Raw genomic sequence first — 72,089 nt, forward strand, 5'->3', positions numbered from 1 at the left:
TTTCAGGAAATGTATGAGATATATATATATATATATATATATATATGGATATATATATCAGGACTTAATGAAGTATCTCGTAACTTCATTATTTATAATGATATTCAAAGGTTGAATCTATTCAAATCTTGTCTTGTAGTCTCATCTATGTGATGAACTGTTGAAAGCTCGTTATACTTTGAACAGTGGTAGTTCAAGTAACTTTATAATTGATATAAGTATATTGGAGTATCTTGTAACTTCATCTTTTAAACTTATATCTAGTAAATGATTATCTTATGCATGACAAAGTTTTTCAGAAAAACGTTGAGACAAGGTTAGATATATGAGATCACCTTGCAACGATATTTTTTATACAGTTATACACTGGAACTCTGTGTGTATTATGCATGGAAGAGGACTTCCAATATTTTGAAAAGTATATATGTATATATACTGAATATTTTGCGACTTCATCGCATTAAGATATCAAACTTGGTTCATTTCTTTTGACCAAGACTTTCATGAGTACTATGAGAAGGCTCATATATTGTTAATCATTATACATATTATTTTGGTGGGCTTGCTGCTCACCCTTGCTTTCTTCTTTCATCACACAACAATAGATAGAAAAGATGAACAGGACTAAGCTCCCAATTCGCAGGCGGATAGGAAACATTCCGCAGTTTCCTGTAGGCGTGGATGTCGCTGTAGCTGAGGTAGGAACTACCAATAGGCTAGGTTTTCAACTTATGATGTACCAGACTTATGTATAATTATGAATTGTAATAATGGCAAAGAAATGTAAATTTATTCAGAAACCTTTTTAAGGTGTATTGACATATAATTGTGGAATAAAACGACTTGTGATTATTTTTGGATATTCATCTCTGAGACTATAACTTGTGGTGTGTGTGTTTATTGTGGGGTCACAGTACAGAGTAGTTGATTAATTATTAAGATTGGGTGTTATTAAGGGAAATGGAACTCGTGACAACCCGGATCCCCGACCCCGGATTTGGGGGTGTTACAACAAGCATACTACTCCTCTCAGCCCTATCTTATTTCTTTGCAAAATGTGTGATTGTGCCTTTCTGTGAGCATGTGTGAAAATACTATGTGAAAAAATCAAATTCTGAGTGGCAGTCTCCTGTACTAGCAAAAGGAGAGGTAGTTTTGAGGAAAGAATTTTATAATTTTTCTTCTTTGCTTATAAACTTTCTTATATGAGAAAAATATTACTCTTCAAAGTAATATATTGTGTGAGAAGTGATGAGATCACTTGAAAAGAAAAGAGAGATTTAAGTGTTACATTGTTTTCTTTTTCAGGATCTCATCAGAAACAGATAATTATTGCTAAGGATCCCCTTAAAGGCAAAACAATTCTACTAAGCTCTGCAAATTCTTCTGAGGGTCTGTCTTGCTCTAATTCTGATGAAGACAGTGATTATGATGATCCTGACACAGCTCAGCTGAAGACTGCTATTGACGCATCTAAGAAGTCCAATGTTGGTTCTTCTTCACATTTTAATGTTGATCCCTCTTATTACAATGTTGATGTTGAGCATTTTTGAAAGGCTGAATGGGATTTTGCATGGAGAGATGCACATACTTCTATCTCCTCAGCTGTTGGTATGTAACATGTTCACAGGGCATATGATGGATTTCAAAACCCTGATCTTAAATTACATCTCAAGGCTTCTACCATCTCTATGAAAGGAATTCTCTCTGAGCTTGCTGGTTGCTGCTATGAAAACATCTCATGCTACTTTACATAACAAGATTGATGCTTTTATGATCAATCCACTTACCTCAGCTGATCTCATAAGTGTAAACATGACTATCAAAGTTGTGGTTCAATCTCAACAAAGCATGGATACTCGATTCTCTTCCTTGGAAGATAAAGTGTCTTTAATGGCTGATAAACTGGATGCTATATTTTCTCTTCTTTCAAATCATGATGCTAAAAAGGTGGAGAAGATAGTTGTCACAAAATATACACCTGACCCTATTCAGTTGAAAGATAAATATACTGATGATGATGGTGATAAGAATCCAGTTGCTAATGTTCAAATTGCTCCTATTGCTCAACAACCTCAACATTCTAGAAAATCTGGTTCAGGACAAGGAAAGTCTACCGGTGCTTATGAAGCTAAGCACAAGACTAATGATGATGCTCCTGAAACTGGTGATGTTACAATCTCTAACATAGCAAATGTCAAAGGATTATTCTTTCCTTACAGACACAAGGAAACAGGTGAAGAGATTGTTCTATACTACAAGGATAAGAGGTTTGATAAAAAGAATGCCAGAAGTGCACTTGGGTTAATAACTGAAGAATTTCCTGATCTAAGAACTGAAGAAGGAGTTATGCAACAAAAGGAGTTATTGGCACAAATTGAAGCTGAAGCAAACACCTCTAAAGGAAGAGGAAAAAGAGGTGGAAGAACTACAAGAGCTAGAGGAAGAAGAGGAAGAGGAAGAATTTCTATTTCAATTCGAGGTTCTTCAATTGATTCTGCATTTCTGAATATTCTATTCAGAGAAGGTTTTGTTCCTGTGCAAGGAAATGATGTAAAAGAAGAAGCTGAGGATACTGAAGAATTGATTGTCCCTAGAAAGAAGAAATCAACTGCTGACATTGCTCAAGTTGATGTAACTAATGCAAATGTGTCTCTTGAAGCAGACATAAATCCTGAGAAAAAGGCAGATCCTGATGCTGTGAATCTGAAAGCTGACTTTAATAGTGATGAGAAGAAGATCAAAGTATTGGATGAATCAGTTCTTAATATAACAGTTGTTTCTCATAATTCAGAGGTTGATGAACAAGAAAGAACTGACAGAATGAGAGCTGATCAAGCATGTAATGTCTATGTGCAAAGAATTATAAATTCAAGGAGAGAGCTATGGCAGAAATCAAAAGGGAAGATTCATGATTTATCTACGGGGTATGCTCCTCTCAGCGAGAATGATAAAAGATGGAAATATATCTATTCATTCAGTTATCCTAGAGGATTCAAGCATATTGAATTTGTGTCAGCAGGACTTAGGGATTCTATTTGAGAATATGAGGATATTGATAAGTCCATTAAAAAACCGTCTTGGGTGGAACATAATGAAAAGCTAAAGCTTATCAAAACTCGTACTAGAGGAGGTATTGATCATTCTGGAATGGAGACTCTAAGGCCTAATTTACTTGACACGGATACTCTGACTGACAATCTTGGTGAGAAAATTACTCCTTCACATCTTGAGAAAGTTGAAGCTGTAAAGATTGTATATAGAAAGATAAATGATAATGATGTCAGAGAAGATATTATGTACTTCTTGAGAGATGGTAAAGTGAAAAGCATTACATTGCAGCAACTCTTGATGAAGACTGTGATAGAGTTGAAATATATTCACTATCTTCTTAGAGTTGAGGACAATATCACCAGAAACTGGTCTTCTATGATACTTGAGAGTATCAGAAGAAGAGTCATTAACAAAGAAGACAAATACAATGGTGATTATGTTCCTATGTATAGAACTTACACAGGTCAAGAAATGAAGATGGAAAAGGGAGCTGCGGTTCTGAAAGTTTTTCTCAACAATCCTCAGTTATCTTTCAGTCCTGATCATGAAGATGTCAGCTTAAGCTTTATGTTAATTGGTGATCTTGAAATAACAAAAAGTTCAATTTCTAAATTAAGATCAGCCATTTATTAGCTTGGGGAAGATACTGAAGAGAAGAAAGAGTTGAAGAAAAAGCTTGTCAAAGTCCTTCAAGACTAGGTGGAAGAAAGGCTAAACAAATTTATGGAGACAACTGTCAGTTATCTTAGGATACTGAAGTAAACCTTATTCTTTGTACATTTTGTAAATTGGTTTTGGCATCATTGAGAATGAAATTTATGCTTCATTACATTAAGCATAAATTGGGGGAGATTGTTACGTATTGATTCTCAATGATCAGGAGAAGCTTAGGATCTGGCTGTCTTGGATGTCATCAGGATTTGATGTGCCATCAGGATTTGATGCTCATCAGTATCTGCAAAAACATCAGTATTTGAAGACAATCTGTTGCGAAGATTAAGTCTGTTCCTTATTTTGAGGGATGGATATCTGTTCGTTCTGAGTGATAGGACTTTGTATATTCAGTTAGAGATATGTATCATTTTCTGTTAGTAATTGATAATGCATATCCTAGACTGATTTGTAGCAGTTGTGTATTATATAAACACAGTTTAGGTCATCACATAGTGATTAACTCGAGCATTGTACGACCTAGCAGCTCTCAAGAACATCAGTATTTCTTGAGAGAGTTTGTAACAGTTTTTATTAGAAATATAAAGAACTATTATATTTTTATACTTGTTCGAAATATTTATAAAATTATATCCAACCCTCCTTAAATAATTGTATCTTCACTGGGCAACAAGGAATGTCCCTTTGATTGACACCACCAACTGAAAATGACACCACCAACTGAAAAACTTATACCATACTTTCTTTGAAAACTGACACGGCCAAAGTAGATGATTCTGGGTCTCCACTTCCAAGTTACATAATGCACATTTGGAGTCAGCAACCTGATTACCCAACCTGTGAAACAACAACGCCCTTTTTGGCAAGATTCCATGTTCCAACTTCCATAAAAAATTGAATCTTAGGCGGGACATTAATTTTCCAGATTGCACTCCAATTTCTATTAACCTCTATTTCTGTCAGGTCCAACAGTCTTCTTCCCTCTGCGGTAGTATACATATTTCTTATATTCCTCCATAGTCCATACTAAAGTGTCGCAACCCTGGCTGAGCACTATGACATCAATAATTTCATTAATTTTCACAGATTCTTCATCTTCCCAACTTCTGAGTTGCCTTGACCACAACAGAGGTAGAGTCGTATTTGGATCTTTCCAGCACTCAGTGAATTCTTTAAAAGTCTGATGTTTACATAAAGATAGATTATAAATTCTGCTAAATATTACGCATAATCTACCATTGGTATGCCATAAGTACTCCCAAAATAATTTCATCTTAGCATCCCTCACAATTAAACATGGCAAAATGGGTGGATCCGAATAATCGAACCGAAATTTATGGAACCAAGATCCGGTCCGAAATCTGAATTATATAATCTAATAATGATCTGAAAACCAAATTAAACCGATCCTAAAATTACCTAACCAAAAATGATCTGAAATACTAGATCTGATTATAAATTAAAACCGAAAAAAACTGAATCATATATTATGTGAACCGAATATTATCCGAAATAAGCAAAATTCATACGTAAAAGTATTTTGTGTCATGATTATATAATTATTTAATCATAATATTTTGTAAAAGTAAATTATATTATATTAAAATTACTACTTTTAATAATAATATATTTTTTTAAGTCTCACAAAAAAAAGTTATGATCCGAAAATATCCGAACCGAATATTATTTTATTTTTATCCGAATTTCATCCGCTTTTAATCCAAATTAGACCCGAACCGAATCATATTCGATCCAATCTGAATGACCTCCAGTTATATTTTAATCTAAAAGGAGAACCGATCCGAAATTAATCTGATTCGAAATTGATCCGGTTATCCAATTTTACAGGTTTGCTCACAATCCATCTAAAATAGTCACTATTCAGGGTGTTTTTGAAGCCATCATTATCATTAATACTCAACCATCCCGAGGCTACCTTGGAGATTTTCTTGCCTTAAAGAGATTTCCCAAAATCCTCTCCTACTGAACATTCGTATTTAGCTCTTAAAAACTGATTCCATGTAGCATCTTTCTTAACCAACCAACCATACCACCGCTCCCAAATTAGCGCTAGATTTTTACTTTTCATTAAAGAGGAAAAAAGGCCCCAAATATCACTATTTAGAGAGAACGACCCTCAATATCACTTTAGGAAAAGATGGCTCCAAATGCCACTTAGAAATGGAATTGCGTCTGTCGTTTAAACTTTTAACCCATTAATGGAAGTGTGTGTCACATTTTTCATATTTTTTATTTTTTAAAAAATTCAAAATGGAGGCGTGGGTTGCATTTTTCCTTCTTTTAAAAAAAAGCCAAAACGGCACTTCAGAAGGTAGTTTGCCAGTATACTGTTAATGCGTTTTTTGTTTTGCATCAAAATTATACTTCAACTTACATTTTAATCCTCATTACACCTTCCCAAATTGCGTTTTTCCAATTTTATTTTAAAAAACTAAATGGGGCGTGCAACAACATTTTGATGAATAATAAAAACATAACACGAGACTCTGTTTTGGAGTGATATTTAGGGACAAATTTTTAGAAAGTGACATATGAGGTCATTCTCTCCCAAATAATGACATTTAGGACCAACACCCTTGAAGAGAGACCCAATCCACCTTGATTTTTTGATTGAGTCGCTACTAACCAATTGAAAAATGGATCTTTTTTTCCTTATCCCATTCGAGTCAAAATCACCCCAGAGGATCCAAAAAATCTTCCTTTTTGGAGAAACTCCAATGGTAATTCCCAAGAAATTCATCGACCACGACCCCACCTCGCATCCAAGTCTAACAGCTCCTTGCAACAACAGTTCATTACCCTTACCTACCGATACAACCTGTTTTTTGAAAATTAATCTTCAGCCCAGTAAGTAATTGAATTCTTTAAATGTATTATATATTCTGTAAATATTTTTCATTTTCTTGTAAAAATTGTTAAATAACATATTTAAATCCCATTCACAATTTTTTTAAAAAATTTCCAAATTAAAATCATTTTTAATTTTTAATACAATTATAAAGAGTAATTACTAATTATACTTTCAAAAGTATAATTAGAAATATATTTGAATCCCGTTTATTTTGCGAAGTGATTCTCAGATTAAGAATATTTTTTAAAATATATTTGATACAATTAAATAGAATAATCACCAAATATATATTTAAAATGACTTTTAATTATTATTACTTATTCCTAAATTATTTAAATATCTGAAATTGTATAGAGTATTTACATATTCTATTTGTACCTATTTTCACATTAGTTTTAGGTTTATTGTTAGAAGAACTTAATGATATCAATATTTAAACTATCAAAGTTTATTGATCAACATTTGATATCAGAGTTTGACAGAGGTGACGTTATCAGCATTTACCATCAGTATTTATTGATCAGTATTTGACATCAGCATTTAGTCACATCAGTAATTGTCAAGCTGGAAATCAAGAGATAACAAAGAAGGAAATATTTGTAGAGATATGTTGGTGTAAGACTTTACTTATTGTAGCAATCAATAGATAGATATGTATTAGGATTCCATATTGTATTGTATTAGGATTCCTTATTGATTGTGTAGTTGTGCAGTATATAATCACAAATTAGGTTTACACTTGAGGTGTTCAAATTTTGATATATTATTCACATAACCTAGCAGCTCCCAAGGATATATGTTCATCCTTTGAGAGAGTATTGTAATCGATTTTTATACATCAATTATAAAAACTGTTCTTTCAACTGCGTCTATTATTTTGATTTGATTGTTTAATTGCATTCACCCCTATACAGTTCATTAAAGGCCTAAAATTGGTATTAGAGCATGTTTTTGATACACAAACAATTTAAGATTCACAGAACAATCAATAATGGCAGACAAAGAAACACAACAAAATCCCCCACTCCAGTCACAAATCAAATTAACCACAACATGAGTAGATATGAGGCTATCAAGGTTCCAATCCTGAAGGTTCATGAATATCCAAACTAGAAAGTGAAAATGGCCATATGTTTAGAAACAACAGATCCTGAGTATGAACAAGATTTATGATGGTCCTCACAGGTCAATGAAACTAGTTGTTGTTGTTGTTGGTCAAGAGGAAAAGATGGTTGATAAAGAGAAGAAGGAATATTCTCCTAATGACCTTTCATCAATTATGAATGATGAAATAGCAGTCTTGACAGTGTCAAATCCAATAGGGTCATTGGATGCAAAACTGTCAAAGAAATTTGGGATACTTTGGAGGTCAAGTGTCAAGGAATACTACTATCAAGAAGAACATAAGGATAATACTCACTCAGGAGTATGAGCACTTTGACTCAAAAGCTTATGAGTCCTTGACTAAAATATATGACAGGTTTCAAAAGCTGATGAATGACTTATCACTGGTTGATAAAGAATAAGATCCATAAGATTCTAACTTGAAGTTTCTTCTTGCACTTCCTGAAAAATGGGACTTAAAAGTTACATCAATAAAGGATAATTATGATCTTGATGAAACATCTCTAGATGAGATCTATGACATGTATTAGAGATAAAGCGAAGAAGCAATAAGAAAGGGCTTAAAGGAAGACAAGTTGCACTCAAGGTTGAAGAAAAACCAAGGGAGAAATCTGGGAAAAAAAGCCATTCCAAAGGCAAGGCTATGATTGCAAAGTCTAATACTGAGTCATCAAACTGATGATGACTCAAACTCTGGAAGTGACTTAGACATTGAAAGTGATCATGACAATAATGAAGATATTAAACGGTTGCTCTATTGGTTAAAAGTTTCAAGAGGATGGTCTACAAAGACTTCAAGAAAGGAAAAAGGTTTTCCAAGAAAGGCTCTAGTTCCTCAAATACTGGTAGAAGGAATTACAAAAGAAACTCTAATGAGAAGGAGTCAAAATATGGGAAATTTAATAAGTCAAAGATAAATTGTTACAACTGATAAGAGACGGCCATTGTTTACCAAGAAAAAAGAACTGGGATGATATATCAGATTCAGACGAGGGTGTTAACTATGCTCTCATGGAAAATGCTGACAGTGAGGCCGAGACTACTGGGATGAAGGTACCTCAAACTACACTTGCTTTTGATACTAATGATATCTATGAATTAAGGTTATTTCTTAAAATATTGCATATTAGTTATAGGGATCAAACATTTGAAAGTGCTAGGATCAGATTGAAAATTCTGACCTTAAGAAAAGAAATGATCACCTAGAAGCTGAGTTGATTTTTATGCTAGAAACTCAAAAGAAAAGAGACGATGCTTTGTATGTGAAGGGAAAAATATTAGAAAAACATGCTTATCTAGAAAAGGAATTAGCTAAAGAAAGAGAAGTCATTAAGCTTTGGACTAATTTAGGGAAGATAACTCAGGGTTTAATAGAAAATGGCAGTTGGGGATCAGGATTAGGCTACTCTCGTAAATCTAATTCTGATAGCTTGAATGAAAAAGGAACTGTGAAAACTAAACCAATAAATATTGATAAAAACGTAAAACTGAACAGGTCTCAGTTAAGACCTATTAAGTTCAATTTAAGTGTTGATGTTGTTAAGTCGTTTAATGAAAAAGGGTCAACGTCAGCATCTAAGTTAAATTTAAAAATTGATGAATATGAACAAAGTCACATCAAGTCATTAAATATTGGCTTAATGACACAGAAACAGCTAAAGCAAAAGCTGTAGGAAGTCAAAATGAAAAACAAGAAAAAACAGCCTAGAAAGAACAGAAATGGTAAAGTAGGCATTAGTAAGGAGAAAAAATACAAACCCATTCCAAATGCACCTAGGAATGTATGTTTAAATTGTGGTAGTACTAATCATTTTGTTGTTGCTTGCAGGATGAATATGGTAATCAATATTGTTCCTCCTAAGTCAGAGTTTAGGAATAGAACAGTTAAATATATACCACAAAATCCATGTTTTCATTGTGGTAGTGTTTGAAATTCAATTTATACACGTAAAGAGTATCACAGTTTGCACTATGATTATGAACTAAAACCCTTTTTAAATAAATCAAAAGTTATTTCTACATGTGTAAACTCTGATATTAAAAATGTTGGCATAAACTCTGATTCAAAGTCTTCTGCTGCAAATGTTAACAAACTTAAAAAGGCCAAAGGATCCAAGCAAGTCTGGGTCCTTAAAAATACAAATTAATTGTATATCTGACTACAGGGTAACATGAAAAATTCTATAGTCTTGGTAGTGGATGTCCAAGACATGTGACTGGAAATAAATCCCTACTATCGAAGTTTAAGGAGGAGGCTGGGCCAAATGTTTTTTATGGAGATGGCAAGTTAGGGAAGATTTTGGGATATGGCAAAATCAAACTTGGAAGTGTCATCATTGAAAATGTAGCTCTAGTTGTAGGACTCAAGCATAATCTGATCAGTGTGATTCAAATATGTGATAGAGGTTACCATATGACTTTTTATGAAGAACATTGTGAAATTATCATTAAATCAGATGGCAAGGTTTCAATGACTGGTTACAGACATGGTAACTTAAATAAAGCCAGGGTCTCCACAAATTCTGATAGTTCTGAAATATGTCTACTTAGTAGAGCATCTGTTGAAGACAGCTGGAACTGGCATAACATACTTTCTCATCTCAATTTCAATAACATCAATGAACTTGTGAAAAAAGATCTTGTGAGAGGATTGCCCAATGTAGTATTTAATCCTGAAGGCTTATGTGACTCATGCCAGAAAGCCAAATTAAGAAAATCATCTTTCAAGAGTAAAACTGAATCCTCAATTCTTGAATCATATCACTTATTTCATATTGATCTTTTGGTCCAGTAAATGTTATGTCTATTGCAAAGAAGAGGTATGCACTTGTGATTGTTATGAATATACAAGATATACATGAGTGTATTTTCCGCACTCCAAGGATGAGACACCATTCATTCTTCTTGATCATGTAAGGAAACTGGAAAAAAGATCAACACGCAATGTAAAGATCATTAGAAGTGACAATGGAACCGAGTTCAAGAATAGTACTATAGAAGAATTCTGCAAATACAAGGGGATAAAACATGAATTTTCTGCCCTTGGAACTCCCCGGCAAAATGGAGTTGTTAAAATAAAGAATAGAACTCTTATAGAAGCTGCAAGGACCATTCTTGAAGAAGCAAAATTGCCAACCTACTTCTGGGCCGAGGCTGTGCAAACTGCATGCTTCACACAAAATGCAACATTGATAAATAAACATGGTAATACACCATTTGAGATGGTGAAGGGAAAAATCCAAATTTGAAGTACTTTCATATATTTGGCTTCAAATGTTTTGTTCTCAAAACTCGTCATGAACAACTTACTAAATTTGATCTAAAAGCTTATGAAAATATCTTTGTTGGATATCCATTGTCAACAAAGGCTTTCATATTTTACAATCTGAGAACAAGAATGGTCATGGAATCTATGCATGTGTCTTTTGATCACAAGAAGATTATAGGTCTAGAAGATGTAAATGACCATGAAGTATTGAGATTTGAAAATGAAGTACCATATGCTGAATAATTAAATCATAATGATCTGATATATCCTGATACTGCAAATTCTGATGTCACTTTAAACTCTAATGAGCTATATGTCAGTGGAAATGCTACAAATAATGAAGCACATGTTGAGGGGGAGCAACATGATTCACATCAAGAGTCAAGTAATTCAAATCAAGAAATATCAGTAAATACTCCATCATACTCTTTATATTGATAAAGCAAATACTTATAATACTGGAAATAATGATTCAAGGGGAGCTTCAGGAAATAATGATATTATAAGGCAAAGTGAAACTAGAGACTTCATAGATCAAGGGGATGTTCTACTTTAAGAAGTCAATTTCCTTCTGCAAGAAAATGCATTAAGTCACATACACATGAATTAATCATTGGAAATCCTGATAGTGGTGTCAAGACCAGAAAAGACACTCAAAATGAATGTCTCTATCATTCTTTTCATCTCAAACTGAACCTAAGAAAGTGGAAGAGGCTCTTCAAGATACTGACTGGATCACATCAATGCAATAGGAGCTAAATGAATTTGAGAGTAACAAAGTCTAAACATTGGTACCAAGACCAAGAAATAGATCAGTAGTTGGTACAAAGTGGGTGTTCAAAAACAAGACAGATAGTGAGAGCATTATTACAAGGAATAAAGAAAGGCTGATTGCAAAGGGTTATTCACAACAAGAAGGCATTGACTATGATGAGACTTTTGCTCCGGTTGCAAGGCTTGAGGTAATCAGAATTTTCCTAGCCTATGTTGTTCACATGAAATTCAAGGTGTTCCAAATGGATATAAATATTGCATTTTTAAATGGTGAATCTGGTGAGGAAGTTTATGTTGAATAAGCTCCAGGGTTCATTGATCCAAAATATCCAGATCATGTTTATAAGCTGGATAAGGCACTCTATGGACTAAATCAAAATCCAAGAGCATGGTATGGAACACTTGCTCAATTCTTATTGGAAAGTGATTTCAAAAAAGGTACAACTGATAAAACTCTATTTTATATATACCATGGCAAGGACTTGTTGTTAGTTCAAATATATGTTGATGAAATCATTTTTGGCTCTACTAATGATAAACTTTATGAGAGGTTTGCCAAGCTAATGTAGTCAAGATATCAGATGAGTATGATGGGAAAATTGAGTTATTTTATGGAATTACAAGTCAAGCAGGCTGAAGAAAGAATCTTCATCAATCAAGCAAAATATACCATAAATTTGTTCAAGGGGTTTTGAATGCATGACAGTTCAACTGCAATAACTCCTATGGCCACTGCAACCAAGTTAGATTTAAATACTGGTTCAAATATATGTTGATGAAATTATTTTTGGATCTACTAATGATAAACTTTATGAGAGGTTTGCCGAGATAATGCAGTCAAGATATCAGATGAGTATGATGTGAGAATTAAGTTATTTTATAGAATTACAAGTCAAGCAGACTGAAGAAGGAATCTTCATCAATCAAGCAAAATATACCAGAAATTTGTTCAAAAGGTTTGGAATACAAGAAAGTTCAACTACAATAACTCCTATGGCCACTGTGTTGTCCAAGACATGCCTATACTATAACAAGACTAAGTCAAATTGACAACCCTAAGTAAGTTGTATTGTAATATAAGTTTACATTTTATATTGTAACACTTATGTCTGTAAAAATGTAAATGGAGCAGAATGGAGTCTTTTTCTGTAAATAGGATCAAGCCTAAGAATTCTATCTGGAAGAAGATCAAGAAGAATACGCCTCAGAAGAATTATGAAAAAGCTTGGAGTTGAATAAATCTTTTTTGAGAAAAATATTCTAAGTCAAGATCTCTACAAGTCACAGATTAAGTGTTATAGAGAAGTCATTCGAGAACTCCAGAATGACTTATAGAGAAGTCAGAAAAGCTACTAGAGAAATCAAAGATATCGACAGGCCAAATTGAAGACATGAAGATTGGAGATATCGACAAGTCATTTCTTCACTAAAGAACTCTAGAGATATCGATAAGTCAAAATATCACTAGAGATCTCTGAGATATCGACAAGTCAAAACATCACTAGAGATCTTTGAGATATCGATAAGTCAAAATATCAATAGAGATCTCTGAGATATTGTTAAGGCTAGAACATGCGCTAATATTCACGCAAGTATACGCGATTGCAAGTAATATAGAATTAATTCTAGTTCGTTCTCACAAGGACTGGTTTAGGTTAATTTCAATCAATGGATTTATGCAACAATGGTATAGCTATTATCCAATGCTAAGACGAATAACAAATTGAGGTTGTTTATGACTAAGATTCACTAAGAGATTATACTAAAGAACATTAACTAAGAGAGCAAAGAGAGTTGAATACTATATGACACAAACATGTGATTCTAACTTCATTAAATACTTCATTTAATAGCCTTTTCGTTCTTAACCTTAGCATGTAATGGTGATGACACTAATCAGATAACACGAAACTGATAAACGTTAACTTTCGTTGTACGAATACCATACTACCAGACATCCACAAAAGAAATAAAAGCTGAATAGACATCAATTATATTGAGATCCTACATGTCTATAGAATTTGATAACATAACGGCTTAATGCACAAGTTATCTATCGTGATTATATAGGGCAGGTAAGATGGTTAAAATTACCTACAAATCATGCATAACAAATTCATAAACCTATTCTAGCATGACAAGTTCTAAACCCTTAAATTCACTTTCATTTCATTAAAGATTAACACGCTATCTTATAAGTTCGCGACGCTCATAAGACGAATAAGCACAACCGATACTAGGCTATCATACAATCACCACACACTAAGGTATCAAAATGAATTAACTAAAGAAATCCATAAATAAATACGTTAGAACCCCACGATAACGATTAACCCATAATCAGACTCATCATCAGTGTGGGTTCCGATGAAAGCATGGTATAATAAACGTAGTCTTTATACTGATTCAATAATAAACCAAGTACGAAACAAGAGTATAGGCTCACATGCAAGAAAACTAGCATCCAAAGTTATAACTTAAAATAAAGAATCACAAGAATAAACTATATCCTCTTCGCCTTGGTTGAATTGTGCTCTACGGTCTTTTTTCGCCTTCTCCTTAAGCTCTGGTACGTATGGTTATGAAAAATGACCTTAAGTTATGTTTACATAGCAGCCCATACAGATTAGAAGTCCTCTGGATCAAAATCAGAGTAGAAACAGGATTCTTTAAATTTGACACGGCGCGGCCCCGCGCAGTATCGCGCAGGCGCGCTGTAGCGCGTGGGCACGCTGTAGCGCGTGGGCACGCTGCACTTCTGCAATCCTGGCGCGGCCGCGCGCTACTACAACGTGGCCGCGCTGACTCTTTGGAAAATTTTTTGCTTTCTTCTTTTCTTGCTGGTGTGAGTTGGTCTTTTCACGAGATTTTATTCTAGACACCATCCTAACACCATATTAGCATCAAAATAATGCTAATTCACCTGAATTCCTGATATAAGCCTGAAATGCAAAAACACTACAAAACACGTCAAAAACACCAACAACTTGAGTACAAAACACCAATTCAAAGCTTTACGAAGCGTTATAAAGTGACATAAATTCCACTAAAGATACCCCCAAACTTGAATCGATGCTTGTCCTCAAGCATAAACAGACTCAAAGAATAAGAAATAAAAATGCATGAATGCAACTATATGAATGCAACGATCCCCATAGAATAACTAAACCAATCTACAAGAAACATCTCAACACATGTAGTTTTCCGCATAAAGATTAATCAAGTCCCACAAATCTACTTACAAGTTAGAAACGCGAGTGTGTGCAAATGCTTACAGATAAACTATCGCAACTAGATCAATAATCATGACTCACTACGCATCAAAGCAATTGCAAGGTTATAAATAGAATAAAAGTTAAACTCAAAATAACTTATAACACTTCAATTTTTATATCGGAGTTTTACATGGATTCATGCTTTTATTCACAACACAAAAATAATACAAATATGCTTAATTGACCGTGCAATGAGTGAGGTCCACAAAAGACTTATACAATAATACCCATGTAGCGAGCGTTAGGTTAGTGGATCCCAGTCTATAAAGAGCCTTAGGTCACTAGGCATAAAGTCCCCTAAGAACTTAATAACTCGAGTATTAAAGAGCCCACTCGTGATCAATTATGCATAAACACATATTTTTTTTATTTTATTCTTTTCTTTTTTTTCCTCTATTTTTTTCACATGATTTCTGAACGAGTGCGTTTTACTCCATTTCGCTCAACCCTAGGCTACTCATATACAATGAGCCGGCTACTAGCCCTTTGACACCTAGCCACAACAACTAGCAATGAAATCCAATTTTCTCCAATTTTTAAATATTCATGCTATTTTATCATTAAGAGAATATCCTAAATTCTAAATATAAACAAGTGATTAAACTTTGACCAACAAACAAACCATGACCATGATCTAGCACTCAAGCGACCTATAAGACTTAGTGAAATACAATTGTCTCTAGCATGCAAATCAACTCGATACGACTTAACACCACCAAACACGACATCACTACACTAGCATCAATATCACAAATTAATCAGAAAAATAATCTAAGGGATCATGTTATAATGCAAATGCATGAAACTATATGAACATACTATCAATAAAAAACTACTATATGGCAAATATGCAACTATATGAACTAAATTAGCATGAATATGCAAACTATATGCGACTCACACAAAACACATCATCCTTAACTACTACCCCCAAACTTAAAATATTCATTGTAGGTAATAGCAAGGATTCAGGCATACCTAGTCAGAATCAGGATCATCACCTCAAGGGGTGGAGTGTCAGGAGTGTCTGGAGGTGGATACACAGAATCCACATCGAATACTGGCCACTGGATGTCAACTCTTGTGACTCTGAATGTAGTCCCCAACGCCTGGGTGAGGTCATGTGTAAACCTGCTATGGATGTCATGCATCACATCCATCCTCCTAGCTAAACGCCTATACTGTATCGTACCCAAACCAGCACTGCCCTGTGCTTCCTGCTGCTGCTGCTGCGATCCTGAAGGACCAGCCTCCTCTCCCAACTGAGCTTTCCAAGCTGCTCGGTGGGCCTACGAAGTCCCACCAGTATAGGTTTGATCCGTTGGCCTTCCACCTGGAAGATGGTCATAAGAATATCCAAGCCCTTGGGATTCCCACCATACCACTCCGTCATATTCAACAGCGTTAAACTATCAATCGGAGCACTAGGGAGCTGTAGCTGCTCATGTACGGGCCAATGAATGCCAACCACCACACACAACTTCGTCACAATGGATGTATAGGGTATCAAACCCATAGTACTCCCTCGCAAGAACCGCAGAATACCCTGATGAATCACCATCCCAAGATCCACATAGTCTTCCTGCAAAATACCCCACAACAAACGTGCACGCTCCACAGTAACATCATGCACGTGAGAAGATGGCATGATGTTAGCATAAATAAAAATAATTCCATGCACGTGCAAACATGTTCATGCACGACGCAGGGAAAGTGGCATACTCGTTCGTGCCCTTCTTGAACTTCCAATGAGTCTCAGGCAAACACAGGGTAGCAACAATCAAATCCAAGTTAAACTCCTCCGGAGTCTTCTTGTTCTAGTTCTCCTGATCTGTCCTCCTCTCGGGCTGCTCAATCGCCCTACGAATAGCCTCAGCACTGTACTCCACCGTCATTCCCCTAACCATCGTGAAACCATTCTTCTCCGCCTTAGCATTGTCATAGAACTCACGCACCACACTCATAGGCACAACAACAGATATCTCACAAAAAGCAACCCAACCCATCTCCAAGATCATCTCCAGCAACTTACCATCTTTCCCTGATGGCAGAATACCACGTTCCTTGGCTATAGGCTTCGAAAACAGCCTCACATACTCCGCCTCAGCCTCGGGAGTCGAAAGTCTAGGCCTCACACCACCTGCACTCGAAGAATCAATGGTGATGCTACTTACTTGGGTTCATTGTCTTTTTAGTGCCATTAAGATTGAATAAGTTTGAGATAATAGAAGTTTGTAAGAGAGATCTGTGTGTTTGAGAGTTTGAGAAATGATGGAGAAGTTTGTGTATAAGTGTGTGTATATATAGGAGATTAGGAATAGAATTGGTTATGGAAAATGAGTGGGAATTGATTATGGGAATAATGGGTTTGATTTAGAGAGGAAAATTTGGGATATGGGTGAGTAAAATTCGGGTGGGAATTGATTTTGTATTAAAATCCCCGAATTTCTCTTTATTCTGACTTATTTTTTTCACAAACAATCACCCAACGCGGCCGCCCCGCCAGCCATGCTTCTGGAAAACCAGTGTGGCCACCCTGTATGTCAGCGCGGGTGTACCGTGCTACTGACTTTTCAGCGCGGTCGCCCCGCTTCTCAGCGCGGACGCACCGTGCTACTGTAGTTGGCACTGAATTTTTCTATTTTTCTGATTTTTTTTTGTGTTTTCTCTTTTTTTCCTTCATCCTCTATCTACTAATGTACAAAAAACTTGGGTTGCCTCCTAAAAAGCGCTTGGTTTACGTCTCTAGCTTGACGTAGAATATCGAGATCAAGTAGACAATAGAACGGCACTAACCACCTCATGGTTTGCCGTATCCTCATAGTAGTGCTTCAACCTCCGACCATTTACTTTGAACGCTTGGCCTGGATCATTCTCAAAAATCTCCACAAATCCATGCGGAAATACAGTTTTGATTATGAAAGGCTCGGACCATCTCGTCTTCAATTTTTCGGGAAAAAGACGGAGACGAGAGTTGAATAACAAAGCTTGTTGCCCGACACAAATAATTCGACCACTAGACCCCTATCGTGCCACCTCTTGACTTTCTCCTTGTTCATTTTATTATTTTCATACGCTTGAAGCCAAAATTCGTCGAGTTCATTCAATTACAGCATTCTTTTCTTACCAGCTGCATCCAAATCAAGCTCTACATGCAAATGACACCCCTTACCATAAACATAATGAAACGGCGACATTCCTAACATAGTCTTGTATACTGTTTTATATGCCCAAACAGCTTCATCAAGCTTCAAAGACCAATCCTTCCTTAATGGACACACAACTTTATCTAGAATACGCTTGATCTCTCTATTAGACACCTCAGCTTGCCCATTAGTCTGAGGATGGTAGGCTATAGCAATGCGATGATTCACATTATACCTCTACATCATGGCAGTGAACTTGCGATTGCAAAAATGTGATCCCTCGTCACTGATTATAACTCTTGGCGTCCCAAATCTTGTGAATATCTGCTTATGAAGAAAATTAAGCACTACCTTCACATCATTTGCCAGTAAAGCCTTGACTTCAACCCATTTCGACACATAATCGACCGCCAACAAGATATATTAATTATTGCAAGATGAGATAAATGGCCCCATGAAGTCGATTCCCCAAACATCGAAAACCTCAACCTCAAGAAGCACATTAAGAGGCATCTCATCCCTCTTTGACATATTACCGACATGCTGGCATCGATCACACTTTAAAACAAAGTGATGCGCATCCTTAAATAATGTAGGCCAGAAGAATCCCGCTTGAAGGATACGAGCTACTGTCTTCTCTCCACCATAGTGGCCTCCATAAACAGTCGAATGACAATCTCGCAAGATCCCCCCCGTTTCACTGTACAGAATATATCTCCCGATGATTTGGTCAGCTCCTTGCCTAAACAAATATGGGTCATCTCACATGTACCACTTCACCTCATGAAGAAACTTCTTCCTTTGAGCATACGACAAGTCTGGAGGCATGATATTACTCACAAGGTAGTTCACAATGTCTTCAAACCACGATTCTTCCTCTTGCACTCCAAAAAGATGCTCATCGGGAAAAGACCCATTTATCAATGTCTTATCTTGTGAAGTTGCACTTGGATCTTCCAAACGAGAGAGATGATCAACGACTTGATTCTCAGTACCTTTTATGTCCTTGATCTCTAACTCAGATTCCTGAAGCAAAAGAACCCATCTAATCAATCTAGGCTTCGAGTCCTTCTTCGATACGAGATATCGAATTACAGCATGATCAGTGAAAACTGTCACCTTCATCCCAAGAAAATAAGATCGAAACTTCTCAAAACCGTAGACAATGGCCAAAAGTTCTTTCTCCGTAGTAGTATAATTCAGTTGAGCACCATTGAGAGTCTTACTAGCATAGTAGACCATATGAAATATGTTGTTCTTTTTCTGCCCAAGAACTGCTCCAACTGCATAGTCACTTGCATCGCACATCATCTCAAAAGGTTCATTCCAATCAGGTGCAGTTATGATAGGTGCCATGATCAAACTCTTCTTCAAGAACTCAAAAGAAGCTAGGCACTCGTCATCAAACTTGAACGGGATATCCTTCTCCATAAGATTGCATAAAGGTTTAGAAATTTTAGAGAAGTCCTTGATGAAACACCTATGGAAACCCGCATGACCAAGAAAGCTGCGAACACCCTTAACAGATTTGGTGGAGGAAGATTTTCATTGACCCCCACCTTGGCTTTGTCCACCTCAAGACCCTTACTAGAGACCTTGTGACCAAGAATAATGCCATGTCACACCATAAAGTGACATTTCTCCCAATTGAGAACCAGATTGGTCTCAACACACCTTTTAAGAACATCGCCAAGATTTTGCAAGCATTCATCAAATGAATCGCTAAACACAGAGAAATCATCCATTAACACCTCCACATTCTGACCAATCATTTCAGAGAAGATCGCCATCATGCATCTCTGAAATGTGGTAGGTACTCCACATAAACCAAAAGAAACTCTTCGAAATGCGAAAGTACCAAATGGACAAGTGAAAGTAGTCTTTTCCTGATCTTCTAGAACAATGCAATAGCCATCCAGAAGACAGTAATACTCGTGCCCAGCCAACCTGTCAAACATCTGATCAATAAAAGGCAAAGGGAAGTGATCTTTTCTCGGGGCTTTGTTCAGCTTCCTATAATCCATGCAAACTCTCCACCCTGTAATTGTTCGAGTAGGAATGAGCTCATTCTTCTTATTAGCTGCAACCATGATACCTCCTTTCTTCGGCACACACTGAAATGGACTCACCCAAGAACTGTCAGAAATGGGATAGATGATCCCTGCATCCAACCACTTAAGAATTTCCTTCTTCACCACTTCTTTCATGATTGGATTAAGCCGTCTCTGTTGCTCAAAAGTAGGCTTGCTACCTTCCTCTAGCAGAATTTTATGCATGCAATAAGAATGGCTTATTCCCTTAATATCTACTATAGTCCAACCAATTACCGATTTGAAGTCTCTCAGAATTCTTAAGAGTTTTTTCTCATCACTACCTGAAAGGTAAGACGCAATAATCACAGACAAATTAGATACATCACCTAAAAAAGCACACCTTAAGTGTCCAGGCAATTGTTTAAGCTCAAGTATATGAGATTCCTCAATAGATGGCTTGAGGCGCTTTGGAGATTTGTTCAGCTCCTCCATTTCAAGAGATTCAAAATGCATATCCATCTTTCGCTTCCAGGGAGAAGCATTCAGATATTGCAACTGCTTATCACCTTCATCATCTTCACTATCTGAATTCCCCAATAAGGCATTTTCTAAGGCATTAGACCTTAGCAATTGATCAAGTTCTGAAGTAACCATAGAACGACCAACTCCACCTTTAAGCACTCCTCATTTTCCATAGGGAATTTTATGGCATTAAATACATTAAAAGTTACATCCTGATCCAGAACTCGCATGGTGAGCTCACTCTTCTACACATCTATCAAGGTTCGGAAAGTAGCCAAGAAGGGTCTTCCCAAGATGATGGGAATATTCTTATCCTCCTCAAAATCAAGAATTACAAAATTAGCAGGAAAGATAAGTTTATTCACCTTGACCAAGACATCCTCCACAATGCCTCGTGGATATGTAATAGAACGGTCAACCAACTGCAAGGTCATATAAGTAGCTTTAGATTAGGTAAATCCAACTTCTTGAAGATTGACAAAGGCATCAGATTGATACTGGCTCCCAAGTCACATAAGCATTTGTCAAATGACACATTTCCAATGGTGCAAGGAATAGTGAAGCTTCCAGGATCTTTAAGCTTCAGAGGTAACTTCTGTTGCAGCACAGCACTGCATTCCTCTGTGAGAGCAACGGTCTCTAAGTCATCAAGCTTCACTTTCCAAGAAAGTATACCTTTCATAAACTTGGCATAACTAGGCATCTGTTCAAGAGCTTCAGCGAAAGGTATGTTGATATGAAGTTTCTTGAACACCTCTAGAAACTTCTAAAACTGCTTATCCAACTTTTCCTTCTGCAACCTCTTAGGAAAAGGAGGTGGAGGATAGATCTGTTTCTCCCCTGTATTACCCTCAGGAGGAGTGTGTTCAATAGTAGTCTTCCTTGGTTCCACTTCAGCTTCCTTCTGCACTTCTTCTTCAGCTACAGCTTCTTCATCCAAATCTTGAGAGTGTTCGAGATTCACAACCTTCCCAGACCTCAATGTAATTGCCTTTACCTGCTCCTTAGCTACCCTCTTTTCTGACACTTCAGTGTCACTAGAGAGTGTACCAGGTTGACGATTTAGCAAGGCATTGGCAATTTGTCCAATTTGATTTTCCAAGGCCTTGATAAAAACCGCTTGGCTCTTGCACATGAGTCTCAACTCCTCCAATTCAGATTTTTCATGAGACAGTTGCAGCTAGAGTTGTCTCCTTGGTGCATATTACGATTGCTGAAAACCAGGGGGTTGTACTGCTTTGTTGGATACTGCTGATAAGGCTGTTGAACCACATTCTAAGTGTTGCTCCGGCTAAAGTTATGATGATTGCGGTAATTAGGATGATAGGTGGCTGAAAAAGGTTGCTGCGACCTCTGAAAGTTGCTCACGAACTGGGCTGATTCACTAGAAATAGCACACTACTCTGTCTCATGGGCACCAGAACAAAGCTCATAGACATTAGTGATCTGATTAACTCCATAACTAGCCAAATAATCCACCTTCATCGTCAAAGCCTTAAGTTGCGCAGCTATAGAAGTAGCTGTATCTAACTCCAGAATTCCTGCTATCTTGCCCTGAGATAGTCTCTGAGTAGGATTCTGGTATTCATTTGCAACCATCAGTTCAATCAATTCATAAGCTTCATCGTAGCTTTTAGCCCACAAGGCTCCTCCTGATGCTGCATCAAACATGGGTCTAGAAGTAGCACCCAAACCATTATAGAAATAGTTAATGATCATCCAGTCAGGCATCCCATGGTGAGGACACTTACTGAGCATCTCCTTATAACGATCCCAAGCCTCACATAAAGATTCTCCAGATTGTTGAGCAAATTGAGTAAGTGCGTTTCTGATTGCAGCAGTCTTTGCCATAGGAAAGAATTTATTTAAGAATTTTTGAGCAAGATCCTCCCATTTGGTGATAGACCCTGGTGGCAGAGAATGTAACCAGCACTTTGCTTTATCCCGCAGAGAGAATGGGAAAAGCCTCAACTTAATAGCATCTTCAGAAACTCCATTGAACTTGAAAGTATCGCATATCTCGATGAAATCCCTGATGTGTATGTTGGGGTCTTCTGTCGGAGAACCCCCAAACTGAACTGAGTTTTGTATCTTCAGAATCGTGCTCGACTTGATCTCAAAGGTATTAACCGAGATGGCTGGTCGAACAATGCTAGACTGAATATTATTTATCTTTGGTTGAGAGTAATCCATCAAAGCCTTCAGATTCGCTTCTGGTTCTCCCATTGTAATAAGAACCTCTTCTTCCTTTTCAACTAATATCTCTTCTTCAACTTTCTCCTCTACTACAACTTCTTCCTCAGCTTGATCCAGTGTTCTCTTAAGAGACCGAGAACACGTATGCATACACGCTCGCTAGATTACCTGAAACACGATAAGGAAATAAGTAAGTAATATTGTCCGAGTCACTGAACTTTAACGACCAATGATGACAAACACATAAACTAAAAATGAACACCGATAATATTCACGCAAGTATACACGATCACAAGTAATATAAAATTAATTCTAGTTGATTCCCACATGGACTGGTTTAGGTTAATTTCAATCAATGTAATTATGCAACAACGGTATAGCTATTATCCAATGCTAAGACGAATAACAAATTGAGGTTATTTATAACTAAGAGATTATACTAAAGAACATTAACTAAGAGAGCAAAGAGAGTTAAATACTATATGACACAAACATGTGATTCTAACTTCATTAAATACTTTATTCAATAGCCTTTTCGTTCTTAACCTTAGCATGTAATGGTGATGACACTAATCAGATAACACGAAACTGATAAACGCTAACTTTCATTGTACGAATACCATACTACCAGACATCCACAAAAGAGATAAAAGCTGAATAGACACCAATTATATTGAGACCCTACATATCTATAGAATTTGACAAATAACAGTTTAATGCACAAGTTATCTATCGTGATTACATAGGGCAAGTAAGATGGTTAAAATTACCTACGAATCATGCATAACAAATACATGAACCTATGCTAGCATGGCAAGTTCTAAACCCTTAAATTCACTTTCGCTTCATTAAAGATTAACACGCTATCTTATAAGTTCGCGACGCTCATAAGATGAATAAGCACAACCAATATTAGGCTATCATACAATCACCACACACTAAGCTATCGAAATGAATTAACTAAAGAAATCCATAAATAAATACGTTAGAACCCCACGATAACGATTAGCCCATAAATAGACACATCATCAACATGGGTTCCGATGAAAGCATGGTATAATAAACGTAGTCTTTATACTGATTAAATAATAAACCAAGTAGAAACAAGAGTATAGGTTCAAAAGCAAGAAAACTAGCATCCAAAGTTAAAACTTAAAACAAAGAATCACAAGAATAAACTAGATCATCTTCGCCTTGGTTGAATTGTGCTCTACGGTCTTCTTACGCCTTCTCCTTAAGCTTTAACACATCTCGTTATGAAAAAATGACCTTAAGTTATGTTTATATAGCAGCCCATGCAGATTAGAAGTCCTCTGGATCAAAATCAGAGTAGAAACAGGATTCTTTGAATTCGACCCGGTGCGGCCGCGCGCTACTACAGCGCAGGCGCGCTGCACTTCTGCAATCATGGCGCGGTAGCGCGCTACTACAGCGCGGGCGCGCTGACTCTCTGGAAAAATTTCTGCTTTCTTCTTTTCTTGCTGGTTTGAGTTGGTCTTTTCACGAGCTTTTATTCTAGACACCATCCTAACACCATATTAGCATCAAAGCAATGTTAATTTAGCTGAATTCCTGATATAAGCTTGAAATGCAAAAAGACTACAAACCACGTCAAAAACACCAATAACTTGAGTACAAAACACCAATTTAAAGCTTTACGAAGCGTTATAAAGTGACATAAATGTCACTCAACAGATATCGACAAGTCAAAATATCACTAGAGATCTCTGAGATATCGATAAGTCTTTTTGCCACTAGAGAACTCAGAGATATCGATAAGCCAAAGTGAAGACATGAAGATGAGAGATCTCGACAAGCTTAAATTCTCTTATAAATAACTCAGAGACCTCTACAAGTCAAAACAACTATAGAGTAATGAGAGATCTCGATAAGCAATTATACTTATCGAGATGTCAAGTTCTCTATATATCAAACTGGAGATCTCGAGGTAAAACTCAAAGTAAAAAGTGCAGACCAGTTCAATATCCAAGTTTATCAATCAACAAACAATCCAATCAGTTGGATTGACAAGTCTACAAAATGCAGCTTGAAGAGTACAAGATCAAAAGCCAAGATTAACTGGAAAAGTAAAGTCACAGGCGTGCAAGATTAGCAAAGATAAAGTAAGCCAGAAATTAAAAGATTTGAATATCCAAAAATAGGGTTTAGTACATACTATTGCATGCTGTGTAATATCTAGTGTTTACTAGTTCTATAATGTAAACACCAGATGCTTTGTTTTAGTTGTAACAAATAGATCTGAAATATCTTGTAACTCTCATAAGAGAAGCTGAGTTCTTATCTTAACAAGAACCCAAAAATTTGTAGCAAAACACATACTTGATTTTAATATAAAATTAAGTGAATTTTGGAAAGATAGTGTGTTCCTGTGCATGTATTATTATCTTATTTAAATCATACTATCTTTTCAAGTTATATTTCTTATCTGCTTTGTTCACAAAGTATAGGAAAAACAAAAAGCCACTAAGATTGTCTAAAACACATTCATCCCCTTTGTGCTGTATTCATTACCTAACAAGTGGTATCAGAGAAAAATCTGAAACTAAATAGATTAAAGATCTTGGAAGAATGAATACACAGAAACTTAGCAGCATCAAAATCCCCATATTTGACATATCTAACTATACATTATGGAAAAAGAAAATGTTGTTGTTTATCAGGATGGCCAATCCACTATATATTCATATCCTAAAAAATGGGCCCTTCACTCCTATGGTAAGAGTTGAGGAATCTACAGATGGAGACATGGTCATTCCAGCACATTATACTCCTAAAGATCCTTCAGAGTACACTGAGCCTGAGAAAGAGAAAGTCTCCCTCGATAATGGCTTGCAGCTGATCTTGATAGAGTCACTTGATAATGTAATGTACAATAACATTGTCAACTGTGACACATCTAAGCAAATCTGGGAGAAAATAGAGATCTTGTGTGAAGGAACAGAGGATGTTAGGTCAAACCAAAGGAGGATTCTGGTTTCTCAATATGAGGGGTTTATGGATAAACCTAAAAAAGGAATTACTGAAGTTTTTAAAAGGTTCAATAAATTGATAAATGACTTGCAGCTACATGATAAATATTATGAAGCTGAGGAAGTTAACCTAAAGTTCTTGCTAGCTCATCCTGACCATCTTGAACAGTAATTTCTGCTATTAGAGAAGGAAAAGATTTGAGCAGAATAACTTTGGAAGTTCTATATAGAATCTTGAAGACTTATGAACTTGAAATGATGCAAAGGAATTCATTGAAAGCACATCATCGACATGTTGTTGATGGTTCAAGTGCTTTGATTGTAAATGACAGAGAAGAAAGTGAAGATGAGCAAGAAGATCAAGTTTCAGTTAGTCAAGCTATGGAATAGAAGAACAAAAGATCTCGGAAGCAAGTTGTGTTGGAACTGGAAGAAGATGAATATTACACCTTGGATGAATTAGATGAAATGGATCAGTCCATGGCTTACTTGGCTAGAAAATTTTCAAACATTAGAGTCAAGAAGCCAAGATTTTTCAGAGGCAAGGGAAAATCTTCCAACAGTAACAATTGGAAACCAAAAACTCAGTTCAATTCAGTTAGCAAAGATGGCTGGAAAATAGGATCTATGGACAGATCAAAGATAAGGTGCTTCAACTGTGATGAGTTGGGTCACTTTTCTACTGAATGTAGAAAGCCTAAAAAGGTGAAGAAAGACAAGGCATATCTTGAGTTGGAAATAAAGTATGAAGCTCTCTTAAAGAAGCAGTCTGGAAAAACTTATATTGTAGAAGGAAAGAGTTGGGATGATACTGATATTGATGATGAGGATGAAGAAGTTGGAAACTATGCACTTATGGCTTTTGAGCATGGAGAAGCATCCACTTCAAAATCAAAGGTACCAACTCTAACCACTATTGATTTAAATGCTAGTCAATATAAGGAGACTGTGGAAAAGATGAGTGTGGAGATGTTTCATATACACACTAGTCTAGTAGCAGCTACTAAGGTAGTCAGTAGACTAACCAAGGCTAATGAGAAGCTTGAGAGTGAAAGACAAAAGATGGATCTACTGCTTGTGGAGCTTAAGTCAGTCAAGTAAGAAAATGAATATTTGAAAAACAAGCTAAAGTGTTCTGCTGAAATTGAAGCTCTGTTGAGGGAAAAGCTGGAAACGAATGAAGTCAAGTTGAAATCTTTCAGAAATGCATCTGAGTTAGTTGGACAATACCATGAGAAGAACAAGCCATGTGCTAATATAGCTATTGGTCTTGATTATGATGCCTTGAATAGCAAGAAAAAAAATATAGGTGACAAAGGAAAAGCAACAGAAAATGAAAATATTCCAGCTATGCTGAAAAGTTGTTTCACCTATGTTCAAGGCATGTGAAGTTAATTTCAGTGAAGAAGAGTTGATTATAAAGCAAGAAATTGTTGATGAAGACAATGAAAAGAAAAATACAGAAACAACTCTAATTTCCAAAGCTGAAAAGAAGCCCATGGTCAACCAAGATTCCAAGACACATGTCAAGGAAACAAAAACTGAAGATACAAGAAAGAAGAAGAAAAATAGAAGTGGGAAGATTGGGATAAACAAAAGCAAAAATTTTACTCATATTGCAGATGCTCCAAGGAAGAAATGTCAAAGATGTGGCTCTATGAATCACTTAACTCACTTTTGCAAAAAGGTAGTTAGCAAGCCAGTAGAAGGAGCATGCAAATACAATGAAGCATATGCAAATGATTCATACTCATTATATGACAAGTTTGATTTTATCCCTTGAAACTTGAAAGTGATGAAAAGTTACCACAAGCTGAGAGTAGACCTCAAAGAAACAAAAATTGTATCTACAACAAAAAGGGAAAATGCACAGCAATCAATAAATTCTATTTTATCTGAAACAACTTATTCTGATTCTGCTCACTCTGTTAACAAGAAGAAAGTGCCCAACACTGCTTGGGTTGCTAAACACAGTTAAACTCATTGTGTGTAGGGCAAAAAGAAGAAAGTCATAAGGATCATAGACATTGGATGCTCAAGACATATAACAGGTGATATGGCCCTGCTATCAAAGTTTAAGGAGAAGGCTAATCCATTAGTGACCTTTGGAGACAACAACAAAGGATTCACAATGGGATATGGAAAATTGATCTCTGGAAATGTTGTCATTGATGATGTAGCACTAGTAGTTGGTCTTGAAGTGAATCTTCTCAGTGTTAGCCAATTTGTAGACAAAGGCTTTAAAGTGTTATTCAACAAAGAAGAATGCACTTTTATCAGCAAAAAACTGGTGAAGTTGCTCTAAAAGGAGCAAGGAAAGGAAGCTTATTTATTGCAGACTTGGACTCAGTAAATAAGAATGGAGTTTGTTGCTTCTACACCAAGACATCGGTACAACAAAGCAAGCAATGGCATAAAAAGCTGTCTCACTTGGATTTCAAGGCAATTAACACTTTAGTCAAAAAGGAGTTAGTAAGAGACATGCCTAATCTGGAGTTTGCTCAAGATGAAGTCTGTGATGCTTGTCAAAAAGGGAAAATAAAAAGATCAAGTCACAAGAGTAAAACTGTGAATTCTATAAGTGCACCTTTACAGCTTATTCACATGGACCTATTTGGACCAGTTAATGTCTAGTCAATTTCAAGAAAAAGATATGCACTTTTGATGGTGGATGACTACTCAAGATACTCATGGGTAGAATTTATGCATTCTAAATATGAGACTCCATACATCTTAATTGAGCACATAAAGAAGATTGAGAAGCAGGCTGAAGATCAGAATTGTGTGAAAAGGTTGAGGAGTGACAATGGAACAGAATTCAGGAATGCAACCTTAACTGAATTTTGCAAAGATAAGGGCATTGTTCAAGAGTTCTCAGCTGCTAGAACACCTCAGCAGAATGGGGTATTTGAGAGGAAGAATAGAACACTAGTAGAGGCTGCTTGAACAATGTTACAAGATGCAAAATTGCCAACTAGTTTTTGGGAAGAAGCTGTGAACACTGCATGCTATACTCAGAATAGATATCTCATTAACAAGAATCTTGGCAAGTCACCTTACACAATCTTGTCTAAAAGAAAGCCTATTGTGAAACATCTTTATGTGTTTGGAAGCAAGAGTTATGTGTTAAAGAACAACTACGAATATATGGGAAAATTTGACTCTAAAGTTTTTGAGGCAATTTTTCAGGGATATTCATTGGAGAGAACTGCATACAAAGTCTATGTGAGTGAACAGAAGAAAATTATGGAAAGCACAAATGTTACTTTTGATGATGACAAGTGCCCATGCTTGGAATGCCTTAATAAAGATGAAGCTGAAGCCCTTAAGTTTAAAAATCTCAAAATTGATAGTGACTCTGATGATGAAGCTGAAATCAACAGTAATGACAGAATTGTAGAAGAGTCAGATAATCAAGTGAATCATGAGAATGGAAGCTCATCTCAAACACCTGAATTTGACAACACAAACTCAGGGGGAGAAAGAAAGAAAATTCTAAAGGTCATGCAAGTGATGAAGAAGAAGTAGAAAGCACAAGTCAACAAACTCACACAAGGAAGTGGGATAGAAGTCCCACTAGAGAAGCAATTATTGGTGATCCAACTGCTGGAGTGAGGACTAGAAGTGCAACCGCAAATGAATGTCTTCATGCATGTTTTCTATCACAAGTTGAGCCAAAGAAAACTGAATAAGCCCTTCTTGATCCTGATTGGATATCTGTAATGCAAGAAGAGATAACTCAGTTTGAAAGAAATAAAGTTTGGAAATTGGTTCATACACCAAAGAATAGAAGTATTATTGGAACAAAATGGGTGTTCAGGAACAAGATGGATGAAAATTGAATTGTTACCAGAAACAAAGCAAGGTTGGTTGCAAAAGGCTACTTACATGAGGAAGGAATTGATTATGATGAAACTTTTACTCCAGTTGCAAGACTTGAAGCAATAAGGATTTTCCTAGCATTTGCTGCACATTCAAATTTCAAGGTATATCAAATGGATGTGAAGAGTGTATTCCTTAATGGTGAGTTGGAAGAAGAGGTTTATGTGCAACAGCCATCTGGCTTTGAAGATCCAGAATTTCCAAATTTTGTATACAAGCTACTTAAGGCTCTCTATGAACTCAAACAAGAACCTAGAGCTTGGTATGACACACTATCAGATTTTTTGATTAAACATAGATTCACTAGAGGTACCATAGACAAGACTCTCTTCTACAAGAAGCATGGTGATGATATGATCCTAGTTCAGATTTATGTGGATGATATTATCTTTGGTTTTACCAATGAAAAGCTCTGCCAAAGATTCTCCAGGCTTATGCATAGTGAATATGAAATGAGTATGATAGGGGAATTAAGTTACTTTCTTGGACTTCAAGTCAGTCAAAGAAGTGATGGAATCTTCATCATCCCAACTAAGTATGTCAAAGATTTATTGAAAAAGTTTGGCATGGTTGATTGTTCAGCTGCATCTATACATATGTCTACAACAATAAAGTTGGATGAAGATAAAAAGGGCAAAAGTATAGATATTTCAAGCTATAGAGGGATGATTAGATCATTACTTTACGTAACTGCAAGTAGACCTGGCATCATGTTTGCTACATGTATGTGTGCAAGATTTCAAGCCAATCCAAAAGAATCACGTTTGATGGCTATGAAGAGGATTTCCAGATACTTGAGGGGGACTCCAAATTTGGAACTATGGTATCCTAAGGGAACTGGTTTTGAAACTGTTGGATACACATATGCAGATTTTGTTGGATGCAGGTACAAAAAGAGAACAAGTGGAAGCTTTCAGTTTCTTGGACAAAGACTTGTATCCTGGTATAGCAAGAAACAATAATCTGTGTCAACTTCCACAGCTGAAGTTGAATACATAGCTACTGGAAGTTGCTGTGCTCAAGTGCTTTGGATTATAAATCAGCTAATGGATTATGACCTAGTGTTACACAAAATTCCAATCATGTGTGACAATACTAGTGCTATATCTATTGTGGCTAATCCAGTTAATCATTCTAGAACAAAGCACATTGATGTAAGGTGCCATTTTATTAGAGAACATACTACAAATGGTACCATTGAGCTCATTTTTGTTCCAACAGAAAAACAATTAGCTGAATTTTTTACTAAACCCTTGGATGAAGCAACTTTCACTAGACTTGTAAGTAAATTGGAATGCTTAATTCTTCATCCTAAGGCAAGAACTCGGCTAATATTTTGCAGCAGACTAATTTCTATTAAATCAAAATTAATTTGATTTAATTGGAAATTAACTAAAATATGAATTATAAATATCTCAGAAATCTCTGCATATTTATTTTTCAAAATACAAAATTCAGCTTGTAATTTTTTAAATTCTAAGAAAATTGTCTAACTGTTAATTTACATCTTTAATATGTAAAATTAACACAAGGCAGAATCAAAGTGATCAAAAGTATATTGAGAACTGAGTTCTCGATAAGTCTAATTGACTTATCGACAAGTCATCTTAAGACTTCTCGAGTGAGTTCTCGAGAAGTCAATTTACTGACTTCTCGAGTGACTTCTCGATAAGCTTTATTATGACTTATCGATAAGTCATTGTAGAGTTCTCTATCAGAATGATTAATCTATAGAAGAGCTCAAGGATATCAAATAAATAATGGAGATGTATTTAAATGTTCTTAAAGAAAATCTACTCAAGAAATTCTTTGATGATGCTACTGGATTTTCCAAGGTTGAAGACTGAAGATAAAGTTTGATACACTGACTGTAAGATTGTATATTTGTTAGTATTTCTGCATTTAGATATTTTTGACATCATCAATTAGAAACTTGTACATATTAATATAATGCACAAGTTGGGTGGGATTGTTAGATGAAATTGATGATATCAGTATTTAGCTACCAGAGTTTGCCATCAGCATTTGATATCAGAGTTTGACAAAGATGACGTCATTAATATTTATCATCAATATTTGTTGATCAGTACTTGTCATCAGTATTTATTCATATTAGTAGTTGTCAAGCTGGAAATCAGGAGATATTACAGGAGAATATATGTACAGAGATATGTCGGTGTAGGACTTTTCCTATTATAGTAATCAATAGATAGATATGTATTAGGATTCCTTATTCAACTATAACATATCTTCTAGATTGATTGTGTAGCCGGGCAGTATATAAGCACATATTAGATTTATATTATATGTGTTTGAATTGATATATCATTCACATAACCTAACAACTCTAAAGGATATTTGTTCATCCTCTGAGAGAGTATTGTAATCATTTTTTATTCATGAATATAAAAATTGTTTATTCTATTGAGTTGTTTAAATCGATTTGATTGTTTATACTGTATTCACCCCCCTCTATAGTTGATTAAAGGCCTAACATTAATAATCTGTTACGGTAACAAAGTAATCTCACAGCTGCAGTTTGTAGTATTTCACTCAGAGGAAGATCTCTCTAATTTGCTCTCTGAAAATGTAAAACCTATTTTTTAAGTGAAACATTTATAAATCACCAAGTTACAATGCCTATTAGACAATACATGACACAGTCTTCGAGGTCTAGCAAAATTGCTTCTTCATTCTCTTTCCCGCGAGGCTTGACAAATGAGGCTACATTGTATCTTGATATATTGCTTTGAATATCCCTCCAATATGTTATGCATGAAAATGGAATGTTTCTTCTTTTTCAAAACCCAAGATTGCATGCAAAGTTTGCCTTGACTTCCATTTAATTTACTAAGATTTTCATCAGCCCATGTGTTGTGTCAGACTCGAGACTTGACCAATGTCAAGTCGCTATCACAAGCTATACGAGCTCCTAGTCGTTGACAGTCACTTGATTAGCCGTTGCTGGGTTGATATAGTTAGCCATTAATGTTGTAGCTTCATGTAGCAGTTGGTCGCTCACTTTCATTTAATCAGAATTACATGACATCAAGTATTTACAATTAGCCACCCTATTCTAGATTATCCATTGAGTCAGCATGAATTTTTAATGAATAACATCATTGCTATCTATAACATAGAATCTCATTGAAAGGTGTTACAAAAACCTCATCAGTTGATGGACAACTCTTTCAACGACTATCTCTTAGGATGGCTAGCCGTTGAAGGCTACAATTTGTCTTAACATAATTATGCAATGTTATTTTGTTTATCATTAGGATTCAGGCTTTCTGAATCAGTATTTACTGATATAAATACTGATATTGTTGGGATGCTCATACCAGAATTTGACAAACTCTGATACTGACTGTTACATTTATGATTCTGAGATATATTCTATTAAATGCAGTTTAAGTCAAATTAAATTTTAATTAATGGGTTATTTTCAGTTACGTTTTACTTTTATTTATTTATAGAACTTAACGTTTGGAAAACATATACACAACTCATAGTCTTGTGAAAACCCCAGCTCTTATTCCTCTATGTTTTCTCCTGTAAATGTATAGATTGTTCACATAGGTGATTCTCATAGAGTTAACTAGTTAAGTGATTCTGTCTTTTCTTTATCAATTCAGTCTGTAATTATATCATGTTTTGCCTTCGTGATTACTGATTTGTTTCATTATATGTTTATTTTCCTGTTCTTGGTAAATCTAGATTATAATATTGTCACATTATTATAATGTGCGTAATACTGTAATTATACCCAACACAAGGCACATTCAGTTATCATGTTAAAAGTTTAAAAATTGAAAATCAATATACACGGGGGCAAAATGCAACACTCAATTATAATGGTGAAATTATAAAAATTGAGAATTTTACCAGAGTTTTCATCTGCCCCTGCTATTTGTACATTAAGAAAAATGCAACAATCAATGCTGAGGCCAAGTTAAGTTTTTAAACGTAGTAACTTATATTTAAAAAAATTCCAGAGCCTGCTGATGGTAATAAAAAACAGCTATTCACCGTACATTTTTTTGTCAAATAGGGTGCAACAAAAGTTGGTATGAACCTAAAGATTTTATTGTTTAGTGCAACAAGTAAATTTTTAAATTGTATTATATTATATAAGGGATATTTTAATACAAATATTCATATTGATGAATTTTTTTTAATCGTAGGTATCCGCAACCGCTACCTTACCCTTTAAAATTAGCCTTTAAAATTAGTAGAATTAGTATATTCACTAAGAATCGAACCCATATATGTATGAGAGTTATACATGGGTTTAAGTTAACTCGGGAGAGAATTGTATTTTGCACTTCTGTAATTTGACCAAAAATTAATTTTGTATACTTATTTTAAGAAATTGCAATTTGCATCCCCTTCTTTGAAATCTAATCCAAGTTACACACTTTTTGCCAAATTTTGTCAATTTTTTTGCATAAATTATTGTCTTCAATAACATATATAATTTATTATTGAAGAGAAACGATGAAATATATTATAGAAGACAACAACTCGGGCTAAACAATTAGACAAAAAATGTGCATGTTGAATTAAATTTCAAACTAAGAGGATGCGAAGTGCAATTTATAAAAATAAGTATACAAAATTAAGTTTTGATCAAATTTAGGATCTGTGAAGTACAATTCTCTCTTAGCTCTATAACATATTTATACTTATTATTATTGAACAAAGGGGACAAATTCACAAACTAACTCATCATTTTGGGACATTTTATAAAAAAAAAATTAACATTATATTTAAAGGCTTTCTTGTTTGAACAAATATAGCTAATTAAAAATGATTATCAATTATTTTTACTAACGGGATATAAAGTTGGAGTATAATTTTTTTTTACATATAAGACATCTAGATGCAACCTAGCTTATTTAGATAAGTTTTTTTTTTCACTTATCTCGTTTAATCCGAATTGATCGTAACTGCTGTGTGCTCATTAAGATAAGGAATTGAATGGTGTAAAAAGCAGGCACTTCGTCTGGGTGGTGTAGTTGGTTATCACGTTAGTCTCACACACTAAAGGTCCCCGGTTCGAACCCGGGCTCAGACACATATATTTTTCAATAAACCTTTTCTTCCGATATTCTTGGTTTTGGAGAAAAGAGCAATCTCTTCTTTCTTTCTTTCTTTTTTGTCAGGGATCAATCCTTCTTTCTTTATCAGTTTATCATTTTGGGCGAGAAAATTCCAAAAACATTTCACGCATTTTGCCATAATACTAACTAAAAAAATCCACTCCTACAATTTCAGTCGAAACTTTATAAGTTATAAATATATAATTGTGTTTTACTAAATTTTTTAACACAAGACAACCAATGAAATATTTATTACTTTTTAAATGTTCATTTTAGCCAACCTGTTTGATTCCTTGACACCGTTTATAATATAAATTATTCTTTACAAATTCATTATTTTGCATAGACCCGACAAATTGTAACACGATATTAACACGTCACGAAAATTCAGTGTTTATATTTGTATTTTGAGTAAACGATACGAAAAGGTACAGAGCGTGCGGTCTGAACCCGAGATATCTGAGATATTGTGTTGTTTTTGTGTTTACCTTTTGGGTACACGACATGACACGAGACGAGATACACGAAATAAATATTATAATTAAATATTAATGTTTATTATAGATATTAATATCTAAATTAAATAAATATAAATATGTATACTTATAATAAATACTTTACAAATAATGCATAGATTTATAATGTTGAAAATATAAATAATTTAAATGTATATATTTCATATAATTTTATACTGCCTCCGACCTTTCCAAATGTTTACAATTAGGTTGGACACAAAATTTAAGAAAAATGATAAAGCGGTGGAGAGAAGTTAAAAAAATGAGTAATGTAGTAAGACCGATTAATATTATATGTATAAAGTGGGTTAGTGGACAGAAAGAAACAGTGGATGTAGTTATTTTAAAAATTATAAATTTTTTACTATTTTTAGAAAATTTTAAAATGTAAACAATTGGCATTTGAAAGGAATATCTCAAAAAAATGTATAAACAAATGGGTGGGATATGAGTATATATTTAACCTAAAAATTTTATTTACATTTATTTATTCATATTAATATGAATATTTAATTTTACACTAAAAACGACACAAAAAGGTACACAAACGCGAAATTAAGCTAATTCTAACGGCTGTCTACTAAGTGGACGGCACTAAAAGGTACGACGCCACGAATTGTCATGCCTAGTTTTGCGGCCAATCAACGCTTTTTCTTTCTCAGCTCCCAAACTCTCTCTCTCTCTCTCTCGCTCTCTCTCTCTCAGAATACAATACCCCATATCTTGTTAAACCGTCTACCTACTTTCCCATAACTGAAACTTCAAACTTTTTAATCAGAAAAATGTATCAAGATTTTCTGGAAACACGTGCTTTACTTGGAGTTGGACCTAAAAATCGTTATCTTTCTGGTATTACCTTTATTTAAGCTGTGCGTGTTTATAACCCTTTCTTATTTTTATTCTTAAATTGCAAAAACAACAATTTTTAAATGATTGTTAGGATATTAAAACATGTTGCTACTACATTGGTGTATAATTTTTTTACCTTTTTGTGGGGTTTTGCTTTAATTTACTTGCAGATTATATGTACTTAGCTACTTAAAGATGGCCTACACTTGGTTGCTGATTAGCCTATATGTATAGACTATATTTTGTAGTAGTCATGTGCTCAGTCTCTATTTTAAGACTTGAATTTATGAATGAGAAAATAACCTTAATTCAAGTTTTATGCTACTAAGCTGCAATGAATTGATGAGCTTGTTGTTTAAGGGTATGTTTGGATTGTTCCATGTACACTGTTTCCGAAGAGAGTTTTATAATGGGAAAGGATGTAATTGGATTGTCTGTGTTTACTTCGGGTTATAGTTGGGATGTTGGGAGAAGTAAACTGTAATCTATCTGGACCCTTAAAATGTGCAATTGGGAGTAACAAGAAAATGGGTTTTTTCAGTTTTATATTTTATTCGTTTGCATTATTTTCATTATCCGGACAAGCTAAGTGAATTAGTAGCTCATTCATTAAATTCTGTTATAGAAGTCCCCTCTTAAGTCTTATTTAACAGATGTTAGCCTTCATTAGTTTGTTAAAGTGAATTACTATAAGTTCCTGAGGTAGTAGTTGATTTGCTCTGTTTTTTATATTGCAGTTGGTTTTCCCCTCTATGATCTTCCTTTTTGATAATAATTTCGACTATAAATTCGAAAAATGGCTGGTATTGGTCAATTACCCCAAAGCCAAAAACATTCTATCAAATACAAGCACAATCAAACTGCCGGGGCATTCATTGAGATTGCGGAATCTAATAGCGAGGATTATGCCTCCAGCTCTTCTTCTATCAATCAGCACAATGGTAACAGAAACGAATCCAAGTCAGCTGAAATAGTTAGAACATCTGATCTCGTCGCGGCAATTGGTCATTTATGGGATCGTGCCATTCTTCCTCCAGTGTTAAAATCCAAACCGGATTCATATCATGACAGAATAAACCTTAAGAAAGCAAATACGTTGTGCTTTGCAAATGAGGAAGGCCATGTTGGTGCATCAACTTCTGCAGAGGGTCAAGATCTCTCAGTCAATGTAATACCTGCCAGTCATTCCTCACCCGCATCGAAGGAAAGTGTAGAATGCGTAAAGGTGACCCAGAAAGTCTCATTCTTTGAACCTGGTAGCCGTAGTAGTATATATGTAAATTCTCTTATTTGGAGACTCGTGAATAGTGGTTCCAGCCGTCCTACTGAGTCTTTCAAGGATTCGGGGAATGCGAGAGTGGGGAAGTTACATAACGCAAAAGATGCACCTCAGTTGTTGAGTGAAATTACAAGCTCTGGACTGAAGCATATTGTCAACTATAATGTTTCGGACGAACTAATGAATCAAGATTGTTGTAACACTGGACAAAGAAACTCAACTTGCTCTATTTTTAGTGATGATGTCAGTCTAATCAGCAAGGACATGAGTTTCATAAATGCTGATTGCCTCCCAGAAATGGCCGAAACAAAAAATTCATTGTCAGGTCCAAGTTCGAAATCTATTACGGATAATCAAGCATCTGTTACCTCTCTTTTGTCGGATCACCTTCTTCAGGCTGTTGAAGATACAAATGAAATTGTTAGTTTAACCTCGATGTCGCCACTTCATGTGGATCCCGATGCAAATCCTTTAGCTACCGATACAGGTGCTCACGATGAATGCCAGCAAAATCCCCCAGAGACTCATCTGCTCGAAGGCGAGAGTTTTCAGAAACAAGTTTTCCTCATCAAGTGCAAGTCCAACTTAAATATCTGCTCAACAAAACATGATAAACCAGGTTTTGCACGGCAGGAGCATGCTTTTGCTGGAGCATTTGCTGGTATTTTTGTCAGCCTTTGTCTACATCCTGTGGATACAATTAAGACTGTCACTCAGTCATGTCGGAGTGATCCAAAGAGTATTCTAGATATAAGCCGATCCATTATTGCTGACAGAGGTATGATGTTTAACTTAGTTGTGACTTCTATCAGAGTAGCTGTAATTTTCCGTTTTTATTCTTCTTTTTGGAAATTGTTCTGGACTGGTCAGGTGTGATGGGACTCTATCGTGGAATTGCTAGCAATATTGCTGCTTCAGCGCCGATTTCGGCTGTCTATACTTTTACTTATGAATCAGTTAAAGGGGCCTTGCTTCCTTATATTTCTAAGGTGATTTTTTCTCTGTGCTTTATTTGTTCTTTCCTGTTAAATTGAATGGGAAAAGCACATTTCCTTTACTCAATTCCTAAGTCGGAACTGTGTGTCTGATGCAAATTTTTTACCATGAGGATGTGCTATTGTCTGGATTAATTTAAGTATTCTTGCAGGAGTGTCATTCTTTGGCACATTGCATAGCAGGAGGTTCTGCGAGTATTGCAACTTCTTTTATCTTCACTCCTAGTGAATGTATAAAGCAGCAGATGCAACTCAGTTCTCACTATAAAAGCAGCTGGTAAACCTTTAGGATCCTTTCTTTTCCATCTTGTCAACCTCATAATTCAGATTCTCTGCTCTTAATGTGTTAGGTCCCGAAATTTTATAGAATGAGGGTTGAAAACAATACCCACATTATTTAAAAAAATCTTTCGATCTTTTGTGGATAATATTAGGGTTCTTGACGTGGGTTTGTGTTCTTGAACATGAATTGTGTTTTACGAATATAAACTAAATAAACACAAGATTTTCAAGAAATATTTATATATAAATCTTGAAAGGATCGCTACACTCCGTTAATTAAATTCACCGGGTACAATTCTAAGAACAATAGGGTTCTTAGCTTCTACTAAAAAGAAGATACAAAATCATTCAGTTTACATGATTAAGCCTTAAAAATGTCTAAAAGAAATTAACAAGAGAGAGTAAATTTGTAGTTGTTGTGTATACAACAACGAAAACAAAACTCCAAACGAATAAACAAGAACAAAGAAAATAAACGACATTTACAAAAGACGAAGTTTTACATGTTTCGGAAATTTCTACTCCACAAGTCGCAGTAATTTTTTATTTGATCTCTCAAATTTATGTCGTGTTAGGAGTTTCCAATACCTAAAGTCTCATATTTAGCAAGACGAAGTTTACCAAAATTTCCAACTATGAAATTTAACATCAAATTCTTGTAAGGGGAAGTATGGAATGATGCACCAGAATCCGTAACCCATAATTCAATTGAACATTCAACACAATAAATCAAAGTATCGTCATTCACCACCTTTTCAAACTACACTAGTTGTATTCTCTTTATTATTTCCTTTAAGAACTGCAGGAGCCGGACACCGTGAAGTGACCATTCTTCTGATAATTCCAAAAAACAAACTCCTTTTGATCTTTGGATTGTCCTCTCTTCACTAACTTCGATATTCACTAACTTCGATCTGCCACACCCTTTTTTTTGCCCCTTTCGGATTTTTTTTGCCTCAACTCTCATTACTCTACAAGGAACTTGACGACTCTCTTGAGTTTCTCATATGAATTTCTTCTCGAAGAATCGAATCTCAAACTCCACTAAAAGTTATTTTACTTCTCTAAAATGAATTACATATAGTAGTTACAAATCCTGACCAATTGTCATAATGAGGATATTAACAACAAGGTTTGTTCCTCATCGTCAAATTTATATTCACTGATACCAATCTTGATAGGATAAAATTAAAATCGTTCACATGATCAGCAACATAATCACCTTCTAAAGCATCAAAAACTAGAAGTGACAAAGATGTGTGAAAATGCTTTTTTCTTTCAATGAAATTGTTATACAACAAGCTCCTGTATTTATAGGTACCGCAGAGCTAATTAGAGATACAAATCAGCCAGCAGATCCCACTAAATCTGCCTGGAAATCAGACTACAAAATCCCCTATAATCAGCCTATCATATCCCATAATATCACAGCCTATCAAGCCTAATACAGCTGGTACAAGTCAAAGATTTACAACTAATCAATAAAAGTTATATACTTACTAATCACCTAGTAAATAACACCTATAATTCACGAGAATGATGATTATATTGACACCTATAATTCACTAGCAGCATCAATTTGCCACTAAGAAACTTGTGCCGTTGATGCGTCAAAGTTTTTGTGAATATGCATCTCTAATATAATGGCAATCAACTTCGATGTGTTTCGTTTGTTCATGATATACTGGGTTGGAAGTGATCTGAATGGCACTTTTATTATCAGCATGGAGTGGAGTAGAATTAATTTGAGAAGCTCCAAGCTTAGAAAGAAGTCCACGTAACCATACAATTTCTGAACAAGCTGCAGACATTGCTCTATATTCAGCCCCAGTGGAAGATTTTGAGACATGATCTTGCTTTTTACACTTCCAAGAGATTAAGGCATCTCCGAGGAAAGTACACCATCTGGTTGTAGATCTTCTAGTATCCAAACATCCAGCCCAATCAACATCACTATATGCTTGCAAATGAAGATCATAATTTTTTGGAAAAAATAGACCACGTGTAGGTGACCCAATTAAATAGCGAATGATACGCTTCACTGCAACAAGATGAAGATGTCGAGGTGATTGCATAAATCTGCTAACTATATGGACTGCATTTGAGATATCAGGCCTGGTAATAGTCAGATAGATGAGGCTACCAACCAAATGTCTATATAAATAAGGATTAGACAAAAGCTCCCCTTCATCTTTTCAATATTTAACATTCACTTCCATTGGTGTATCAACAGCAATAGCCTCCTTTAAACCAACCAACTCAATAAGATCTTTGACATATTTATGTTGATTTAAGTATACACCTCGATCTCGAGAATGAACTTCTAGACCCAAAAAAATTTAAGATCCCCAAGATCATTCATTTGAAACGTACGATGCAATATATTTTTGAGTTTTGATATGAGGACAGTGTCACTACCCGTGATAATTATATCATCTACATAGACTAGAAAAAAGACCATACCTGCTGGTGTCTTATGAAAGAAGAGAGATGAATCATATTGGCTTTGTGTAAAAGAGAAGTTGATGTGAGTACTGCGAAACTTATCAAACCATTCTCTCGGGGACTGTCCCAACCCATACAAAGTGCGCCTTAACCTGCAAACTTTATTTGGAGCTATCCATGTCATACCATGTGGAAGTTTCATGTAAATTTCCTCTTTAAGATCCCCATTTAAGAAAGCATTTTTGACATCCATCTGATGTAAAGGCCAAGATTTAGAGGAAGCAACAACAAGCATTGTTCTTACGGTGGTCATTTTAGCCACTGTGCAAATGTCTCTTCATAGTTGATACCATATTCTTGTTTATTTCCAAGTGCAACCAATCGAGCTTTGTATCGATCTAGTGAGCCATCAGACTTCAGTTTCACACTATAAACCCACTTACTACCGATTGGCTTGACATTTGGAGGCAGAGAAACAATGTCCCAAGTATGATTTTCTACAAGGGCTTGAAGTTCTGTCTCCATTGCTTGTTGCCAACACTCATGTTCCATTGCCTGTATATAACAAGCGAGAATAGAGATGGTAGATAAAGTACTGGACATGGCTACTGGATTTGTAAAACCATACATGTCGGGAGATTTTGAATTTCTAGAGCTTCTCCGAACAGGAGGTGGATCACTGGAAGTAACAGGATCAGGTGCGTCCGAAAGAGTCGTAAAGAGTCGTAGGAGCCATAGTGGGAGACGTGCGTCTATTATAAACATGACATGGTTTAAATCTCCGTGTTGAGGTTGATGACTTGGGAAAATGAGGCAATATAGCTATTGATGGGAGTTGATAAGTCATTTGTGTGCTAAAAAATGGCTAATTTTCAAAGAAAATTACATTTCTAGGCACACGAATTCAACGGGTATTAGGATCATAGCAAAGAAAATCTTTTTGGGTGCCACCGTATCCTAAGAAAGCACACTTGACAGATTGTGCAGTAAGTTTATTCCTTTCATGTGGCTGAAGATGAACAAAACAAACACATCCAAAAATATGAAGATTAGAATAATCTGGTTCATCTTTATATAAACGAAGTTAGGAAGATTGATTCTTTAAGGTGGGAGACGGTAATCTGTTTATCAAATAAACAACAGTGGACAGAGCTTCACACCAAAATTGAGATGGAACACTAGACTCAATGAGGAGAGTCGAACGACATCAAGAAGATGACGATTCTTTTTCTCAGCCACACCATTTTGTTGTGGAGTTGATGGACAAGATCAGTGTGATATGATTCCATGATTTTGAAGGAATGACTGGAATTCATTTGATGTATATTCACCACCCGAATCAGATTGCAAAATTCTAATTTTTGCAAAAAATAGTGTTTTAAAGCATGAAAAGTTTTAAATGCATTAAAGACCTCGCTTTTATATCGAAGAAAATATACCCAAGTATAACGAGAGAAATCTTCAATGAAAGTTACAAAATATTTGTAATGTTCATGAGATATTATTGGTGAAATACCCCATACATCAATATGCACAAGTTCGAAAACTTTGGTGGTGTGAGATTTATGTAATGGAAAGGGAAGTGTTTTGCTTTTACCAAGTTTGCAAGATGCACAATGAATATTATCTTTATTCGAAGAATTGAAAGATTTATTCCCAAGCAAACCAGATTTAAGTAAGATACTAAGAACATGAGAATTTGGATGTCCTAACTGTTTGTGCCACACTTGATTATTACAATCAGTGGCATTACAAGAGAGACATATTTTGACACTAGAGAAGGTGATGAGAGTAAAGGAAAGAGACGTCCCACTTTAGGCCCCTTCGCGATCATCTTCCCTGACACTTGATCCTGCACAAAACATACAGAATTTGAAAACTGAACCGTACAATTGTTATCAACTAACTGGCCAACAGATATAAGATTAGTAGACAACTTTGGGGACACAAAAGCTGTATTCAGAGAGGATGAAATATCACCAACAGTTATAGGTAAAGAGTTACCATCAGCGGTTTTAATATGAAGATCCCCTTTATACTTTTGAACATTATTTGAGGGTACTGTTGTGCTAGTCATGTGCTTTGAAGCAGCAAGATCAAAATACCAAGGCTTATGAGCAGAATTTTTGTTACCTGAAATTCCTAAAGTTGAAAATGCATTAACTATCATCTGCTGGATCATTTCAGGAGCAGAGGACTGACCAAAGTTAGAAGCATTTGAGTTTGTGAAAATGCGTATTTCTTTCAATGAAAATGTTATACAACAAGCTCCTGTATTTATAGGTATAGCAGAGCTAATTAGAGTTACAAATCAGCCAGCAGATCCCACTAAATCTGCCTGGAAATCAGCCTACAAAATCCCCTATAATCAACCTATCATATCCCATAATATTAGCCTATATCAAGCCTAATACAGCTGGTGCAAGTCAAAGATTTACAACTAATAAATAACAGTAATATACATACTAATCACCTAGTAAATAGCACCTATAATTCACGAGAATGATGATTATATTGACAAGAAGTCCCTGAAAATTTTAAAAACATGTTAAATGTGCAAATGTTTAGTCTTATATACAAGTAAACAAGTTTGGTACTTAAATCAAGCAATGTCTCGGTTATAATTCTAGAAGTTGCACTTTCGTTTTAAGCATCCTATATGTCATCAGCTATTATCAGAAACAGGTTCTCTTTTTCAATGTCTTTGGTCAAAATATATCCTTATGACCATGCATATTAGTTACTCAATATCGATGATATAAGCATATGTTTTTATTAAAAACAATTACCCCATATTGTTTTATTATTAAGAAATAATAGAATTACCACAACTCTATTGTGCAAAATCACAAAAGTCAGCACTTGTCCATTTGCACCTTTTTGTCCCAAAATGACTTTTGCATTCGACCCTTTGCTTTGCTTGCAATAAATATTGATCTTTGGTACAGTGTTGCAAAGAGATGGTTCTCCATCTCATTGCCTACATCAATTATTCTCAATGAAGAATGCCTCGAGAACTGACAAATTTTTAAGACGAAAACTTGTCTAAGTAATTTATATATAGTTAATATTTTGTATCAAGTTGTTTGTACCCACTGCGAATAGAATTATATATACACACTAAAATAAGAAGACATACATTGGAGATTCATGTGAAGAGACATTATGCTTTAATAGTGCAACATAATATGTCCGTCCTCCACTTAGCACGAATTTGTCCCCTACTATCCACGTAGAAACTTCATGTTCAAATGTTAGCGCAAAGGGTAGAGTAATGGGGGATTTCTACCGGAGGATAAAAGGGTGAGAGTAAGATTGGATTACCTATAGAACTATGAAGGGACCCATGGAACTATCAAACCTATCCTCGACACTTGGAGTTTGGACATGAAGGGTCCTTTCTATAGTTCCTTCTTGAGTAATCCCATCCTACTCTCACCCTTGTATCCTACAGTAGAAATCCCTCCAATTACTCCACCCCTTGCGTTAACATTTGAACAAACAAGAAGTTTGTATTACCATGGATAGTAGGGAACAAATTTGTGTTGAATGGAGTGGAGGACAGACATATTATGTTGCACTATCAAAGCATAATGCTTCTACACTTGAGTACCTCAAATGTATGCTCTCTTAGTTTGTATATGTAATTCTATTCGCAGTGGGTAAATACAACTTGATACAAAATATCAACTATATACACATTACTTTGATAAGTTTTCGTACTAAAACGTTTTCAGTTCCCGAGACATTCTTCAATGCCTCAGAGTTGGGATTTATTGGCACCGGGATGGAGAACTGCCTATTTGCAATATTATACCAAAGATTAATGTTTATTGCAAACAAAGAGTCAAATGCCAAAGCCATTTTGGGGTAAATAGGTGCAAATGTTCAAGTGCTGACTTTTGTGATTTTACACAATGAAGTTGTGGTAATTTATTTATTTCTTAATAATAAAACAATATGCGGTAATTGTTCTCAATAAAAAAACATATGTTTATATTATTGATATTGAGTAACTAATAGAGGGCCTCTTTCTGATAATAGTTGATGGTATATGGAAGTGCTGCTGGAATTGTAACTGAGACATTGCTTGATGTTAGAACAAAACTTGTGTACTTGTATAGAAGATTAAAATTTGAGCATTTAACATGTTTCTGAAATTGCCAGGGACTTCCTGTTGCTGATCATGTGAACAACAAAGCAAAACCCAAAACGAATAAAGTAGGATAAGAAAATAAATGACAATCACATGAGATAAATATTTACGTGGTTCGGAAATTCCTACTCCACAAGCCGTGCTAATTTTGTATTGATCTCTTACAATTATTTTGTGTTAGGATTATATATATATATATATATATATATATATATAAATGAAGAAATTGGACCCGTCTCAACATATGGCTTAATAGGAAAATACCGCACTCATGGCCTGAGCCTGTGTCCTGAGCACCAAAAGAGGTCTTGAGTGATCTGCTCAAGGGTCTTGAGCCACTGAACAGTCAAGACTTCTTAAGCTTAACAGTAGTGGCCCCTAAAGATATTACAATTGTTATTCTGGGTACCACAAATCTCTCTGATCAAAAAGTTTGCATATATTTCTGTTTTCATCTTCTTCTCTGGTGATCTCTCTTCACTCTGTTGTGTATTTCTTTTCACTTATGTCTTCTTTCTGTTGTCTATATATATTTTTGTTTTCATTCTTGGGCTGTACTTAATCGAATATTCAATCGTCATCTCAGACTCTTGTACTCTGCATACCTTTCAAAATTATTTCCACTTAAACCAAATCTTCGTTGTTTATTTGATATCTTGTATTACCACTTAGATGATTCTGCTTATGTTGACACTTAGTGCACTGATATGGTTCACACGTGACCAACAAAGATTGAAAAAGATTGAGATCTTCACTTACAGATACTCTGGCACATAACCAATTTCACCTTTATTTCTCTAACTGTGGTTATACTGACCCTCTTACTAGTGCTGCCACGAAGAATATTTTCAACCTTTCATTCTTCAAGCCATAACTTTTGTGATAATTTTTCCCCTTGTATTGTTGACTTAGTGCAGTGGTCCGATTCACAACTGCCTAACAAAGGTTGAGATCTTCAATTTTGAATGCTCTGACACTTTAACTACTTATATAAGTTCTTCCTTTAACAATGATTACTATAAATCATTGTAAATACACCTGAATCTTCTTGAAACTCAGACAACATCTTCATTGCTTCCAAACCTTGAATACTTCAATCTTCACTCTTCACTGACGCATGAACATCTTAAAGAACTCCTTCCAGTGATCTATGTCTTCAAGACTATAACTAGCTTCTTTACTCTTTACCATGTCTTCATGTCTTCTTGATTCCTCTATTGACGCAGTATTATTTACCGGTCATATTCTAGTATGGAGTTATCATCCATGTGTTACACTTACATATAGATCTATACATGATGCCTATAATGCCTTTAATCTATGCATAGTCTTTCATTAGATTTTATCTTGCTATCCCAGTATTTCCATGTAATACCAGTAACTCGGATTCATATCTGGCTCAGATTCACCTCACTTTTAAATGTAGTCTATGTAAGTACTTTTACACTATGTTTGTGCATAAAAACTTTCCAGAGTTAATTTGGTTTACTTTAGCAACTTTGCAAGTATTGGCTTGTTTAGCATTGTACTATCAGAAGAAATGTGTGCTTCTGCTTCTATGGAATTTAGTTGTGCAAGGTGCGAAATGATAAGGATAGAACTTCTGATATGAGATCAGGCTGGTGGAAGATACATTGAATTTAATATCTTACTGAAATAATGTTTGTTTGTTATTTGAGACAAATGTATCTATTTAAAGTGAAGATACTGAACTTTCAAGAGTTGTATAATAGTGAACTAGGAAATTATGTTGCTTATATACCTCATCTATTAAGTTATTTTGTCATGTGTGCATGGATGCACCAATCTATAATTCAGTATGGTTGTCCAGTTTGTTTATCTATATATATAAATGTATATGGCTACAGGAATGCATTACTTGGAATTGTTGGAAAGGGCGGTTTCTCTTCATTATATGCTGGGTGGCGAGCTGTTTTATGCAGGAATGTTCCACACTCAATCATCAAGGTTAGATGATGATTTTACCTAGCGAGTTTATTCATTGGATTAGTAATTTCTTTTTGGTAAAATTTTGACCTGTCCTCCATTGATCAAAGTTAACATCTTAGTGAAAGTAACCCGTCTTGATATATTAACAGTTCTACACATATGAAAGGCTGAAGCAATTTATGCCATCCTCACTTCAATCAAATGGACAAAGAGAAATGTTACGAACGGTTTGTGTTTTTATTATCTCATAAATCCATTTTCACTTATCTATACCTTTGTATTCATAATATAGGTAAGGTTGTAGGCTGTGGCTGTTCATAAACAGAGGTTTGTGTTCCCAAAGTTTGGTCATGCTTATCATCATCATCCATCGACTGTAAACAAGTCTTAGAATCAAATATGCACAATCTACATTGTAAAAAGGGCTTAGAACCGCATTTTTCTTCCTCTATCATGTATACAAACTATTTTGGAGTAGATCTATATAAACTGGTTTCCTCGCAGCTCATCTGTGGAGGATTAGCTGGATCTACTGCTGCTCTTTTTACGACTCCTTTTGATGTGGTGAAGACAAGGCTGCAGATACAGGTTTCTATTTGTTTAATATTATTGTTTTCTCTTTTCCGACATGCCATGGAGTTGTTTGTTGGCTAAATTCATCTCTGTTACTAATGATATGTTACAGATACTACATTACTGTGTTGTCTCATTGTTTAAATCAATTTAAAGTATTTCATGATTGTACTTGCTATGCTCATTCTCTATCATTTCCGTTGTGATTGGTTTACAGATTCCTGGCTCAAGAAATAAATTTGATGGTGTTCTGAATACCCTGGCGAAGATAGCAAAGCATGAAGGTTTAAAGGGTCTCTATAGGTTGGAATTTTCAAACCTGCTTTACTTTTAATTTTCCGACCAAGTAATCTGCGTTGATTTCCACTATTAATTATTACTTTTTGAGTGGCCTTTGGTTGTGTTGTTGGTTCTGCCAATTGGTGGAACTGATGGCACAGGTTTTGCTATCTGATCCTATACTTCTCTGGAAATGAATTAAACTTTATGGAGTGATTTGGGTACATTATGTCAAGTTGTTTGATGCTTTTAAGCATCGGTAATTATGATCTAACTATTCTTTATCTTGTTTGATATTAGGGGGTTGACTCCAAGGTTAATCATGTATATGACTCAAGGAGCACTGTTCTTTGCATCATATGAATCTTTCAAAAAATTATTTTCTCTGGAGGCAGCAGAAGGTAGTGCCCAACATCTAACATTACCAAGAAATTAAAATGAATTAACCTCTCTGGCTGAAAGCTGCAGATCTGGCAATCAATACAAATCCCCGAAGTGGTGAAATACTCTAGCTGTGGTCACCATGTGGAACTGATACAGGAAGCTTGTAAAATTGTAGTTCTAGTTACTTACGCTTCCCTTGATATAATAGAAACTAGGTATTTTTTTGGTCAAATAGAAAATGTTGTGTCATCAGGGTTGTTAGTAGTACACATGTAGCAAATAGAAAATGTTGTGTCATCAGTGTTGTTAGTAGAACAAGTCCAGATCATTTTTTTGTAAGTAGGGTGGTTACAGATAGGGGTGGAAATGAAAAGCCTTGTACAGACTTCTTCAGTATACCGGAGTTAACTTCAGAAAGAAGTTGCATCATTAATTCATTATATCGGATATCTTTCTAAGAAATATCAAAAATACTCTGGGAGTTTCTGCTTACTGGTTGAGCCTATTTGTAACGAGACATGTCTAATTTGATGTTGGAAAAGGATATGCCAAATTCTAATAGATGTTCTAATTTTATTTTATTTTTAGTTTTTTAGATTGTGTCTCTGCGTGGAGAAATGGTTGGGCCTATTTTTACAGCTGAATTTTGCTGGAAAATATAGGTGTATGGTATTGTTTCTATGTTTGTTCTTTTTAGAATTGTGTTTTGAAAAATAATTGTTTTCTTGGGGGTTTCTGGAAAAAGCAGGCTGGACGAAAAGTCGGAGATCTTTGTGGTTGTCCTCTATGAGTATTCAATGTAAGTGATCTGGGAAGTATTGTTCATTTCTTTTGTTTTCTTTGTTATTGATTGGTGTGGAAAAGCAAAATGAAATTGAGGAGATAACTAATCAATAGCTAGTAAGTTGGTAGTAGAGGAAGATTGGGTAATTGAAAATGATTCTATAGTTGAGGAAAACTAGAAATCTTTGGATTATTTATAAATAAGCAAGCAATAATAGAAAGTTTATAAGAAATATATTCCCGGGGATACGGTGGGTTTAACTTTGGAAACGAAAGGGATGGTAAATGGGTTTATGAAAAGATGCCCCGGAACTTTGGAGGTGGGATTCATGATTGTTGAGAAATGGCGAACTGGGAAGTGATAATTCCCGGTGGTGGGGCCGCACCTTCAACGCCGTGCCTGGATCCTTCGCTGCTGTGGGGTGTAGTTGTGGTGGGGTTCCTACAAAACAACACCGGAAGGGGGGCTTGAGTCTCGCGGCGCCTCCGGTGTGAGAGTAAGAACTCGCTTTTGGGGAAGATGAAGATAGATATGAATGCAGGGTGCCTATATGTGTATATCGCCTATATGTGTATATGAGTGTGAGAGTGTGATTAACCCCAAAACCTTATCTTCTTGGGCTATTTATAGCCCAAGGATAGGGTTTTGGGGTTGGTACCTTCAAATCGTAGCCATTGGTTCTTGGAGTAGAGGACACCTGGCTGGAGTGGATGTTTTACACGTGTCAGTGCGGGACTGGCTGAGGAACGTTCTGAGGATCTTCTGACACGTGCCCTCATTATTCCCATGATTGATGTGTGACAGTTGTCCCCATCATGTGCTTGGGCCAGTGTCTCACGTGCTGGGATTCATCAAGGTTGGGCTTGCGGGACTGGGCCAGCCATGACTGGTAGTGTGCAGGACTAGTACTTTCAGGAGCTGTGTGAAATTAGGAGTCCCAGACTAGTCCTTCCAGGAGCTGTATGGAATTAGGAGTCTGGTGTAACTACCGAGAATTTTGTGTCGTAATTAAGAAAGTAAAGTGCGTGTTATGTGATGAGATTATAATTACGTGATTGAGTCGTAATTATTTGTCATATCTGAGGAGCGTGGATAAAAACGTTCCAATTTAAAGAGTCAGCTTAGAAGTCGAGCTGTGGTGTCGGGCCGTCAGGTAGAACGGAACCCGTCCTAATATGGAAATTAAATAATATAAAATGTGAATTATATGTGAAGTGAATGAATAAAGTATTTCGTCTTAAGAGACGTGTTAATTGGCAAAGGTAATGAGAAGCGTATTCGAAACGCTGAGCGTCGGGCCGTCAGGCTGAACGTGACCCGATACGCGTAAAAGAGGATAAAGATTTAAGAGTGATATATTTTATAATCAGACCTGAGTCGTTATATGATCATATATGTGTGATTGCTTGCCTGTATGCATGACTGTGTGCTCTGTGACATTTTTTTTTGGATTAAAAGGAATTACTTGATTTAAATAAGGGTTTATTTAACCTTCGTGCATTTTTATAAAATCATCTGAGATGGATAAAAATATGAGATTTATTCTGTTATCTTCGTAGAGGTCTTAAAGACTTTTTAAAAATGATAAGTGAATTTAATTGTGGATCTTTGCATTTTTAAATTAATTTTATGTGGAAAATGTATTTATTAAAGCGAGTTTGCAAAATTCATATAAAATCAACCGTTCGCTCAAAAATTCATTATGAGTAATGGTTGGAAAGCTAATTTCGAGATCTACGTGATAAAGATTTTTATTCAAAGCAATTTCATCGTTCCGAGAGAAGCCTTTGCAGATTAATTCTAATTTCTTTTAAGGATAAAAAGAGAGTCAAATTAAGCAATAACCAAATTACCATATTACCCTCCCTTGGTAATATAAAATCACCCCACCTCCTTCTCTTTTCTTTTCTTTCCGAGCCCTCCTCTTCATTCTCTCTTTCTCTCATTTCTTTTCTCCCTCTCTCGGGTTTTTCTCTCCCTCTCGGTACTCTCTCTTTCTTCACTCTCTTTCACTTGTTCTTCACTCATTTTCGGGTATAGAACCCTAATTGTGTGAGAAATAGAGATATCCACTTATATTCATTCATGCATGTTGCCATTTTAAAGTTTTTGGGAAAGATCAAAGTTGAGTTTGGTGATTTTTGAGTTCGGCTTTCATGAAAATAAAAAGGGGTCTTGTGTTTTGAATGAGGATTGTGTTGCATGTGTGATTACTTGAGTAATTGGTGGTTGATGGTTGTAAACCCCCGAACGGGGGCACCACCGAGATGTCACCGCCACCGGTGATGAACTCCGGTGAACCGGTGGTGAGCTATGATGCTTTGACTGAGCTCTAATAATTCAAAAACTTGGTTTCGAGTGTTGCATGTTTGTTTTTTTTAGAGAATCCGAATGTTGATCTTGGTTTAAAAATGTTGTTACACTCAAATGATTTGATGAATGTTTATAGTATCGATTTGAATTAGGATTTGATTGTGATTTGAAGGTGTGTATGTTAAATATGATTGCATGTTGAGTTGTGGTTCGAGAATTTGTTATAAAGTTTCGGTTTTAAAGAATGAGTGTTCAAATTATTATTGATCAAGTACTTTTGGTTTAGATTAAACTCAATTCTTGATTTTTGAACTTGCATGTTGGTTTTTGCTAGTTGCATGGCATTTTGTTGAAAAAGGCCGAATGGCCATTATAATTTTAAAGAAATCAAGTTGATTGTGGTTGATTGCATGATTTAATGATTTGATGTTAAGAAATAGGATGATTTGTGATTCAAGGAGTAAGAATATCAAGTTGCATGTCTTATTTTTGAAAAAGGCCGAATGGACTTAATCTTTAAAGTTGTTTGATTTAAGTAAACTTGATTAAAGTAATAATGGATTGTTATTAGCTTGAAAAATGAATGAAATTATTGATGCATGCTAAGTTAGGTTCGAATTTTTATGTTAATAAGAAAGGGAATTGAGTTTTGTGAGATGATCTTGGTAAACGCTAAGTATGAATAGCCTAAAAGTGATTGCATGTTAGTTTTACAAAGGATCAAGATGTGCATGTCAATGGTTTGTCCTTGAGATGTGAATTTGAGTTATTGCCGAATGAAATTGAATTAAAATAGATTAATTTGATGAATGAATGGATGTATGTTGTAATTTAGAGAAAAAAAAATCAATTGTGTTAAGGAACTGAGTTGGCTTACGTGGTAAAGATAAAGTGTTTGATATCGTGCTAAGTTGAAATTGAATTGCATGTGAGCATGTATGTAGTATTATGGTTCGAATTTTTATGAATACAAGAAAGAAGAGTGGTTCTTTAAAGGTTGTTAAACGAGATACTTGTTTATATGAATTAAAGTGAATATTTGATTGGTTCTATGGTAGGTATTTGCAATAAGGCCGAATAGGCCATAAGAAATAAAGGTCAAAACTTGATTTTGGTAATTGAAAGAATGATTGAGTGTTATATGTGAAAATCTTTGATTTTGCTTGATTGGATTGTTGTTTTGATTCGAATTAAGGAATAAAAGAAAAGGGAATTAAGTCGATTGATATAAGTGATAGTATGCACGTAAATGTTTGGTTGTGAATGGGTCTAGTACTCATAAAAGAGTGGTGTTAGTGTGATTTGAGAAATAGCCTAGGTCAAGCGAGTACGCTTTGATTGCTAGGTATATAAGGATATGAAAACTACGAGAAAGAATTGTGTTATATGCTATGTGTTATGTGCTGTGTGCTTATCTGTATAAGCTATATTCGTATGCTCGAGTTAAAGATATAATCGAGTTATCGTATAGAGAGATCGTTCCGGGAACGAAAGTTGGGAATCTAATTAAGGTTTTGGTTTTTATTGTAGATTCGGAGCGTGAGGGCATTCGGGCTAGGAAAGGGAAAAGTATACTAGGTGGCAGTAGTTCAACCCTCAGGAAAGCAATTTCAGGCAAGTAACTCTGATTACTTGTGTAAATGATTATAAAGGAAATGTTGTTCATACCATGTAGAGTATTTAACTGTTAAAGTATAAAACCCTTGCTTTATGAAACCCTGATATTGATTTGAAGTACCCTTTGTTCTTGATAACCTGTTATTGATAATCCTATTGATTTCACCCTTTGATAATCTGCCTTTCTGTTCAAGTTTCCTATAATGCCATGGTCATATTGAACCTTTAATTATCTTGGATAACTCTGTTAATGATACCCTGTTTCTCTTGATCGCACTAATGATCCCCAAGTTATTACTGATCCTTCAAATTTAATGCCTTATTATCCTTAATACAGAATTCTTGAGAATTGTTCCTTGCGTATCTTTGATTCACTCCCTGAACTTTGTTTCTTTAAAATCTGAATTAAGAATGAGTTTCGACTTGAAAGAGTCCGAATGATTTCAAAGGCTTGGTAATGATAAAATGAATTTTAGAAAACCTATTGTTTTCCAACTCAAGGTTTTCCAAATGAATTCCTGATGGATTGGATTGAGACGTAAGATGCTAGTGGGACTAGTCCAGTCATGGTAAGAGGCTAGTGGAACTAGTCCAATTTAAGGCTGAAATTATGCCGAATGGTACCTTAAAGACTGGAATGGAGGTCGATACGGGCTGATCACCCGTATATAATGAAATGGAAAGATAAGTGATCCAATCAAGGGTTCTAAATGACTATTTAAAAAGGGAACTGAAACTTTTATTCAGTAAATTGATTTCTGGAAATGAAAATGTTTTATACTGTTTTGAAAAGAGCTGATTATGTTATTATGGAGCTTAAGGCTCAGAACCCTGATTCCTGAAATTGTTGATCATATGAATGATTCTATATCTTGAAATACTGTTGCTTTCCTCTACCGTAAGATCTATTTTGATCCTATAATGATTTGTGTTGAATGTCGGCTTTCATCCTATTTCGAGCCTTGATTCTTGAAAGCCCAACTATTCTTCGGATACCTTTCCTTATCCCAAAAAAACAAAAATGAATATATGGAAATCTGCCACCTAGATTAGCTAAGATAGAATGCCCTAGTTTGTTCAAAGTATATTGAGAATTGTTATTGTAGAACTGCTATATAGTTACTTGCTGAGTTTTATACTCATTGTTTTGTCTTAATCTAACCATGACAGTTAAGCAAGAAGATGGTCGGACTTAGGCGCACTGCTCGTAAGAGCGTACCTGGTGGTCCCTATCGTGTTGAGGGCTTCCAGTTGCCAGAGCAGGTAGTACAGGTTATGAGTGAGCTCGCGCCTAGAAAGTGGTGTTTAAAGATACAATGGGTTATCTGTCGGTTCCCAGACGGAATCGATATTGATCATTTAATAATATTTTGGGTTTGTAAGTTATATTCTGTGATTGGTAGTTGTAATCTTGTCTCATACTTTATCCTGTTGATCCTGTTAGTAGCTAATCGGGGTTTATGCATATTTTATTATTAGAATAGAGGAGTGTGAGTCCTCATTTCCTAACCCCGAGATTGAGGGCGTCACAAGTTGGTATCAGAGCTACAGGATCTAGTCCCTGAGACAAGTTAGGTTTTAAAAAAAAAAGAAAAAAAAGGGGTATTTTGGGAATATATCTATATCGTGAGAGAGTTCGACTCATGTAGAGTTGAGTTAGACTATTAGGTATAGTCTAAGGAAAGTGTTTGATTGGTAAAGTAGAAACTAGAGTTAGGGTGTGAGTTAGCTGGAAGCTTTATTTGACCCTAACATTGTTTCTTGGTTGCTGTTTTATGTTTTCTCTCGGGATCCTAGTAGTGGTAGTGACTCAGACTCAGAGATTAGCTTGACTGGTACCCCTGTGGACCCTATTCCACCCTCTCCAGAGGAGCCTGTATATGTTAGTTCAGACCCAGAGGAGGACCCTTCTGAGAGTAGTGAGATCCCCATGCAGATTTCACCCTTGAGGCCTGATTCAGAGATCCCTGCCCCTGAGCAAGAGTCGGAAATGCCTAAGACTGTTCCTGTCAGTATTGGTGGCAAGTTAGCCCAGGACCGAGACTTTGTGTACTCCCGCATTCCTGAGTTAGGAGCTTTGGTGGATAGACTAGCCAGGGAGTCTACGCAGTGTGCTTCTGTTATGGATGATGAGTGGCGAGTTCGAGTGAAGATGGTGGAGCAGGTTGCCAGGAGGAGATTGGATGAGGGACCATCCACTAGTGATGCTAATACTGAGGCCCGGAGGCTGCATAAGATCATTCGCTGGATGTTGGTTGTGTTGAGAGAGATCCTAGATGATTAGACGGGACTGTTGGTTGAGCCCGTAGATTGTTGTTGTTGTTTTTCAGCGCCGGTAGGCTTTGAGATACTTGGTCAGATGCCGGGATCCCTTTTTCATTTATCTTGTTGTATTTCAGACCAGTGCAGTAGTAGTAGTAGTTGGAAGTTAGGGGTAGATAGGGGAATGTTTTCCAATTTTTCCTCTGTTTAACCCTGCTATTTATTGTATCTTGTTTCAAAACCCTAAAATCCAGAAAATTTCCTATGTAACCTCTGAATAAATAAATTTATTATCTTGTTTTCCTTTGTGCACCTTGATTATTTCATGAACTGTTCTCAATGCCATGTTTTAAATACAACCATGTTTTCGTACAACCATGTCCAAAGATCGTAAAACCCTATTCCGTGCCATGATAAAACAACACCGATATGAGAATTATGTAGTAATAGGATTGCATGTGCAAATTGGGTAAAACTTAAAACCCAAAAAAGAGATTTCATAAAAATTGTTGTTATATATATGCCATGCTATCGTATTGCTAAATAATTGCTCAATCAGGTTTGTAAGAAATGGCCAACACACCAGATCACCAAGAAGAAGAAATTCCCACCCAAGACCCAGAAATAAACCCAGAAACCACTTTGATGAGCAGACTTGCTCAGCTTTTGCAACAACCTGTGGCCCCAAAAGTTGGAAATTTTAAGCACTTTCAATCTGTTCATCCTTCAGAGTTCTTAGGTTTGCCAGATCCGATTAAAGCACAGTCGTGGTTGAGAGAGATGGAAAAAGCTTTTGAGTTAGCCGAAGTTAAGGACGATAAGAAAACTCAGTACGCAAGTTATTATTTGAGGGATGAAGCAAGTTTCTGGTGGGAGTCTTCTAAGGCGTTGTTGGAAGGCAAAGACTTATCTTGGGAGAAGTTCACTGAGATGTTTCTGGAAAAATATTTGCCAAGTTATATGCAAGATCAGTTGGAGATGAAATTTTTGGATCTTAGACAGGAGGAAATGTCGGTAGTAGAATATGAGGTGAAGTTTTCGGAGTTGGCAAGGTTCGTGCCAGAGTATGTGAATACTGAAGCAAAGAAGGCTAAGAGGTTCCAGCAGGGACTTAAGCCGTGGATTAGGAGTCAAATAGCAATGTTGGAGATCAAGAGCTATGCTACTTTGGTTCAGAAGGCAATGATAGTGGAAGGTGAGCGGGAAGCTGCTCGAAGAGAAAATGAAGGAAGAAAGAGGAAGTTTGAAAGCTCTGAGCAAGAGCAAGGAAGTTCAAAGTTCAGAGGAAAGTTTGGGAAGAATGGTGGAGGTCAGAACAAAAAGTTCTAGAAGTTTAGACCCAGGAATGGAGCTCAGAAGAACCGTTTCCAGAAAGCTGGACAATCGGGAAAGGAAAGCAGACCCCAGATGCAAAAATGCAGGAACTGTGGAAAGAGACACCCAGGGAGGTGTAATAAACTGGATATAACATGTTTTAAGTGCAACCAGAAGGGGCATTATTCTTCAGAATGTTCAAATGAAGTAAGGAAGCCTGATTTGGCTTGTTTCAAGTGTGGCAAGGTAGGCCATATGGCTAGAAATTGCAAGGAGCCTGTGCAGAAGGCTAATGTTCTCAGAATTGCTGGACCGCCGTCTCTCCCAGCATCATCAGCTCAACCCAGAGCTAGGACCTTTAACATGTCAATGAAAGATGCGGTGCAAGATGTAGATGTGGTAGCAGGTATGCTTGTTATAAACTCAGTAGAAGTAAAAGTTTTGATGGATTCTGGAGCAACCAGATCTTTTATTTTTAAAAGCATTCTTGATAAGTTAAATTGTGTTGCGTACCCTCTAGAGCCTAAGTTGATTATAGAGGTAGCTAATCAAGAGAAAGTTGTTGTTAATAAGATTTGTCCCGACTGTGATGTGTCTATAGAAGGTCGGCACTTTTCTGCTGACTTAATCCCTTTTAAGTTAGGAGAATTTGAAGTTATTCTAGGAATGGATTGGTTGTCAAACCACGAGGCGCAAATAGAGTGTAAAAGTAAGAAAGTGAAGTTAAAAACCAAGGATGGTGAGGAAGTGATATTTAAAGGAAAGAGGCAAGAGAAGAAATTTCTAACGGTTATTGAGGCAAGAAGATTAATGCGTCAAGGATGCGAAGTTTATTTGGCTCATGTCGTAGACGTGGAGAAAGAATCTGTAAGGATCGACAATATTCCGGTAGTAAGAGATTTTCCGGACGTGTTTCTTGATGAATTGCCTGGACTACCTCCAGACAGAGAGATCGAGTTTATGATTGAATTGGCTCCTGGTACAGAACCAGTGTCGAAAGCTCCCTATCGCATGGCGCCGGTTGAAATGAAGGAATTGGCAGCTCAGTTGCAAGAGTTGTTGGACAAAGGAGTAATCCGACCGAGTGTATCCTCGTGGGGCGCACCGGTGTTGTTTGTAAAGAAGAAGGATGGAAGTATGCGATTATGTATCGATTACCGTGAACTGAATAAGTTAACAATCAAGAATAAGTACCCTCTACCGCGGATCGATGACTTGTTTGACCAATTGAAAGGAGCTTCGTGTTTCTCAAAGATTGATTTAAGATCTGGGTATCATCAATTAAAAATCAAAGCGGAAGATATACCCAAGACAGCGTTCCGAACGAGATACAGACACTATGAGTTTTTGGTGATGACATTTGGCTTGACGAATGCGCCAGCTGCATTTATGGATCTTATGAACAGAGTGTTCAAGCAGTATTTGGACAAGTTCGTGATTGTGTTTATTGACGATATACTAATTTATTCCGAATCAGAGGAAGATCATAAGGAGCATTTGAGGATTTCCTTGGAAATTCTGCGAAAAGAGAAGCTGTATGCAAAGTTTTCAAAGTATGAATTTTGGCTAAAAGAAGTGCAATTTCTTGGTCATGTAGTTAATAAAGAAGGAATTAAAGTGGATCCAGCCAAGATAGAAGCTGTGATGAATTGGGAAAGACCCAAGACTCCGACGGAAGTCAGAAGTTTTCTGCGATTAGCCGGATACTATAGAAGATTTGTGCAAGATTTCTCAAAGATTGCCGTTCCATTGACAAAGTTGATAAGAAAGAATGAGAAGTTTGTTTGGATAGAAAAGTGTGAGGAAAGTTTTCAAGAATTAAAGAAGAGGTTGGTAACCGCCCCTGTGTTGGTATTACCAGATGATAAAGGAGAATTTGTGATATTCAGTGATGCTTCCTATAAAGGACTTGGATGCGTGTTAATGCAACACGGGAAGGTAATAGCATACGCGTCAAGGCAACTCAAACCGCATGAGCAAAAGTATCCAACGCACGATTTGGAATTGGCAGCAATTGTATTTGCCCTTAAGATTTGGAGGCATTATTTGTACGGAGAAAAGTGCGAGATTTATACAGATCATAAGAGCTTAAAGTATATCTTTACTCAGAAAGAACTAAATATGCGACAAAGAAGGTGGTTGGAATTAATCAAAGATTATGATTGTGCGATAAACTATCATCCTGGAAAGGCAAATGTGGTAGCTGATGCTTTAAGTCGAAAGGAAAAGTTGAATATGTTAACGTCATCAGAAGAATTAATCAAGGACTTTGAAAAGATGGAGATAGTGGTGCAGACTCCAGAATGTGGAGGTGAAGCCATTTATGCAATACGGTTTCAACCTGAAATTTTGGAAAAGATTAGATGCTGTCAAGAGCAAGTGATGAATCGCAAACGGAATAAGTTGACGGGAGAAGAAATTAAAGCTCAAAAGGATGGAAAAGGGATATATCATGTTAACTCACGTATTTGGATACCTGATGTTGTGGAGCTAAAGCACGAGATTTTGCAAGAAGCGCATAACTCGAGATTTTCAATTCACCCTGGGAGTACGAAGATGTACCAGAATTTGAAAGAAAATTTTTGGTGGTCAAACATGAAAAAGGAAATTGCGGAATGGATAAGCAAATGTTACACGTGCCAAAGAGTTAAAGCGGAACATCAAAGGCCAAGTGGATTGCTTCAGCCACGGGATATACCCGAATGGAAATGGGAACATATCGCAATGGATTTCGTGGTGGGATTACCTAAAACCAAGTCTAATCATGATGCGATTTGGGTGGTAATTGATCGACTGACAAAGTCAACACATTTCTTGCCGATAAACGAAAGGTTTTCATTAGAGAAGCTGATCAAAATGTATCTGGATGAAATCGTGATGCGTCATGGAGTTCCTGTATCTATCGTGTCTGATAGAGATCCAAGGTTTAATTCGAGATTTTGGCGACAATTCCATGATCAATTAGGAACGAAATTGAAAATGAGTACGGCATATCATCCGCAGATAGACGGACAAAGTGAAAGGACAATCCAGACAATTGAGGATATGTTGCGAACCTGCGCAATAGATTTCAAAGGAAATTGGGACGATCATTTGCCCTTAATTAAATTTTCCTACAACAACAGTTATCACGCAAGTATTGGCATGCCGCCTTATGAAGCGTTGTATGTAAGGAAGTGTAGATCCCCTACTTATTGGGACGAAGTTGGTGAGCGCAAGTTAATTGGCCCCGAGCTAGTGCAGCAAACAATGAAAAAAGTTGAACTGATACGAAAGAGATTAATTGCAGCTCAAGACCGACAGGCAAAGTACGCGAATCGAGAGCGGAAAGATGTGCAATTCGAAACTGGAGACAAAGTCTTATTGAAGATATCTCCTTGGAAAGGTTTAACTCGATTTGGAAAGAAAGGAAAGCTAAGTCCAAGGTACATTGGACCATTTGAAGTATTGCGACAAGTTGGGAAAGTGGCGTATGAATTGGTGCTGCCGCCGCAAATGCAACATCTGCACAATGTATTTCATGTATCTCTCCTGAAGAAGTATAAAGCCGATGCGAGCCATGTGATCGAGTTGGAACCAGTAGAAATCCAACCAGATTTGTCCTATGTGGAACAACCAGTGCGAATTTTGGATCGAAAAGAAAGGACGCTTAGAAATAAAGTTGTACCTCTAGTTAGAGTATTGTGGAGAAATCCACTAGTCGAGGAATCGACTTGGGAATTAGAAAGCGAAATGAAAGAAAAGTATCCCCATCTGTTTGCTTAGATTAGATTCTGGGGACAGAATCCTTTTAAGGAGGGTAGATTGTAACGACCGAGAATTTTGCGTCGTAATTAAGAAAGTAAAGTGCGTGTTATGTGATGAGATTATAATTACGTGATTAAGTGGTAATTATTTGTCATATCTGAGGAGCGTGGATAAAAACGTTCCAATTTAAAGAGTCAGCTTAGAAGTCGAGCTGTGGTGTCGGGCCGTCAGGTAGAACGGAACCCGTCCTAATATGGAAATTAAATAATATAAAATGTGAATTATATGTGAAGTTAATGAATAAAGTATTTCGTCTTAAGAGACGTGTTAATTGGCAAAGGTAATGAGAAGCGTATTCGAAACGCTGAGCGTCGGGCCGTCAGGCTGAACGTGACCCGGTACGGTAAAAGAGGATAAAGATTTAAGAGTGATATATTTTATAATCTTTATATGATCATATATGTGTGATTGCTTGCCTGTGTGCATGACTGTGTGCTCTGTGACATTTTTTTTTGGATTAAAAGGAATTACTTGATTTAAATAAGGGTTTATTTAACCTTCATGCATTTTTATAAAATCATCTAAGATGGATAAAAACATGAGATTTGTTCTGTTATCTTCGTAGAGGTCTTAAAGACTTTTTAAAAATGATAAGTGAATTTAATTATGGATCTTTGCATTTTTAAATTAATTTTATGTGGAAAATGTATTTATTAAAGCGAGTTTGCAAAATTCATATAAAATCAACCGTTCGCTCAAAAATTCATTATGAGTAATGGTTGGAAAGCTAATTTCGAGATCTACGTGATAAAGATTTTTATTCAAAGCAATTTCATCGTTCCGAGAGAAGCCTTTGCAGATTAATTCTAATTTCTTTTAAGGATAAAAAGAGAGTCAAATTAAGCAATAACCAAATTACCATATTACCCTCCCTTGGTAATATAAAATCACCCCACCTCCTTCTCTTTTCTTTTCTTCCCGAGCCCTCCTCTTCATTCTCTCTTTCTCTCATTTCTTTTCTCTCTCTCTCTCTCTCGGGTTTTTCTCTCCCTCTCGGTACTCTCTCTTTCTTCACTCCCTTTCACTTGTTCTTCACTCATTTTCGGGTATAGAACCCTAATTGTGTGAGAAATAGAGATATCCACTTGTATTCATTCATGCATGTTGCCATTTTAAAGTTTTTGGGAAAGATCAAAGTTGAGTTTGGTGATTTTTGAGTTCGGCTTTCATGAAAATAAAAAGGGGTCTTGTGTTTTGAATGAGGATTGTGTTGCATGTGTGATTACTTGAGTAATTGGTGGTTGATGGTTGGAAACCCCCGAATGGGGGCACCACCGAGATGCCACCGCCACCGGTGATGAACTCCGATGAACCGGTGGTGAGCTATGATGCTTTGACTGAGCTCTAATAATTCAAAAACTTGGTTTCGAGTGTTGCATGTTTGTTTTTTTTAGAGAATCCGAATGTTGATCTTGGTTTAAAAATGTTGTTACACTCAAATGATTTGATGAATGTTTATAGTATCGATTTGAATTAGGATTTGATTGTGATTTGAAGGTGTGTATGTTAAATATGATTGCATGTTGAGTTGTGGTTCGAGAATTTGTTATAAAGTTTCGGTTTTAAAGAATGAGTGTTCAAATTATTATTGATCAAGTACTTTTGGTTTAGATTAAACTCAATTCTTGATTTTTGAACTTGCATGTTGGTTTTTGCTAGTTGCATGGCATTTTGTTGAAAAAGGCCGAATGGCCATTATAATTTTAAAGAAATCAAGTTGATTGTGGTTGATTGCATGATTTAATGATTTGATGTTAAGAAATAGGATGATTTGTGATTCAAGGAGTAAGAATATCAAGTTGCATGTCTTGTTTTTGAAAAAGGCCGAATGGACTTAATCTTTAAAGTTGTTTGATTTAAGTAAACTTGATTAAAGTAATAATGGATTATTTAGCAAAAAAAAAAAGAAGTAATAATGGATTGTTATTAGCTTGAAAAAGGAATGAAATTATTGATGCATGCTAAGTTAGGTTCGAATTTTTATGTTAATAAGAAAGGGAATTGATTTTTGTGAGATGATCTTGGTAAACGCTAAGTATGAATAGCCTAAAAGTGATTGCATGTTAGTTTTACAAAGGATCAAGATATGCATGTCAATGGTTTGTCCTTGAGATGTGAATTTGAGTTATTGCCGAATGAAATTGAATTAAAATAGATGAATGAATGGATGTATGTTGTAATTTAGAGAAAAAAAAATCAATTGTGTTAAGGAACTGAGTTGGCTTACGTGGTAAAGATAAAGTGTTTGATATCGTGCTAAGTTAAAATTGAATTGCATGTGAGCATGTATGTAGTATTATGGTTTGAATTTTTATGAATACAAGAAAGAAGAGTGGTTCTTTAAAGGTTGTTAAACGAGATACTTGTTTATATGAATTAAAGTGAATATTTGATTGGTTCTATGGTAGGTATTTGCAATAAGGCCGAATAGGCCATAAGAAATAAAGGTCAAAACTTGATTTTGGTAATTGAAAGAATGATTGAGTGTTATATGTGAAAATCTTTGATTTTGCTTGATTGGATTGTTGTTTTGATTCGAATTAAGGAATAAAAGAAAAGGGAATTAAGTCGATTGATATAAGTGATAGTATGCACGTAAATATTTGGTTGTGAATGGGTCTAGTACTCGTAAAAGAGTGGTGTTAGTGTGATTTGAGAAATAGCCTAGGTCAAGCGAGTACGCTTTGATTGCTAGGTATATAAGGATATGAAAACTACGAAAAAGAATTGTGCTATATGCTATGTGTTATGTGCTGTGTGCTTATCTGTATAAGCTATATTCGTATGCTCGAGTTAAAGATATAATCGAGTTATCGTATAGAGAGATCATTCCGGGAACGAGAGTTGGGAATCTATTTAAGGTTTTGGTTTTTATTGTAGATTCGGAGCGTGAGGGCATTCGGGCTAGGAAAGGGAAAAGTATACTAGGTGGCAGTAGTTCAACCCTCAGGAAAGCAATTTCAGGCAAGTAACTCTGATTACTTGTGTAAATGATTATAAAGGAAATGTTGTTCATACTATGTAGAGTATTGAACTGTTAAAGTATAAAACCCTTGCTTTATGAAACCCTGATATTGATTTGAAGTACCCTTTGTTCTTGATAACCTGTTATTGATAATCCTATTGATTTCACCCTTTGATAATCTGCCTTTCTGTTCAAGTTTCCTATAATGCCATGGTCATATTGAACCTTTAATTATCTTGGATAACTCTGTTAATGATACCCTGTTTCTCTTGATCGCACTAATGATCCCCAAGTTATTACTGATCCTTCAAATTTAATGCCTTATTATCCTTGATACAAAATTCTTGAGAATTGTTCCTTGCGTATCTTTGATTCACTCCCTGAACTTTGTTTCTTTAAAATCTGAATTAAGAATGAGTTTCGACTTGAAAGAGTCCGAATGATTTCAAAGGCTTGGTAATGATAAAATGAATTTTAGAAAACCTATTATTTTCCAACTCAAGGTTTTCCAAATGAATTCCTGATGGATTGGATTGAGACGTAAGAGGCTAGTGGGACTAGTCCAGTCATGGTAAGAGGCTAGTGGGACTAGTCCAATTTAAGGCTGAAATTATGCCGAATGGTACCTTAAAGACCGGAATGGAGGTCGATACGGGCTGATCACCCGTATATAATGAAATGGAAAGATAAGTGATCCAATCAAGGGTTCTAAATGACTATTTAAAAAGGGAACTGAAACTTTTATTCAGTAAATTGATTTCTGGAAATGAAAATGTTTTATACTGTTTTGAAAAGAGCTGATTATGTTATTGTGGAGCTTAAGGCTCAGAACCCTGATTCCTGAAATTGTTGATCATATGAATGATTCTATATCTTAAAATACTGTTGCTTTCCTCTATCGTAAGATCTATTTTGATCCTATAATGATTTGTGTTGAATGTCGGCTTTCATCCTGTTTCGAGCCTTGATTCTTGAAAGCCCAACTATTCTTCGGATACCTTTCCTTATCCCAAAGAAAACAAAAATGAATATATGGAAATCTGCCACCTAGATTAGCTAAGATAGAATGCCCTAGTTTGTTCAAAGTATATTGAGAATTGTTATTGTAGAACTGCTATATAGTTACTTGCTGAGTTTTATACTCATTGTTTTGTCTTAATCTAACCATGACAGTTAAGCAAGAAGATGGCCACTTAGGCGCACTACTCGTAAGAGCGTACCTGGTGGTCCCTATCGTGTTGAGGGCTTCCAGTTTCCAGAGCAGGTAGTACAGGTTATGAGTGAGCTCGCGCCTAGAAAGTGGTGTTTAAAGATACAATGGGTTATCTGTCGGTTCCCAGCCGGAATCGATATTGATCATTTAATAATATTTTGGGTTTGTAAGTTATATTCTGTGATTGGTAGTTGTAATCTTGTCTCATACTTTATCCTGTTGATCCTGTTAGTAGCTAATCGGGGTTTATGCATATTTTATTATTAGAATAGAGGAGTGTGAGTCCTCATTTCCTAACCCCGAGATTGAGGGCGTCACATCTGGGACTAGTCCTTCCAGGAGCTATATAGAGTTAGGAGTCCGGGGTTAGGCCCTGCAGTAACTATATGTCCTATCATGTGCCCCCCACTCCCTTATGCAGATTTTCTGGACGGGGAGTAAATTTAGGCTTGTTTGAAGAACATGAGCTTTTGATTGTGGTGTTTAAAAGAATTTGTGCTTTTCTTGCCCCCAGTTCGGATTGCGTTGAGTTCGGTTAATCAGGACTAAAATGGTTGTCTTTAGAAGGAGTTGAGCTTTTCTTGCCTCCCAGTCCGGATTGCGCTGAGTTCAGCGAATCAGGACTAAAGGGGTTGTCTTTAGAAGGATTTGAGCTTTTCTTGCCCCACAGTCCGGATTGCGTTGAGTTCGGCGAATCAGGACTAAAGTGGTTGTCTTTAGAAGGAGTTGAGCTTTTCTTGCCCTCCAGTTCGGATTTCACTGAGTTCGGCGAATCAGGACTAAAGTGATTGTCTCTAGAAGGAGTTGAGCTTTTCTTGCCTCCTAGTCCGGATTGCGCTGAGTTCGGCGAATCAGGACTAAAGTGGTTGTCTTTAGAAGGATTTGAGCTTTTCTTGCCCCCAGTCCGGATTGCGTTGAGTTCAGCGAATCAGGACTAAAGTGGTTGTCTTTAGAAGGAGTTGAGCTTTTGTCGTCCCCCAGTCTGGATTTCGCTGAGTTCGGCGAATCAGGACTAAAGTGGTTGCCTCTAGAAGGAGTTGAGCTTTTCTTGCCTCCCATTCCGGATTGCGCTGAATTCGGCGAATCAGGACTAAATTGGTTGTCTTTAGAAGGATTTGAGCTTTTCTTGCCCCCCAGTCTGGATTGCGTTGAGTTCGGTGAATCAGAACTAAAGTGGTTGTCTTTAGAAGGATTTGAGCTTTTCTTGCCCCCAGTCCGGATTGTGTTGAGTGAAGTAGTCCGGACTTGGAAGTTGAAACGGTTTTGGGGATTTCCCCCCCAATGATTTGAATTGTTATAGTTGTCTTTTTTTAAAAGACGTGCTGTAATAATGACTCTTCATTAATCACCGTGTGTGATGGGCGGTCATGATGGTGCCACGTGGCGTGGACTTTCAGTTTTTCACTATGCTTATAAAAGGAGGCCCTGCCTTCTTTCTTTATTTTTTACTTTTCGTCAACTTCTCTCTTCGCTTTCTTTTCTTTTTGAAGGTTTCCCGAAGTTTGTCACAGAGTTCTTGAAAGTTTATGGTTGTTGATCGATCGTCTTCAATCTCTCTGTAATCTTTAATTTATAAGCTTTCTTCTTTGCTTTTCTTTCTTTTTGCTTTGTATCTGCTTCGATATTGTGTTGTTTAAATGGATTTTGTTTTTGTATCTTTTGCTTGGTTGTTTTGTTGTGTCTGTTGTTTGGTTTGATGAATAATTGTGTTTGTATCACTTTATGTATATATGTTTTTCGCATATTTTGGTGTTTTGATTTTGGTTGATTGTGTTTCTGGAAGTAGGGTTTTCTGTTTGGGTCCGGACTTTGTTGCTTAGTCCGGACTGACGTATTTTTGTTATTATTGTGGGCTTTGTGTCCGGAGTAATAGGCTAGTTTAATGGGTTTGTAGTCCGGAGTGTTTACTATGTTTTAGGTATTTGTTTTGACTTTTGAACTTGTGTCTCTGGATTGTTTGCTTTTGACTTTAAATAAAATTGAACATAGGATAGTTCAGACCATGTAGCTTTCAAGATAAATAAACTGTAGGGATTTAGACTAATCTTTATCACTTATTTTAGGATTATGTTCCGGACTAAAGCTCGTGCCAAGGCATACATAACTTGCTATCCGGGGCCGTCTGGTTCAGATTTGGAGTCTTCCAGTGATTCTGAGCGGGTTGAGATGGGGAAGAAGGCTTCTACCTCAGATTCTGAAGCTATAACCAAGCTTTCTGTAGCTAAGATTTCTTCTAGGAAGGTACCTTGTAGTCCAGAGGGTTTGTGGGTTGAGACCCCGGGTTACTTCATCACGAAGAGCGATGAGATAGATAACAGCTTCCACAACAGGAGTATTAGGTCCGGGTACGCTAGACAGCCAAACGCGGGTCTGGGGCCTTACAATAAAGAAGAAATCGACATGTAGTTTGCGGATAGTATAGTGGCCAATGAACACTATGAACTGAAGGATGAGTACGCTGCTTTAGATCATGCCGCGCAGGACTCGCTAGTCCAGGCTGCGTTTCAGTTGGACCCCCGAGTCGAGTGGAGGTGGCCGGAGCCGGATGAGCGGATTTATCATAGGCCAGCTGATGGGTTTATTCCGGTTTGGTTGGAGCATCTCCGGTCCGGGTGGAATCCGCACTGGCACTTGTTCCTTAAGCATTTGTGTAAGTATGTGTACAAGATTTCTCCGATGCAGATAATGCCGAATGGTATAAAATGGATGACCTGGTTTATTGCTTCTTGCAACCAATTCAAAGTTCAGCCGACTTTCAAGTTATGGCATCATATCTTCCACTTTGTTTGGTCTAGCCAGATGCCTTTGTATGAGCTTCGGTTCCGGGCTCCGGAGTGCGGTTATGGTGGCTCTTATAGGCCCGTAATTCAACAGTCCTCTTTAAAGCACTAGAATGGGGAGTTGATTATGTTTAGGGGTTTAGATTTGCATTACCTTCCCCATGTGGCTGCTGAGGGAGTCCTAACTCGGTTCCGCAGGGATGTTCTCCGGGGAGATGCTATCCAGATGATTTTTGCCTTTTGCGAATATCTGGGTTTCCAGATGACCCGTGACACTTTCATGATTCACAGGACTATGCATAGGCTAGGCTGTAAGTAGTTTGGTTTTGTGTCCGGGCTATTTATGTGTTTCGTGTCTGGACTGCTTATCTGCTTTCTTTTGTTGTGTTTCTTTGTAGTTTTTTGACTTGTGTTTTTTGCTTTTTTTATGGCAGGCTTACCGCATTATAATCCAGATATGTCTTCTTCTGCGTACAGTGAAGTGCTTAAAGGTTTGGGCAAAGCTTTCAAGCTTCCGAAGAAAGCTGCTGTTGGTGGGTCCGGATCCAATGCTTCTGCGGAGGAGGGATCTCAGAGTAATGCTGTGTGGAGGCCAGAGGTTGATGTTACTGAGAGGGTTCCGGAGAGGGATGTTGAGCTGGAGGTTAGTGATGAGTTCGAGAACCTTGAGGATCTTGGGCCTATTGGGGAAGTTCCAGGTGTTGAGTCCGGATGAAAAAAAGAAGAGGCTCCGGACACTAGGGACAAAACATCCCCGGGATGAGAATTTCGAAGTTGGTTCTGGGTCCGGAGTTGGTAAGGGAAAAGGCTTGGAAGATGAAGGTCCGAATGCAGGAAGTCCGGAGTTGAAAGTTAAAGTTGCTCGCTTCATGGCCGGAATTCCTTCGGAGGCTGATTGGAAGAAGATGAACCTGGCCGGATTCGATGCCACTATGAAGGAATGCTCCCGGCTCTGGGGTCAGGTACATTGTCTTCATATTCTTGTTTCTTCTGTTCATTTACCTTAGACTAGTTTTCTAAGTAATCTATTTTCTGCAGCTTGGTGGCTATATGGCTGGATCTGCTTCTCTGGCTTATAATGAGCTTAAGGATGCCCAGACTGCTATTGCTGATAAGGACACTGAGATTGGTCAGCTCCGGGATCAGATCATTGTTAAGGATACTTATCTGTTCGGACTGAACAAGCACCTTACTGATGTCACTACTCGGGATGAAAACACTGAGAAGGCGGTTTCTGATCTTAAGTCCGAACTAGCTGAGCTCCGGAGGCAGATGTCCGCTGTGAGGCAGAAAGCTGAAGTCATTGAAGAGTTCTAAAGATCCGAGGAATATGATAAGGCCATGGCCAATGCTGGTGCTCCGGAGATTGCTCGTTGCTGGTTGATTGCGGAAAGATACATTAAGACCAATCCGGAGGCCGATTGAGATAACTTTCTTTAAGAATTTGCAGTCGGAGCCGTACGATGGTCCTTGCCCCAGTTTCTTTCCTCCTAATGCTCCGGAGTCCTGATTTTATTTGAACTGTAATTTGGTTTTTGCTTTAAGACCTTTGGTACTTTGCTGTTTGTAATATTCTTACGTTGCTCCGGGCTTATTCTAGTCCGGTTAATTTTTTAATATTTGTTTTTGTTGCTGCTATTGTACTTTGTTTTTTCCTTAGAAATTTTTTTCTAAGTTGTAGTTTTGCTCTAGTCCCGGACTCATATCTAGTCCGAACTAGCGGTTGGCTTTTTTCTTGAAAAGTTAATTCTAAGTAAAAATGGTTGCACTAGTCCTGACTAATATCTTGTCCGGACTAGTGCTTGGCTTTTTTACTTAGATACTAATTCTAAGTAAAAATGGTTGTTCTAGTCCTGACTAATAGCTTGTCCGGACTAATGGTTGGCTTTTTAGTTAGAAAATTAATTCTAAGTAAAAATGGTTGCACTAGTCCTGATTAATAGCTTGTCCGGACTAGTGGTTGGCTTTTTTACTTAGAAAATTAATTCTAAGTAAAAATGGTTGCACTAGTCCTGACTAATAGCTTGTTCGGACTAGTGGTTGCTTTTTACTTTGAGAATTAATTCTTAGTAAAAATGATTGCTCTAGTCCTGACTAATAGTTTGTCCGGACTAGTGGTTAGCTTTTTTACTTAGAAAATTGATTCTAAGTAAAAATGGTTGCTCTAGTCCTAACTAATAGCTTGTTCGGACTAGTGGTTAGCTTTTTTACTTAGAAAATTAATTCTAAGTAAAAATGGTTGCTCTAGTCCTGACTAATAGCTTGTCCGGACTAGTGGTTTATTTTTTTACTTAGGAAATTGATTCTAAGTAAAAATGGTTGCTCTAGTCCTGACTAATAGCTTGTCCGGACTAGTGGTTAGCTTTTTTACTTGGAATTAATATTCTAAGTAAAAATGGTTGATCTAGTCCTGACTAATAGCTTGTCCGGACTAGTGGTTAGCTTTTTTACTTAGAAACTTAAATCTAAGTAAAAATGGTTGCTCTAGTCCTGACTAATAGATTGTCCGGACTAGTGGTTTACTTTTTTACTTAGGAAATTGATTTTAAGTAAAAATGGTTGCTCTAGTCCTGACTAATAGCTTGTTCGGACTAGTGGTTTGCTTCGATAAATGTAAAAAGGAAATGCTTTTCATTAATCATTCATACAAAATTTATAGGAAAAATAAGTTGGTTGCTTGCCATATTGGCTACAGGATTTTGGTTTCTTTATTTGTGCTCCTACTGGTAGAATTTTCTTAGCCTTAGTCCATGCCAAGTATTTGGAATTTCTGAGCCATCCATGTTCAGGAGTTTGTAGGTTCCTGGCCTCAGGACTTCTTTGACCTTGTATGGTCCTTCCCATTTGGGCATTAGCTTTCCAGTGTTTGTGGGATCTGATGCTTCTGTGTCTCGAAGGACTAAGTCTCCAACTTGGAAGTTTTTGACTCTGAACTTCTTACTGAAGTGCTCTCTTGTTTTCTCCTTGTATTTTTCCATCCTTTCTACAGCTTGGTCCCGGACCTCATCAATTAGCTCCATGTTTGTTCTGAGTCCTTCTTCATTTGCTTCTTCTGCAAAATTTATTGCTATGTGAGAAGGAGATCCCACTTCGATAGGAAGCATTGCTTCTGTGCCATAAGCTAATTTGAATGGAGTTTCTCCGATGCTTGTCCTGGGGCTTGTCCTGTAGGACCATAGTACGCTTGGTAGTTCTTCTGGCCATTTGCTTTTGCTCTCTTTGAGTCTCTTTTCAATACCTCGGAGTAGGATTCTGTTGGTGACTTCTACTTGGCCGTTTCCTTGGGGATATGCTACTGATGACTTTTTGTGCTTGATCCCGCGCTTTTGAAGGTATGACTCGAATTCTGATCCGATGAATTGGGGTCCATTATCTGATACTAGGACTCGTGGTATCCCGAACCTCATCAAAATGTTGTCCATAAACTTTATGTAGTCTTGCTGATTGATTGTTCTTATTGCTTTTGCTTCAACCCATTTGGTCATGTAGTCAATTGAGACTAACAAGTACCTGAGATTTCCTTTGGCCCGGGGAAAGGGTCCCATGATGTCAATACCCCAGACAACAAAGGGGATAGGTGACAGGACCGAGGAGGGTAAACTGGGCTGATTCGGGACACGTTGCTGAAGAGTTGGCATTCCTTGTACTTTTTCACGAACTCTATTGCATCTTGATGAATAGTTGGCCAATAATAGCCTTGTCTTATGATCTTATGAGCTAGGGCATTTGCAGATATGTGATCTCCGCATATTCATTCATGTACTTCCGTTAAACAGTACTTTGCTTCTTTCGGGCCGACACATTTCAGGATAGGAGATTAGAAGTCCCGCGGTAGAGTAGTCCTTCTTCGAGAAAGAACTTGGCTGCTTTTACTTTTAACCTTTGGGCTTTTCCTTTGTCTTCAGGGAGCTCTCCATTATCCAAGTAGTTGATGAAGGGAGTCATCCAGTTCTGGTTGCTTTCGATCTCCAAGATTTCTCCGGATTCAATAGATGGTTTGTGGAGTTCTTCGAAGTAAACTGAGCAATCCAGATCTGATGAGTTCCGGACTAATTTGGATAGAATATCCACTTCTTCATTTTCTTCTGGACACATCTGAAGGACTTGATAGTTTGGTATTGAGGCTAAGTAGCTTTGAACCAGTGCTTGGTACTTCGACAGAGTAGGGTCCTTTGCTATGTATTCTCCATTTGTTTGCTTGACCACTATCTGGGAGTCGCTGTAGATTTTTAAGTCCTGGACCCTCAGAGTCCTGGAGAGATTTAGTCCTGCAATCAACGCCTCATATTCTGCCTGATTGTTTGTTGCAGGGAAGCCGAAAGATATAGCTGTTTGAATCGTGAATCATTTGGGGCTTTTGAGTATGAGTCCGGCTCCCGACCTTTCTCTTGTTGAAGAACCGTCTACTTCTAAGGT

At 36.5% G+C, this 72,089-nt stretch overlaps 2 protein-coding genes and 2 non-coding genes across 5 annotated transcripts in view; 3 read left to right on the top strand and 1 right to left on the bottom strand.

Moving 5' to 3' along the window:
- The first annotated feature begins 22,470 nt into the window (after positions 1-22,470).
- Positions 22,471-22,577, top strand: LOC141670129 (small nucleolar RNA R71). The gene has a single exon (XR_012554373.1). It is a non-coding gene; the product is annotated as a small nucleolar RNA R71 (small nucleolar RNA).
- A 12,235-nt stretch (positions 22,578-34,812) lies between these two features.
- On the top strand, positions 34,813-34,886 carry TRNAV-CAC (transfer RNA valine (anticodon CAC)). The gene has a single exon. It is a non-coding gene; the product is annotated as a tRNA-Val (tRNA).
- A 1,122-nt stretch (positions 34,887-36,008) lies between these two features.
- Positions 36,009-49,199, top strand: LOC141666841 (uncharacterized). Of its 2 annotated transcripts, none has more exons than XM_074473056.1 (9): positions 36,009-36,295; positions 37,013-38,332; positions 38,425-38,543; positions 38,702-38,826; positions 47,301-47,400; positions 47,532-47,609; positions 47,887-47,970; positions 48,173-48,258; positions 48,535-49,199. In XM_074473056.1, the coding sequence occupies exons 2-9, from the start codon at positions 37,072-37,074 to the stop codon at positions 48,668-48,670; spliced, it is 1,989 nt and encodes a 662-aa protein (XP_074329157.1). In that variant the 5' UTR covers positions 36,009-36,295; positions 37,013-37,071; the 3' UTR covers positions 48,671-49,199. The 2 variants fall into 2 exon arrangements, with proteins under 2 accessions (XP_074329157.1, XP_074329156.1); XM_074473055.1 differs by having other exon boundaries at positions 36,010-36,275.
- Positions 49,200-71,477: 22,278 nt separating this feature from the next.
- The window catches only part of LOC141665424 (uncharacterized), a 660-nt gene continuing 48 nt past the window's right edge, over positions 71,478-72,089 (bottom strand). The window contains exons 1-2 of the mRNA XM_074471409.1: positions 72,074-72,089; positions 71,478-72,001 (exon numbers count right to left, since the gene is read on the bottom strand). The exon at positions 72,074-72,089 is cut by the window's right edge and continues 48 nt beyond it. Coding sequence (XP_074327510.1) covers positions 71,478-72,001; positions 72,074-72,089 — 540 coding nt within the window. The remainder of the gene's footprint in view (positions 72,002-72,073) is intronic.

This window comes from Apium graveolens, chromosome 6 (assembly GCF_009905375.1).
Source record: "Apium graveolens cultivar Ventura chromosome 6, ASM990537v1, whole genome shotgun sequence".
Classification (NCBI taxonomy): Eukaryota; Viridiplantae; Streptophyta; class Magnoliopsida; order Apiales; family Apiaceae; genus Apium; species Apium graveolens.

Excerpts from the sequence above, each read along its gene's own strand:
- LOC141666841 (XM_074473056.1), top strand. The coding sequence starts at position 37,072 with ATGGCTGGTATTGGTCAATTACCCCAAAGCCAAAAACATTCTATCAAA. Across the intron at positions 38,333-38,424 it reads ATCCATTATTGCTGACAGAG|GTGTGATGGGACTCTATCGT; the intron begins GTATGATGTTTA and ends TGGACTGGTCAG. Across the intron at positions 48,259-48,534 it reads GGTTTAAAGGGTCTCTATAG|GGGGTTGACTCCAAGGTTAA; the intron begins GTTGGAATTTTC and ends GTTTGATATTAG.